A 72089-nucleotide genomic window follows, 5' to 3' on the forward strand; every position below is an offset into this window, starting at 1 on the left:
CTCCTCAGGAAGCACTTGTCACATAGATGTTGTACACATTGTAGCAATCAACATGCTAAGCAGCCTTCTACTAGTTTGAAACCTTCAGTTCTATTATTTTAATATACTTATTAACAATATTGGCTACTTCATAATTCATTTTTTCCCTCCTATACCAAGTCACAGAATGTTGGAGGAGATTTGCTAAAGGCCGTTCATGCTGTGAAACGACGCTTCAAAAACTAAGACTTGGGGCAGAAGTAGTTTTATCCCTACTTTTGTCAATGTCTCTCAAGTGCTCAAAGGGGTTTTCTCTACCTAATTTCATCAGATAGTCCAATTCCATACACAGAATCACACACTGGTTTGGGTTGGAAGAAGCCCTAAAGATCATCCAGTTCCAACCTCCCTGCCATGGGCACCTTCCATCCACTACACCAGGTTGCTCAGAGGCCCATCCATACATGCAAAATAGCATTTAATATTGATGGTGAATCTCAAAGAATGAGAAGAGTTGAGTCATCTTCTGTTGGATCCATCTAAAAAAACTGTCACAGAAAAATACTGATTCAGTAAATGACCTTCTTCACTCTACAGCATTAGTGAACCATACTCTAATGAACTTACTGGCACAACATGCCAGCAAAAATACTTGCTTCAAATGAAGCACAAACATTCAGATTTCTCACACTTGTAATCATCAACCACAGAAAGAAAACATTCAATCAACACAACAGTTTTTGGCTAAAAAGCCCTATTCTCAGCATGGAACTTCATACAGAAAAAAGAACTCCAGTAAAGTTACAAGACACTTAGACACGCAAACATAGTAATGCACATATTATCGTGCTAGAGTGAAGATGTAAAAACTTGCAAATGCCTCTTCCTCAAAACTCTCCTCAGAAAACCACCAAGTTTAAATTTGGAGAGGCAAATCATATAGATCATTACATTCACTCAAGATTATTTTTACAAGATGGCATCAAATCTGTTTACTGCATATAAAGAAATACCAAAGCCACCTGCTTCGGAAGTCTAGGCCCTAGTTGCATTTTTTCCTCACTTATTACGCTCTTAAAAGAATATTTCCTTACTGAAAAACAGAATTGTTACACCATTATATTTAATTACCAAAAATGGGAGCCTATCTTAAAAATAGTTTGCATTCCTTTATTTTTAAAATAAATTCTTTTGCTCTATTAAAAACAATAAAAAAAAAAGAACAAATTTGTGACAGTTAAGGACTGCCTAGAATTCTACTGGCACATATGGTCACGTTACAATGACCAGAGCCGTAAACAGCCTGTCTGCAGGGAGATACCTGTAGCTTTCAGCAGAGCATAGAGGAATTATCCAGCAGTAGCTGCAGTTTAAGAATTCATAAGCTCAAGGTAGACATGTTTTGTGAAGCTCTGTATAAAGACGTAGATCACAGTGCAGCAACTTTCCAAAAAGCAAAGAATAAAACAAAACCAGCAATGAGCTTACACCACAGAGCTACAGCAGTATCTCATGAAAGATTTAAATGAAGTGCTATTCCTAGCCCCCATCTCAACACAGCCATGGATATTTTTCCAGCTTGACTGGATTTTCCCCCTCCCTAATTGCTAGTTTTAACTAAAGCCAACATAGATTAAGAATCAACCCTAAAAGCAGCACAGCGAGTGCGCAGCAATTACGCGCAGACAGGCATGTGACATTTTGTATCAAAAGCAGACCGTGGAAACGCTAAAATGCAGATACCCCTTCCACCAGAGGAAACAAAACAACTGCCCGTCTGCTGCTGGTGCCCCGCCAATCCCCAACACCGCACACACGCATCCCAAATCCTCCTTCACTCCTACGTCCTCTGCGGACGACAACTTGGACGCTCCAAAGCCCGCATTTCGCCCCGCACAGTCCGCAGGTCACCCCTCGGGCTGGAAGAAGGGGCAGGTGAAGCAGAAGGGCGGCGGGGGCAGCGCCGGCAGACGCAGCGCTTGGGTGCAATGGAGATTCCAACGCCGAGCGACCGCTTCCTGCGGCGGCTGGAGCATCCCGGCGGGCACGGGATGGGCAGCGCGGCTCCTGAGGTAGGGCTGGCAGCACCGTGCCCCGCAGCTCAGCGCACCGCCCATCCCGGCCAGCACCCGCAGCCCCTCGTCCTGCCCCCCCACCTCCCCGGTGACCCCAAGCCCGCCGCAGCCCCTCACCGCAGGCACCCTGCGCGCAGATGGTTTTTCCGCACACCCCGCCACGTTTTCCAGGCAGACACAGCCCCCTCCGCTCCCCTCCGGGCTCAACGAGCCGGTTCCAGTGTCTGCGCCCCAGCCTCTCCTCACCGCCCCCTCCTCCCCTCCCCGCGGCGCTCGTCACCCCCTCACAGCCCGCTCGCTGCTGGCTGCGCCCTTCAGCCTCCTCCGCGCCGTCACCGCCGCGGCGCTCACCCGAGGACAGACGAGAACAGGCGGGAGCGAAGGGGCCGCCGCGGCCGGTCCCCTAACGAGGCTGTCGCTGTCTCGGTCCCCGCCCCCCGCCGCTCCCGCCGCCCCCTCAGGCACCGAGCGGCCCCCGCCCGACAGGGTGCGGCTTCCACAGCCCGCAAACCCAACAACGGTGCCGCCCATTGGCGGGCGGGCGCGCGCCCGACGAGTAAGCGGCTCTCCCATTGGCGGAGGGGAGCGGGGGGCGCGGGGCGGGGCCGCCGGGCCGCCCCTGGTGGGTCCCGCGGCTCCGGGAGCGCCGGGGGGTCCCCGGGCGGCCGAGAACAGGTTGGGAAGAAGCTTCGGACACAGGAAAAGGGGTTCTTGTGGCGCTGGATCCCAGCGGAAAGGAGCGGCACGGCCCCTGGGAAGCTTATCTTAGAGCGGGCCGGGAGATAGGCGCAGGCAGACATCGCTAATCGCCGAGGACGCGCTGCGATAAGGGCTCGTTATCGCGCTGCGGTGGCGGTGTCTGATCGCTGTCAGCTCAGAGCAAGGCCAGGGCGGTCCAGGAGGGCAGGACTCAGGCTTGAGAACTGTCTTGGGGAGGGCTAGAGACACCTGTCAGAACCCGAAGGTGTTTAATCAGTGGAATATCCTCCGGATGTTAAATGCCAGGCTAACGAGAAGCCGTGCGCTTCATTCAGGAAGTGTGCAGATACATCGTACAGCTTGTGCGTAGCAGGCCTGATGAGAGCTCTCTAAGTCACCTCTTTAGATCTTCTGAATGCTTCGGAGAGTTGGTATAACCCCTCGGTTTGTTACAGTCACTGCAAGCACCAACTGTAAAGTTAACTTCTTCTGTTATCTATTTTTTGTCCATTTTTACTGTCCTTTCTGTGTAATTTTAAGACTGCTGCTCTACACTTCTTTGTGTTCTATAGAATGCTGCCTGACACAGGACAAATGAAGACTTGGGGGTCTGGGAAAACTCTCAGAAACACTAAACCCTTCTCCTCTGCTATCCACAACCCTCATCCCTAAGTTATCCATATGTAGGGAAGACTCCAGTGAGTAGAACCTGATGGATTTCAGGATCCATAAATGCCTCCTCTGGAATACAGGAGGAATCTAGCCTGTTTCAACCACGTCCACCAAGGAAATACACTCCACTTACCTAAAATCAGGCCACAGAGATACACATAAACTTGTCTGTGAATTCAGTCACCAAAAGTGGTGGTTTACATGTCAAGTGATGACGCAGAATGATTATGGCACATCTGACAAGAAGCCCCTACTGGACAGAGGTCTGCCTAATCAAAACCATCCCACAATTGGACACATGTTAGCGTAATTACAAATGACTAACAAATCTTGTCTGAACATTTTTTTGTAAGAACTGTTGCTGTAAACCTAACAGATTAAAGTCACTTTACCTTCCTGATACTGAACCCTGTTAACCCAGTGGATGTATGGACATACATGGCAGCATACTCTTGTCACTGCTCTGCACCTGCAGGCTCTAGCCACCGTCAGTGTCTTCTCTTTGATTACCTGTCAAAATACTCCTTCATCTTGGCATCTCTCTTCTTTCTTTCCCTTTCTCACCAAGGCATTTAACTCATAGAACTCTCTTCTTGTCTGGAAAAGTAAATGGGGGAATGAACCCATGTTAGAACTAACTCAGCAAAAAAATACTGCTTTGTTTTAAACTGAATGTTTTTCCTCTCCAGCTCAGTGTGTGGCTCTAAGACCAGCAGTGGCAGGAAGGATGGGGATGTTGAGGGCAGCAGCAGTGCCCAGGGACTGGGGGAGGACAGGGTCATTTCTTCCTCTGGCAGTGCTGGCTCAAAGTGTTTGTGTAACTGCAGGGTGCAGTGACACAAGCAGCTTGGGCTGATCAAAGGATGTCTTTTATCAGCTCCTGTTGGCTCTTGTGCTGCGAGTGAGTGCTGTTCCTTTATCTTTCTCCTCTGCTGTTCTACTCTGTGACCTGCCCAAGGACACAGGTTCCTACTGTCCCCTTCCAGCCTTCCCCCTGCCCCTTGCATTATCTCTCATAATTTTGAGGCCAGAGAAGACACTGTTTTACCTGGCTAATCTGGAGGAAAAATTATGGAGGTGCGACCAACTTTCTGCTGAATCAACCAACTCAGTCCACAGGCTGAGACTGTGACAGCTGATGCGTGTCTGTGTTTATCTTCTCTGTTCAGTTTTTGGCCTGCCCAGGTTCTTGACCTGCCTCTACCCAGCTTCAGGAAGGGCAGTGCTGGTGCAATGGCAAAGGTAGGGTTAGATGGGCAGAAAATCAAGGGAGGGCTCATAAATACTGAGACACACTAAAGCTATGTGCTCTGCTGCAGAAAAAAGGCACAACGATCTGAAAAAGCACTTTGTGTTTTTTAAGACATGAAGAACTTGTCTTCTTTAACTCTTACCAGCTGGGTTTGCAGCATTACAGCTACAACAAAAGGTACACCATGAACTACACCGTGTTTTTCAGCCTGCAGTGTTTGATTCCTTCAAGATTTTGGGCTGCTGGTGAGGGTTTTGGGAAAATGACCAAGTCAAGATTGTTGCCAGTAGGCTTCCACTTGACATATGCACACTGCATGTGTACTGGAGAACGGTTACTGGATTTCAAATAATAGTTGTTCTCCTCAGCAGGCTCCAGCAGCAGCAGCACTGGACTCAATTTACATCACAAAGTCTCAAAAGAGTCAATGTGAATGTATTCATTTATAAATTATTTTTGCGTAGCTTTACTAGATACCAGAAAAATAGTACTGTACAATTATTTTTATGCAGCTGACCTCTTTACCTGGCATTAGCACTTCTTGATGCTCAAATCCTTCCAGCTACCTGACAGAAGCACAGCACTAGGTTGATGTCACACATCTGGCATTAGGACATTTATCTTTTCCTTTATATGGAGTGTGCACTTATTCCACATTAGCAGTTCCAGGTCAGTTTTCTTACCTATAAACTAGGACTGATAGTGAGGTAGCAGTAAGGTAGGTCTTCCTCTCTTCACCTGCCAGAATTGTTCTGTCCTGACAGTGTGTTGATGGGGCAGGACTTGTTTCCCTACTGCCATCATTTGTGTTCATCTCACACAGACATACTCCATTTCCCAGAAAAAGTTCTGGATCCTCCAACTAAAACAATTCCAGTGTGTGAATTCTCTGTTGCTTTTCCCATGGGCCTTCAAAAGGACAATCCTAGCAGTGAAACTTCCTTGTGCCAGTGAAGTAAAATCCAGTTCCTGGCCGGTCACACCAGAGCTGGAGCGTTGGGAGAGCGTTTGGGGACAAACACAAGTTACCTGTACAAAATACCCCAAGAACAGCCCTCTGAGTGCTGTGTCTCTCACTGGCAGCCAGGACTCTGCTGGTAGTGGGATAAGGGAGCTTACACACATGCAGCATTACTATTGAAAAGCTAGTAAGGGATTTGTCTTTGAAATTACTGAATTTAAATGCTTTTTTCAAAGTTATGTAATGGGTTCTCTTAATTTCAGCTGTGCATAACAATAATAATAATATCTCACAGCTTATTTGTAGTATTACTAAAGTTGGTCATTGTATGTAAGGTTATGTCTAAAGTATATGAATTCGTATTCTTCGGAGGGAGCTCTTTTTTGAATTTTACTGATTAATGCAAGGAAGGAGAACTTTCCCAGTGGACTGAAAATAGCAGATAGAAACAATTTCTAATGTAGGTTCAATAGAAAAACTACATGGAGTACAAAAGTGTATTCTGGTCTACTTTCATCTCACTCCGCAACCAAACAAAAACACATCTGAGGTTTGTTTGAGCTGGAAAAAAATTTAAGAGAAATAAAACAGCAGGTGGGGGAAAGAGCAGAGCAGCTGCAACAGGCTGATACTAAATGTTGCCAAATTTTATACAGTCTTAATCTGAGAGGCCACTTTGGCTTTAAGTTCAAAAAATATTGACTTTATGCTCAGGGGACGCAGGGAAATTTTTGTACATGATTGAGATGAAATATAAATGGAATTACATGTTCAAGCTGGCTAACAGCAGTTTCAGTTAAACACAACCAAAGGTCCAATGATTGCTTTACACAAAGGAACTCCAGCAACCAACATTCTCTTTAAACGTTACAATATTCCTTGTGAAGGTTAGGGCTTGTTTTTCAAAATGCTTTTCCAAGTAAAGCCAATTCTTTTAATTGCAACATCTATGACTTCCTAAGTATAATCTGCCTTCTAGTTGTATGTTCTCTGCTAGTTGCTTCTACATGAATTCCAGTGTGACTAGAGCAGCTGAAATTGTTTTTAGCTGCTCTGTAATGACATCTTCATCCTTAATAGTAGGAGAAGGAAAAATGTCACTAAAAGAAGTTAGAACTTTTGAACTAACTTTAGAACTACAAGCAGACTCAAGAGGGTAAAACAGAGAAAGGAAAAATATATCAGGGCAAGTTCAAACTAATAAGGAGGGCTGAAAAGCATAAGAAAAAGATTTTAAGGTAGTTACTATTTTAATTATGATATACAGGAGAAAATTAATTAATCTTGAGAGAAGCTTTGTAATATTAGAATATCAAATTTTTAATTCCCTGAAGTCACATTTAATTTTTAAATGGCACATTTTCAGCAGTACTCCCATGGTTAGGGTGCGGCTGTCATTTTCTTGGAAAAGTAAATCAGCATGAATGTTAGCACAGTGCAAATTAGTGTAAATTAAAGCACAGCATAATCAACGAAGCCTAAACAGGCAGCTTGTGAAGCCACACCTGGTACACCTTTCCATATTGGCCCTGTAATAAAACCCTTTAATAACTTTCCATGGGACAGACTCTTCTGCTTCCTGTGCTGCTGTAATGGCCCTTTCACATCACTGGCCTTCAGTACAGGTGCAAAACTCCAGCCATGCAAAAGGCTTTCCAGGCCAGAATTTCAGTGCACATCAGCCAGTCCAAGAACCAGCTGTGTTAGGATTGTACCCAGCAGGAGCTTGTATGAAGTGGTTGTTAAAAGGCAGAGAAGATGGTAACTCAAAGAAGTTGTTTTATATTTCCAGTGACCTCATCCTACAAATGGCTTTTATCACTGTCATTTCTGTGCAAACCAACTCCAGTAGAGATATGTGTGAGTGAAATTACGTTAGAAATTATTCTTTGATATCTCCAAGATTACATGCCTATCAGGACCACGTCATCAGCCTGAGAGGTTGAATTGCCCACTTCCTGGGAACTAGATAGTGTAAGGAGGAAGGTACAAGTGAGGGATAGTAATGACTGTCCTGTAATTAAGATACAGGAATGGAAGCCCTGAAGGAATAGTTTTGGAGTTGGCTGTGCTACAAGGCTTACTCCATACCTGAAGCCTACTGAACATAATCACTTCAGCCCATCTAGTTTTAAAGTGAGCTCAAATGCTCTATGTCTTGAAGTTCTAGTAGTGTTTGGTATTTGATATTTTGGTACTTTGAGTATAGTAAAAGGACTATAACCTCTCCCACTTAGGGGTCTGTAATCATGGGCATCTCAAGCACTCCCACTATTAGGGAAAAACCCCCTCCTTGACTTCAAGGAGGTATTTAATAAGATAGAAACTATTGCAACATCATGAAATTTGCTTGCTGCTAGATGAAGTATTTAATGTTCAGAACAAATGCTTAATGCTTCATGATGTGGATAAATTTAAATGGCGCTCAGATGTCCATTATGTAAATTCTACCTCAAAGTATATTTTAAGAATAATTTAAACACAGAAAGATAAATTAATCTTTTTGTTCTTTAGGTTAGAAAACATTCATACGAGCAATTTTGCTAAACAGTATTGCTACTTATATGAGACAGATGAGCCAAAAGAGCCTTAAGTTTCAAAGACCCAGCCTATTGAGTTTCCACTTGAAGTTAGCTTTGATCTCTAGTTTCTGTCTGAAGCCACTTAAGATTGATTTGTCCCAAATGACTTCCACACACATGCTCAGCTGCTGGATTCCTGTTGTGGAACAGGCTGACCAGCAGATGTCCCCAAATTCTACATAATCACACACCTTCCGAAATCTTCAGTGCCCTTTTGCATGTTCCAAAGGATGAAGCCACTTGAGGCCACAAATACTCTTGCTGCTTATTCACATTCTTGTAAAAACCGAAGTTCTGAGGTGAGGAATGCTTTACTGCTGACACAAAGCACCTTTGTTGTCATAGAAAAATTGTTTGGATATTGGTTCACTTTTTATGACATGCTGCCATTGATTGTCCCTTGTTTTATTTTCAAAAGCACTCTAGTTTTTTTCCCTAGAGCAGCAATCCCCATCCAAATATGACCTGTAATACTTTTATCTGGAGGTTCACTCACAAGAGGCAAGACTTTTCCCAAACTAGTATCAATGATTTTGACTTGGAGATTACAAAACTCATTAACTACATTCTTTCTGCACATCAAATGCTGCTTTGACAATTCCCCACAAACTATTTTAAAGCTAAAGAGCTTGCAGAAGGTTGTAGATGCAAAGGCTGCTTTGTGGTGAAGGAATGAGGAGAGGCAAGCTGGTGAGAAATATAGGGGAGGGACTGAGCCATGTGTTCTATCTGTGTCCTTCCTCCCTACAAACACCAGAATCTTACCTGATTTGTTATAAAACAGACTAGACTAGTATGTAGGAGCAAGAGGACTTGGAAGAAAGAGTGTAAATCACTGCAGATTTGTTTGGAACATGAAGATTTTCTTCTTAGAGGGGCTAAAAATTAATTTCTCTAACTTTACTATTAGAAGAGCACAGCTACAAACAAAAACATTAAAACACACCCCCATGAAATTAAAGACAACTGCACAAAATGAGGTGAACTGGCATTGAAAGTTTATCCATTTCAGAAATCTATACATTTAGATACAAAAGGGAATTAACACAAAAATTTACATATTTGAAACTCTTGTATTACACAGGTAAAGAATGTGTTATATTTTAAATGGATGTTTACAGTTTAAAAATCTTCCAAGGGTAAGGTTGAAAAAACAATCAAATATCTGAATATGGCCCCCAAGAGAGCATACTATAAATATGACTGTCATGACAGAATGAAGTCAATTATTCCCAGACAGAGAAAATCTTACTATGTAGACAGTATGTGTGAATATTGCAAGGAACTTGAACTTATTATGATATACCTGTAACTATTTGCCAAAAAAGTTTTTAAAATGCTGTATTGCCTGACCCTTCTTTAGAGAGGATCATATCAGGGTAGCACACCACAGGGATACTAATTTAAAATAAAAGGAATTAGACTTGAAATATCCAATTTTCAACAGAATCTGAATTTTAAGTACTTCACATTCTTTACACACATAAGTCCTATTACAGTGGGAACAGATATCAAAAGACTGATATTCTGTATGTCTGTGTCTCTTGAAAAAGATGGAGGCAGAGTTTCCTGCCTCGATTCCTGTGTATGATCCTCATATTCCATCTGATTAGTAAGGAAAATTCCCTAGGGACTAAATCCTGGTTTATCATTTTCATAAAAAGCAAAGTCTTATTCTGTAATAGTTTTGTTATGATATTAAAGTTGTGACCATCTAATGGTAACAAGATTAAAATGGGCATGTATAAACCTTGAAAAGGTAACAGAAAAAAAAAAACTTTATGGATACAGATTCAGACTGCTAAAAACTAGATACCTTCTGTTTCAGGAGTGGCAGAATTTTTTTTACTATTATTACAAGTCTTGTAAATATTGTTAGAGTATGAGACCATTATGACAGTGCTTTTGGATCCACAGAATTACTTAAAAGATTATTAAAATAAATTTCTTCTCCAATAGTAATTTTGGCATAAACATCAAGCACTTGGATTTAGGATACCTGTCCCCAAAATATTAAGGAACAAATGTTAAGAGCACCCTGCTAATGTCTGACAGTAGATTAAAAACAGATTTTGTTTTGCATGCAACTACAAAATGGGTAAAAATTCTAATTATGGAAAAATTCTTGGTGGTAGACTAGGATAGTGTGTTTTGCCCTAGAACAGAGGAAAATTCAATGGGCTGACAACCTGTTCCTAAGAGATTGACCACAAGGATTTATGGAGTGATAGTAGCATCACCATTATGGTTTATGGGGTTTTTTTGTGTTTTGTTTTAAAGAACCTTTGACTATGGCAACATGAGAGAAAACTGCTAGTTGGAATTTGGGATACTCAAAAGGCTCCCTTCCCTCTCCCCTAAATCTCAAGTAGCCCTTCTCTTTTCTCATACCCTTTAAAAATACCAGTGGCACAAACCCTTCCAGTTCAGAACTAGGTAGTCGGGCTCCCATAAAGCCAAATCAATATTGTTCCACACTTATCTCAAGTGCATGTCATTAAGCAGTATGTGGGATGCCACATCCATATCAGCCAGATAGTACCTGATAGTGGTTACTGTACTCAGAAGGTACAAGTAAATATGAGGTGGCTTTAAAAAAAGCCGCATTTCCTGATCATCTTTACCTGTAGCAAATCAAATAATTTGCACAGAAATCTTCATTATGTACACATCAACTATACAAGTAATACAAAATATCTCAGTTGAGCACCAATGCTGACTTTAGGAGTACTAGCTCCAAGTCAGAGTATTAGTATTCCTTGTCACAAATAAATTCTGACATCCTTTCAGAAGTGTCCATTTTCTGGATCAGCTGTATTCAGATCACTTCTTTGTTCGTGTTCATCTTCAACATTCCAAGGAGATTAGTAATAGCAGCAGTTTTATAAAAGGTGTGGGTATCCTGGACAGCTTTCACAGCATAATCAGTTCAGGTCTTTGTAAAAGAAAAGACCATAAAATCCGCTGATCTGGACTGTAAGGCTTTACCGAGAGTTCATTAAAGGGCATTTATATAACAATTCATGTGAGAATAAATGGTGGAAACAGACTCAGTTTGTATGTGCAAACAGCAGGACGTCCAATAGCGCCAGGAGTCCAGTCCTCAGGGGCAGTAGGGTCTCAGTGAACCATGGCTGTCGTGTCACCTTGGCTTAGAGTAACCATAAGGACACCTGAGCATCAGGCTGTCATGACTGGGTAAGATGTGAGTGCTGTAGTATTCCACCAAACTTCCCATGTTCAAAAACATGATGTCTGAATCCAGATAAAACTTGCCATCCTGTTGTAGGACAAAAACATATGTAACCATTGACAGTAAGTTTCCAGCTCACTGTCTAAAGAAAAAAGGCTAAAACATCATCAGAAAGAAGTTATTTCAAACACATTACTGCTTTGCAAACCAGTCAGTCATACAAATAAGTCCAAATTAAACTCAGGACTTTAACAAGATTTCACTGGAGCTGAAATTTATGATGATACATGATGCAGCAACTAGAAAACCAGATGTGAGTACTCAAACTCTCATCCTAGATCAGATATTTGTAAATCAGCTGATTTTTACTATCAGGTGGGAACAAATTTAGACTTCAACATGTTAGTTCTGATATATACCTATATGCACACCCACTTGATACACACAGACATGTATAATCTAAAGATGCATACACAGTGCAGCTACTGACCTTTTCAAAGATTCTGTAGTTTCTCACTTTTCCTGCAGGTTCATCCCATACAACCAATACCTTGAAGAAGAAAAATGCAACATATTCAGTCTATGCTACCAAGCTCTTCTAAGTCAAGGTATTATTAAGGAACTAATTAAAATTCAGCCTAAACATTTTTTTACAAATCACTGACATTATGATAGCAATTCTCTCACATTTTCTTGCTTTAAGAATAGACCACATCTAAACTGTTAAGTACTTTGTCATATATAAGATGCAGTACATCTCAATCAAGAAGTTTTTTGGGGCATAGATTCAGCAATTGCAATTTACCTTTCCAGGCTTAGTAGATGAGTTCCTAATACAGTACAATCCATTTTGTGGTCGTCCTTGTGGGCTATTAGCTTTAAATATCCTAAAAACAACAAACAGTGACATATACTATAATTATTCCTGTACATGACATATTATTAGCAGTCAGATAAATCAAATGCTTACAGTCTTAAAATTGTTATTACAAATCTCTGGTTTGGGTGTAAAAATTCATAGTAGATCAAGCTGAAGGAAAGTCAGTGTTCTAGCACCTGAACCAGCAGTGCAGCACAGATCATCTGGCTTTCTGGTCCCATCCAGCATCCTGGCAAAATGACCTCCTCCAGATGGAGCCAAATCACATTGCATTCTCATCTCTCAAGTGATACATGAGCACTGAACTAACTTCTCTAGAAAGTGATTTCCATATTAAACATTTCAGTGTGTGTTTTAAACACAAGTTATACCTATCAAAACGATCATCGGACTACGGTTCAGCACAGGTTTTTGACAGACTTCTAAGGAATGATTTTAAAATCACATTTTACCTTTCAACTTCAAAGGATTCAGAGGTATTAAGAAATATTGAAGCAGGCAGCCCAACCTGTAAAAAATATGAAGAAAATAAGTCACTGTGTAACTGTGTAAGTCAATGACAACTCAAAACCCTAGCAATTTGTTATGCAAATAACCTACAGTTCATCAGTATCTGAAATTATTAATGGTGGTTTAATCTTTACTTTATGCTTCTTTCTCCTTTATATCCAATCTTAAACTCCATAACTTATCAAGGCATTTGCTAAAGCTCAAAAAGGAATGAAAAAAAAAATTACACAGCACTGTGTTTTCAGAAAGTTACTCTTTTCCTGAAATAATGCACTTAAAATGTTCCCAAAAGTATACATAAGCAAGGAAAAAAAAAATTATTTTAGAATAGATCATCTGCTTGATCTTACTTTTTCATAATCATCATCAGAGTCATCATCAGGTTGGCTTGGCTTGGAGGGTAGTGCTGGTTTTTCAAATGAAAAACTTCTAAAACTCTGTCCATCTGGTGGTGATCTCCTGGCAGAAACAGAATGAAAACTGAAGGATATCTCATCAGGAAAACAGAAAAATATACAAAACACTGAATGGATAGTAAACTAGAACTGAAGTTTCAGTTTAGCCCCCAAATCATGGAATCCTAGAATGGTTTAGTGTGAAAGGGACCCTAAAGACCATCTCGTTCCAACCCTCCTCCCATGGGCAGGGATACCTCTCACTAGCCCAGGTTGTTTGGAGCTCCATCCAACCTGGCCCTTCCACGGAAGGGGCATCCAAATTTTATGTGGCAATCTGTGCCAGTGCCTCACCACCCTCCCAGCAAATAATTTGTTCCCAATATCTAATCTGAACCTATACCTCCCCTCTTTCAGTTTAAAGCCATTCCCCCTTGTCCTGTCACACCATGCCCATGTTAAAAGTCCTCTCCAGCTCTTTTGTAGCCCTTTTAGATACTGGAAGGTGTTCTAAGAGTCTCCCAGGAGCCTTCTCTTCTCCAGACTGAACAATCCCAACTCTGTCAGCCTGTCCTTATAGGAGAGGTGCTCCAGCTCTTGGATCAACTCAGTGGCCCTTCTCTGGACCAGTTTCAACACGTAAACATCTTTCTTGTGTCGGGGGCCCCAGAGCTGGAGGCAGTACTTGCAGATGAATTTAGATAATCACAGATTAATTTGGGTAAGGAGAGACCTCTAGAGATCATTTAGTCCAAACTCCTGCACAAAACAGGTCCAACCAGATCAGCTAGATTCACTGCAAATTGTCAAGTAACAGGCAAAAAAAGCACAACACAGAGAGGGGTGGTGCAGGGAAGAAACACAGATGTTGGTATGAATCTGAGTGTCTAAACTTGTTAACTATAAATGACTGAGAACATATTAGTACATTGTGTTTTCATACTTACTGTAACTGGGGACATGAAGATTTTTCTGTTCTAGGCTTGACTGCAGGGGGCTGGTGGCTTGGCACAGGTGGCTTTGGGAGCACTGGCGGCACAAACAGTCCAGGTTTACCATGTTCCCTTGGCACTTTGGGCTCTGCTGGCTTTTCAGCAAGCTGTGACAGCTTGGGTTTATTGCCTGGCAGAGGAGGAGGAGTCCGCAGGGAAAGGTTTAAGTTTTTTAGCTTCTCGCATGCTTCTGGAGGAGCAAGGACTTGGACTGGAGGCAGAGGCTCTGGAGGCAGTAGGTGAGACTCTTTGCCACTTGCAGGCTTTTTGAACACAGGCAAAGGGGGCACGGGGGGCGGCTGTTCACTCAGTCTCCGGCTCGGAGATTGAATCTTTGGATTAGGTTCAGCTCGGCTCTGTAACTGGGCCTCTCTCACACCCACAAAATCCTCTAGTTTGATATCAGGTAAGCTTCTCTTAGGAGGAGGTGGTGGTACTGGTGCAGCTGGTTTGCCAGCATAGGAATGTGCCCTCGCTTCTGAGTAGGGAGATTTCCTGACGTGAGGAACGGGCGGCGGTGGGTACGCTGGGGGTAGGACCATATCTACAGAAAGAAAACCAAAAAACTTGACACACTGAGGGGGAATACAGTATGTGATCAAAAGAGACTTCTCAAATCAATTTTCTGTGTGATCTAAGATATTTCACTGGCATTGGGTCTGATAGTACTCAACATGCTGGGTAAGCATTTAACTGTCAGCACAATTCTGAAAGTTATAGGCAATAAACTCCTGATATTTTTATTCAGGCATGGCTTATGATGACTTAGCAAAGTGAAAAGTCTTTGCTAAAAATAATGTAGTCTGTTTTTTCCTTAAAAGCATTAGTGATGCTCCAGACGACTGACCAGATATAGGTCACTCCAGGCAGGAGGCCTGCAAGAAAACATGTCCCTAAAGGCATGTAATGCTTTCTATAAGAGGTTACTGCTGTTATTATAAACTTATGACCCTAAATACCTCTCAAGATTAGATACCTCTACATTACTTCAGTTATTTTGTCAGTTGGAATAGTTATGACCAATACAAAATAATAACCTGGCATTCCACAGGAATATTGCCTTCACTTGGGGGCCTTTCGTGAGGGAATCAAAGAAATCACATACCATCTTTCACTATGTCAGAAGTATCCGGCTGCAAATAAGACTCATCCTCTTCCTCCTGGTCATAATCTGCAGATAAAAATCAGTGTGTCAGACTCTGATAAGTACTTCTGGAACCAAGAAAGAATATGAAGTACTTAGGGCTCTTTAATACAAATATTTTTCAGGTATTTTTTCTAAAGAGGTGAAAAAAATTAATAGTTTTGATCCACTTCTCTGTATCTAGAATAGGTGTTTCCTTAAATTTTTATGTCAGTTAAGAAAGCCATCACTTATAACAGAGGCAGATAAACTATACTGCACATTAGTTGGGGTTTTTTTAACTTACAAGTTAAAAAATTTACTTTTTTGTGACACTTTCTAGTGTTCCAGCCTTCCTGAGAAAAGTTCAAATCAGTTGCAGAGACACAACTACATGGATGCATTGACAGAACCACTTGGTAAAAGCATAATCCCCAAAATTTAACCCTACCATAGAAACATTTATGATTTGGCAATATGAAATATTAAAAACAAGCTAAGTGATCTACAAAACAGTTTTAGTTCTTTTGCCTTGCTCTGGCAACAACAAAAACCCCACCACAACAAATGGCTTCAATTTGTGGTTTCGATGTTGCCTTTATCTGCAAATCAGAATAACCAAGCCACAAAACACACGTTACTTCCAGGCAGTAATTTCTCATCGTTGATTATAAAAGAAGCCTGAAGGACAATATGCAGAAGAATGCCCTACAAAAAGGTAAGAATATCTGATAAAAATCAGTTATTCTAATATTCCTAATTTAAACTTCTACTAGACCTCTTATCATCATTCATCTTGCATACAACCCTTCCCTCCCATAAACACAGAAGGACTAAACTACAACCCCACATGAAATGCTGATGAGTCTGTTCTCCTCTGTTTGCAGCAATGGAACCGGATTTCCTAACAAGACCCATTCCTGCCCTTTTGTCCTAGTCAGGAAGAATAGTCAGGAATTTCCTTTCAGGAAATGAGAGTTCTTGCTCCCATCAACACTGCCCTTAGAAATCTGAAAGGGCAGATGGGAAAAGGCTTAGTAAAGGATCTCAGTTGAACCTCGAGGCAAGGTTTCTCATGTTGGCTTTCACAAACATATTTCTTGCCTAGGAGCTCCATTGCTGAAATATGCTGTGAATGCCTACCTGACAGGCTGTCATGTCCTCACTTTTAATTAAGCTCCTTGAAGGATATGAAATTCTTTAGTTTATTTGTACCAACAGTCAATGGCACAGAACAGCTGTTTCGGATTGAACACTACAACAGAGACACACCTTGTAAAAAAACACCAGTTAAAAATTGGATCAGTTCACTTAAGATATGGGAATAATTCCTGCAGAATTCAGGAGAAATAAATAAGCAAACAAAGAAGCCTTATTTATCAGTGTCTAAATTTGTCACCTTCATTATCTGCTGAATGATGGGAATACTTGATGTCAATGGGACGTTCTACTGAGCCATAGAAACTGTCTGCATCAGAACCAGAGTCGCTGCAAAAGAAAGGACAGTTACTTCTGTTTAGCAGGACTGCAGCACTGGAAAGGAATGCTGGAAAAGCAGAAGCAATCTGTTCCTATTTCCCAATTAACAGTCAAATATGTTGCTGCTGTCTTTTAAAAGATTTAATTTGTTTTACACAAAGCTGACATTTAAAGTACTCTTTGTGAAAAGATTTGGTTTTTTCTTCATATTCTTTAAAGTATAAATTAGGAAGGGCTTTTCTTCTTGGGTCTTACTGCACCTGTTTGTATTTAACAGGAAGCTACTTGCAGGTGCAAAAAGCTTAGAACACCACTGTCAAGAGCTAGTGCGAAAGGGTAAAAAGCCAATAAAGAGTAAGGGTTTATACCTGAATTCTGTCATTGTTTCTTTCTTCTCATGGTAGTGATCAATTTCCCTCCTCAAGGACAGCATCCAATTCTAAACAAAAATAAAAATACGACATTCAACATATCAATCTTTAAATCATTAAACACAGATGTATCTTGTCTTCTGTAAGAACAGAGTTAAGTTCAGAGAACATACATTGAAATAGTATTTAGCCATGACTTTTTATTGAAAGGACTCATCACTCAGATGTTTTGATTGTAGAAAATGCTGTAGTAACATACTGAAATATTAAGTTTTCAGTTTACAAATTTCAGGCTCTTATTCCGAAAGCCAGGTATATATTCATAGTATGTTTATGGGTGAGAGATTTCACTGAACAGTTCTCATAGTTTATCAAAGGCTTAACGTATCATTACTTTTTCCTTGGTAAAAAATAAATATGGAATATGTATTAAATATGGAGAAACCCATACCATCTAGCATGTCACTTACAGCCATTCCCTAAACCACAAGCTGAATCGACACTAACTTAATAGTTGAAACTTCAGACATGATTTTCAGAGGAGCCCAAACAACTAGGTATATGAATGTCAGTGACAGCTGCATTTCCAGTTCATTTAGACTTTAGGGAAGTCCAAGATCCACTTTTTGCTTCAAGGAAAATTCTATTGCAAAAGAAGAAAGTTACCTTTCTTTCATCTTCAGAAGAAGCTGAAAAAAACCATGTCCTGTGCTTCTTGCTTATGTGAACTAACTTGAAAGGAAACACATTGCTTGATGTTGTCTCCTCAGCTGCCCGCATAACCCTGAGAAACAGAATAACCAATACAGAAACGCCTTAATCTATAAAATTGATGCCACTATACAAGTCATAAAGACTGGCAGAAAGCAGTTTTACTGGCCAGTTTTGCCTTATGAAAAATAACCCCCAAGCCCAGAAAAATACCACAGAAATCCCCATATGTGCATTTGCAGTATTTCTCCATTATTGTGGTAGAAAGGACAATGCAAAAGGAAGAACACTTGTTGATCCACCAACCAGACTTTTATGAACAACTGCTTTGACTTGTTCAAGAGTTAATGAACCATATTAATTCACAAGCATCACACACTGTAAGAGGTACTCCAGGTGCTTGTGGTCCTTATTTCAAGAAGGCACTATTTCAGAGGAGAAATCAAAACACGTTTCCCATGAAATAAGGAAAAACTATGAATAAAGGTAAACTTAATTTTTACATGTTTCCCTTACAAACACTTTATTACACATTTCTTATTATTTTAAAACAAGCATAACTTAACCTCTTTCTTTTTTGTGTGTGTAAGGAATTTCCTCATTTGGGACTTTTAGGGGGAAAAAAATTTAAAAACTCTTATGCAACTACTCAGTCTTTCAGGTCTTTCATTTCAAATTGTTTTCCAGTAATGCTTGTCTGTGCATTATACTAATCAAAGCCTGGTCCCTACTCCAACCAAGGTCTCTACAAGGCTGCTAGAATTAAGATACATAAAAAGGAATGAACAGTCTCTAGCATTTACAAATTCCATCATATTGTTCACATTCATGTAGATTGCAGAAGCTGGTGTCATGACCAAATTACAGGGTGGATTTCTTCTACAAATTAATCTTGAATTTTTAACTACCTACAGTGTTTACAAGTGCATTCCCCTAAAATATGCCATTAGGGTTCTCAGTTAGAAAAGTTCTCACAATTCAAGAAAAGATGATTCCTTATTCCACAAATCTGAGAACATATTATAGTACAAGATATATACAAATACAATGAAATTGCAGTGGTTAGGATCAATGCAGTGATATTTCTCTACATTCTCTCTCTCATTAAACCTTTCTTAGCATCAATTTCAACAGCAATTCCCTAAAGTTATGGTGGACTTATATTAGTAGGCCTCGTACTTACACTGCACTCAGATTCTGACAGTACTGGCTAACTTGAAAGCCACATATTTTTGTCTTCAACTTGCAGAGTAAATATTAAGATTAAAATGTGTCGTGAAATGAGTCAGACATCTTGCACATGCTTTCTCTCATTTATCACACTGTAGTTGATACAGTTTCGACACTAACTAAAGTTGCTGAACCAGTAGCTCCATCAATTTTCTCTTCTGATTCCTCTCTGGTCACTACAGAACAAAGATGGTTTGTCTGAAAGAATCCACATCTATCTGCACGTGCAGCCTGCATTAATCAGTAGCAAGAGTAAGCCCATTGCAATTCAAACAGCTTTACTGGTTAAATTACAGAAGAGAAAGGCTACCCGCTTGCCAAGCACAGGAAACATCATATATACAATTTGGAAGGAATACATCTCTTGGAATCTAAGATCAATGCTTAACTCAAACAACAGATGTAGCAGTGTTTAACTTCATTAGAAATGAAAGCTGTAGCCCCTAGCATTAAGTAAAAGGAGCTTGGGTGTTAACAAAGTTCCTTGGCACTCACCTGTTGTAACCTTTCAAAGAAAATGCACCCTGGGGAGATGCAGATGTGCTGCTCTTAAAATAGTAGATACATCCTTCGTGGATAATCACAAATCTCAATGGCCCTGAAAAGGTAAAAAATGAGCAAAATATAAATCCAAGGGCAGCAGAATAACTAGAACCTCTTAGCCTGGGTAGAATCATTGTTTAAGATTTTAGTAATCATATTAATCGCTGCAAATGAGCACAAACTAGTTAAGTGACAGCTTGTTGATGATCAGTCACACAGTGAAGCTGTCCATTCGCAGTTTTGGTACTAAGGGTAATATTTGATTCCCTCACTTGAGAGGCAGCTGATCTGAAAACTTCAAAAGAAGCCTCAGAGCCTGCAGGCCTGACCTCCACCTGTGCTCCTTCACTAGTGAAATAAGCAATAGCAGGAAGGCAGCCACAGGCTACAAATACATACTTACATCCATCCCAAAACCGGTATCTCCCTCTCTTCTTTTACCTCAAGTACATAATGCTGCCAATAAAATGATATCCTATTTTCTTTTTTTGAAAGAGGCCAAGACTCTTTCCCTTATCAAAGACAGTAGCCTTTGCCCTTAACTATATAAGTATAGTTTCATCATAAACAAGGATACCAAATGAATAGCATATAAATAAACCCAAAATCTGAACTCTTCCCCATGTAAATAGGCTCTGATTTCAGAAGAAATTACTGTTTTTAAGTACAGGCCAATGTTGGCAGTGAGAAAATTTCCATTTCACAACAGCAGTAGGAGATGGGGATATTTTTTCCAGTACAGAAAAACCAACTGGAAAAAAAAAGCTGAGTACTAATTTCTTTCAGAAAAAAGTATTTGAAATTGATACATGTCCTGGGAATCTGTTTGTCTTGAAAATCTTACTTGTGAAGGACTTGAGAAGAAAACTAAACAAGTAAAATTAAATCAGCCCCAACATTTATTATCTAAGATTTCCAGTTCCAAAACAATTAAAGGAAAATCTTTCAATGTGAGTCTTTCATACATATATTCCAGTATAATTGTATTCCAGTCCAGACAAAGTGGAAGAACAGCTTCAATAAGTTGTCTGCTAACATGAAGTCTGTTACTGGCCCCAGAGGCAAACATTTAAAACATTTAATTTAGTTAATACCTTATTCAACTTACATTTCAGGATCTGCAGCTGGGTGCCTCCTTTTTTATGAAGATACCCTGATTTGGTGACTCCTCCAGGCATTGTCAGAAGGTTTTGTGCTCCAATTGCCTTCATTGGGACTGGCCAGACCTGTTCCTGTGAGGCCATCATTCTGCAATTTAGAATAATTAAAAACAGTTTAAAACCCGGATTGTACTTTAAGGAATGAGTACTGAGAAGCTTGTTTCCTTAAACAAGCTTTCCAAACAACTAATGTGGTTCAGCACTCAAGAATGTAAGACAGACAGGGTGTTCAAAGATTCCAGGAACTTTGTAATGTATAAAAAAATGTGGTGCAAAAAGCCCCGATTTATTTTTATACAGCTCTCAAAAGTGATTGACAGCTGTTGAAACAAAGGAAAAGTGCTTAGTAAATGTTACTTAAATATTTATGTTTTTAAAATACTCCAGATAACACCACGAGACTTAATCAGGCAGGTGACTGGAAACAAAATTGGTTTCTTCTCCCAAGTGCTACATGATACATGTATACACAATGTTATTTTATGTACAACAAGGGAATCAAGTCAAAGTTTAGCAACTACAGCATCCAATACTACTTACTCCTGATATTTACATGTTTTATTCTTTAACTCTTAATTCTTTAATTAAAGGATTAGTATATAATCTCATACTGGATGTTATATGCGACAGCATCCTCTGCAAATGAAGTTCCTCTCAGATTGCTGCAGTCTTCAATTTAATTTATTTATCAATTATTAATGTAATGTTCCATCAAGCATCTCTGCAGTTACCACTCTTTCTGCTGACATCTTAAACCAAAAAGCTCTGTTTCTTAGGTAGTAACTTTTTCTGATATATTGTTATGAGCCCTTTCTTTCTTCAACTGGTAACAAAACTAGGCTAAAAATCCTACTGTGTCATGGAGAAAAGAAACCATGCGTGGACAGAATGGAAATTTTGACCTAGACATAAAAGGGTCTGTTATCATCTGGTGTAGGGCTGGTAAAAGGCAAACTAATGAAGTTCCAGTTAATTTCTGATAAAGGAATGATGGTTTAGTACTAATAAGCTTTCAGTGGAGGACTGAAATTTAACGGATCTTGTTCGTTTCTCCTTTACTGAAAAGGGACAGTAAGGGAGGTAAATAGTGAGGCTCAGCACAGAATCCAAGAGCCTCAGCACAACACCCTACCCAAGCACGTGTCCCTCCAACCTAAAATGGCTTTTCCCATTCTGACAAGAATGAGGAAGTGTTTCAGATTTGTTGAGGAGCAACTGCAAAGTACACATCCATTGTATGGGTTAGGAAAAACAGACATGCAAGTCAACGGACCCTTTAGTGGATCAGTTTAGGATTTAGATCTAACTGCTTGCCATTTGCCGATGACACACGTGGGAAAGAGTGGAAATTCCTAGCAATTTCTACCAGGAGAGTTTAAACTAAATTAAATTCTCTAGGCAGCCTAGAAGACTTAATCACAAAAATTAGGTTTTGGTCCCCAGTGTTATGAAGCAGGCACAGCCAAAGATAGGATCCAAGACCCTAAAGAGGCTCTCACAGCAGACAGGTCAAGGCACCATGGTACCCCAATTTTCCCCCAGGACCTCACTGCTCACCAAAAGGTAAGTTACTTTTGTTCTATTCAGCTATATCCTTTCGTCTGCTGTTTCCTCCCTATCTTTATTAAATGACCGAGATCTTTCCAAGCTGAGTTATTTCCTCCTCCACCTCAATGAAATTTCTAGCAACAGCAATGTGTTAACAGGTCCAAAAAGGGACTACTCACATATTTTAAGCTTTTAAGAATAACAACCAAAAAAAATAGCAGCAGAAATTAACATCCCCCCTGCCCCGCTAAATCCTTTAAATTACTTCTCCACATCTTGCAGAAAAGTTGAAGTGAGGGAAATGGAGAGTGTTACCCAGCTGGCTGCTGACACCAAACCACACTAATACTGCTAAGAGTGATTTCCTTGAAATAAGGATTGCAAAGGCAAGTCCTGGGTGTACATTACCCTAGGTAAATACAGAAAGCAGAAATATTTGTCCCGGTCATGTTGGCCTTCTGTAGGGCAGTACTCCCTAAAGCATGTCTGGATGGGCAATTTCTCCTCTACCTGAAAAGCCAGAATTTAAGGCAGACAGGAAAAAAAAAAAAATACGGAAGCAGAGGAGCGAGCAAGCAGGGGAAAAAAAAATTATCCAGTTCTACAGTGTGATGACTACAGGATTTAACTGACAGGAAAGGACAGCAGAGTATCAGGTTCTGCTTCCTCTTTTCACAATGATTTCTTACTTTCGGCAACTTACTATAAAACAGTCCTGAAAATAGAGACCAAAACCTAGAACTTCCCCAGCCCAGCTAAGTGAATAAAAGAAGTGAGTAAAAGGAGACAAGGCTGAAATCCATATCACCAAGTATACATTACATGAACTAAAGAGCCCACCTACTGCACCAGGCTTTTCAACAGATTTAGAGGCAGCTAAGCCTATTATCTGGATTTCAGTGTGGCTTATAACACTCCCCATCACATCTGTACACTCCTCAAGCACTTTCATTTGAAGGCACATAGCAGACACTTAGGGAAAACTTCAGTATTCTGAGTTGAAATCTTTGAGTTATGTTGCTAAAATCCATTTAAGTACTTTGAACCTAGCCCCAGGAAGATTTTTCTTCTTTTCTTGACTGCAGAAAAGAGCTCTGTAAGGACAGATGTCGCTATTTTGCATCAAACCGCTGGGAGAAAGCTGTCAAAACAAATCTAACTGCAGAATATTTATTGTAGGGGTGGAAGAGTAGAAGGAAAAAATGGAAGCTCGAAGATTTTTGTGGTCTTAGCATCTACAGTATGGTTTCCTTTAGCTCACTTAATGGTTCACTCAGCTTTTGATATTCCTGTTGTAACTTCTTTACTACATTACACCAAGAACAGATGGATGTTGCATTACCAGGTATGCACCATAGCAGTCACTGAAGTCACTGCAGAGCCTGTTAACTTCAGCATTACTGAGAACAGAAGGATATTTCCCAGTTGTTTCTTACGCAGTTACACTTTTACACTACATGTCAAAGCCCCCGTTACACATTTTTGCCTCTGGCACATAGGAGAGTCTCTTCCATCGGGCTGACAACCAAGTTAACAGAAAGGGCTCACGCAGTGCAGCCAAAGCTGCTCCTGACACTAGTCCTCTATTACAAACAGAAGGCAACATCTCCCATGCAGTGTTTGGTAAAAGCTTCTAGTAAAAGCCACATGCTTTATTCCTCTTCCCACTCACCAAGGAACTAGATGCCTATTTTTTAATCCATTTTTCCACCAAACCCCAAACCCATTGCATGTGGCTATTGAATGAATCGTCTCCCCCATTGAACGGAACCCTCAGAACCAGAAGACGATGGCAGCAGACAGGGAAAGGTCTTGCATCACTCTGTTTTTCAGGTGATCCCCATGACAATTCTATGCCTGTGAGGGAGATGAAAGGCCTTGGAGTGTAGTAGGAGAAATAGTAGAACAGCAGTTTCTAGGATGTGATTCATGATTCAAGGGTGCTTTTTGGAAAGATGGAAGGGTACAATCAGCATTTTGGAGCATGATACAGAGCTTATACAGTTACCATTGTAACTTCTTCATGTATACAAACTGGTCTGCCAGACTGAAAACCAAGCCAATTTGCAGTGTATTGCTAATGTATCAATGAAGTCAGTCCAAGTCTATCACATGAGTATACTTTTCTCAAACACTATCGCAATGAGCCATTCTTTATTTCAAAGTACCCTGAAAGTTAAACAGCGTGAAAAAAAGTGAAACTACACACTTAATCATATAACCAGGATAAGGCCAGTCAGATGCAGAAATATTTTCTGAATCATAGTGCTGCTACAAAGCTCAAACTCTGAATGGATAGTAGACTTCTGTTATTGTGTAGTAGGTAAATGTATACACCTCTGAAGCAATTTCAATCTATCCCCTCACTCAGAGGATAGGGAATAGCTATATTGGAGGCTAGGGCATAATTTTACAGGCTAAAAGTCCCTCCATGAGTAAAATCTTGCCACATTAAAAATTTGGATTACATTACAGAAGAACACTTACCCTCTTGGCCTTAAGAGCTACTGGCATTCAGCCCAATTAAAACAAATACAAGCTGATTCAATTAAGGATTGCATCCTGGAAGAGTCCTCAGTTCTTGCTTAACTTCAGCAGAATATATGGCAGATGTGATCATCTCCCCGTCTCGCAGTATATAGGCGTTAAAAAACATTACCCTCATCTCTGAGACTACAGCTGCCAAAAGTCATTTTAAAAGTTCTCACTTGTTATAACAATATTTATGATCTGTCCTGGAGCCCAGTTTGGTCATGCTGGAAAAAACAAAAAAACGGCCTCCAAAATACAAAAAGTAAACCTGATCTGAATTTGTAACAATGTTCTCTATGCCAATTACATCTGAGAACTTATAAAACTGTAACCTCATAACCTCTAGTCTTTAAATTTTACTTGCAAGTAAAAACTAGCTAAGCCAGATGCTAGTTTACTTCTGAATATATAACTTAGAAATGACATGACATATATAATACATCACTTACAGAAATGAATGTATTCCTCACATCCTGCACAGGGAGACTGAAGTATCAGTCGCTACAAAAGGGTTTACCAAAAATGAGGCAGCATTACACACTGCAGAACAGGAAAAGTTTCCCCTATGTGCTCTCAGCAATTCTGAGCAAGAATGATTTCTCTGATTCAACCATCTAAACATTTACCATCTGTTCTTCAAACTATTTTCTGCAGAATTATCAGGTCTCTTGTCCATTTATTAACTATTCTCCAGTACTTCTGAAATACTTTTCCATATCTCTCCTACATTTTTGGCTACACATTCCATTTCCTAATACTTCTAACAGCCCCTTTCACAATACTCAGAAAGATTAATAGCACAGTACAAACATTGAAGTAAAAGAAAAATCTTACAAGACAAAGGGAACAGAGAACTAAGCCCTACTGAAATACATTGTATAACTAAATTTACTCTCTTTAACTTGCTTCAACTTGCTTTTCTTTTCTGGCAAAAGCTTTCAACCAACAACCCACTCATCTCTTCCCCCTCCAATTCTTTATCTTTCCATTTTCTGCATGAGTTAAAAGTATTTTAGCCCAGACACCATACTCTACTCGTAGCTGTAGTCGGTTCTCTACCTGAAGGAGAAAAGATGACAGAAATACAAGCCACAAAAAGCACTAACCTGGTGACCTTGTCTGATCGACACATAGTTTTTCTGCTGACAGTTTCACCGAATGATTGTTTCCTTTGTGATGACAAAGCCATTAACAACTTATGACCCCTCTCAGGCATGGCAGGAACATCTCTGCATTTCTCCCACGTTTGGGTATTCCCAGGTTGAAAGCCACAGCTGTAGCTGCTGTCTGCTCAACACACAAAAGGAAAAGAAACCCTGCCCCAACTGCTTGTGCATCTGCACTGCAGCCAAAAGTGACGCCGAGGCAATGACTTGTTTCCTTTGTTACTTCCTGTTTCCCCCACTGTCAGTGGGCAGCACTATCTTTGTCAGATTTCCCAGCTTCCCAGAGAGGTTATAAATCAATTCCTGCATAGCTGAAACCTCTGACAGACATCAAGGTAGAAAGAAGACGGGATTTTCCAGTGCTCATTGTCTTCCTTCTCACCTTTCAATCGACCACTTTCCTATGGGAGAAAAAGAAAGTTGTCCTTTTTTCTCTCAGTGTACTCTGGCTCTCACACTGGCAGAGGCACAGATCAGAAATGCTGCCTGTGCTCCAGAAGAGCCTGTGCCTCAGGTACTTGCACTGCACCACAGAACTGTAAATATTTCATCTGTTTTCTCCCCCAGAGTTGGAGCTTGTCCTTCCCTCTTCAACCCAAGAAAATCAAAATCACCATTCTGAAAAATTCTGCAGCACAGACATACTTTAGAGCAAGTCTTGCCTGTACATTTGATGCTACACAAACCACAAAAGACAATAAAATTTGAATTCAAGAGGCTTACAATGCACAAATCTACAGGACAAATATTATCAACTGATGATGAATAAATAGCATTGTTTTACACTTATTTTCATCTGGAGTTCTTAAAAGGCTTCAAGTGTTTCACTGACTTGTTTAGATTTAAACAATATTCCAGGCTCAAAAGTTTGAACAAGACAGAAACAACTAGCAAGTTTCACAGTGATGAACAAAAAAAGTATGTCAAGAAAAGTTTACTTCACATATTTTTGGGGAAACGGACATGAATCTGTACCCCAAAATAGAAGGAAGAAGTCTCCATACAACATCCCTTTTTGTAAGCTACCCAACAGTCAAAGCACAAAAGAAAGTAACTTTCAGATACTGCTCATGGCTGTATGGGCTAGAAAAACAGTTCTCTCACCACAGGGCACCTACCAGGCTCTAGAGAAGGGGAAATTAAACCACAAATACCACACACCTGTTGTCAGCCAAAAGGATCAGCATATCAACACAAAGATCCCAGTACTCTTCAGTAAGGATCAATATCCATTTGTCTCAGTGGCTTAACAGATTTTTCACACAGAAGAAGAGTACAGCTCAGTGGTTTGTGAATTAAATTCACTTGTTTTATTTGCTACCGTATCAGTTACCCATTGAAGGCATACGCTCTAAAGCAATCTTTCCTCTCTGACTTCTCTGTTATCTAAGCATACTCTTCTAAACTGGCATTAGAATCTTTGCAAGCTTTATCTCCAACTCAGTAAAAAAACTAGAATCAGAACGACAGCACTTGAGTATATGTAACACTGGAAAAAACCCTTCAGTTCTTCTTTCCCTTTTCTGATGTGACACACCTAACTCTTGGTTTTTCCCTCCAAACTCCACAACTTACAGTACCACGGTCTTTGGCTTCAACAGTCTCATTAAACCTTGCCTCCTTTATCCAACATGTGTTTCTGAGGTACTGCTTTTCCTCTCTAACCTTTCTGATGCTGTCCTCTCTATTTCTTCATTTTAGTACTCAGAGATGCAGCAGGATTTTTCATTTCAAGTTCCAAGATCCCATTTCAACTTCTCTGGTGATTTCCAACACCATCAAGATGTTCCCAGAGTCAGAACAGAAGCCACTTCACACACATGCAAGCTGGTGTTCCACCAAGGAACAACCAAAGTAGTTTAAATGTTTCACAGTTTTGGGAGACTGAAAATTCAGCTTTCTAGAAGAAACATTTATCAGAAGGATTGTATTCCAGAATTGCAAATAAGGAATCTGAAAAGACATGAAAACTCTATGGATTTGATTGACATGTCTGCCAGGGAAGTGAAAGCATTAAATATATCCTTCTTCACAAAGCAAAATTCTGTTATGCACGGACCTTTGGTATAAGGTTTTCAGACCACTAACCTTCACTTGTCCCCATGAAATCAGTGGTGAGAAGTAGCCTTGCACCAAGATAGCCGAGGGAGAACTTCACTCCAAAGGAGATACTTCTCTTCTTTAACATTATAAGATATCACTCAGATAGCCTTAAAAGGAAGAACCAAAGCATCTGGAACCAACACCTGGATTTCATTCCAGCAGGGCCGCTGCCCGAGGAAGTCAGCCAGTGTTCTCTGCCATTATCAGGAACAGCTCTTGCTGGCAGTCAAAAGCAATCCTACTTATCATTAGTTAATGGGATGCGAGGGCACAAACACATCTGGCAGAACACTGTCCTTGCCAGTAAAAATTCACTTGTCTCACCACAGCTCACAGGGCTGAGCTGTGTCTGCAGCAGGGGCGCTTCCTCTTGCTGACAAATTTACAGGAAACTGCAAGAACGGACTGTAAATAAAAGCAGCACAAGAAGAGCACAGCAACAAGCAAGGCAGAAAAATTAACAAAGCACTAAAAAATTAAAATAGCATGAAAAACACTTTCTTCCAGCTGCAGCAAGTCAGCTCAGTAGTTAAGTTCCACTCAGAATAATGTAAGAATTCATACATTATATATTTCCATAAAAGCCAACCGTATAGTAAGACATTAAGGAAGGATGTTCTGTTAATCCTTTACTGACTTTAATGTTTGGATCAGGAGTAGATTATTCGAAGTTTTATTATTTTATTGATTCTACCAAACAAGTTTAGACCCAAGTTTCTAGATGACAGTGGAAACACAGACATTATATTGAGAGATAATATATTTGTCAGCTGCATACTTCACAAGTGCAGATTGTAAAAAATCAAGGGTAAATTACTCGCCTGAACCCTTCATTTATTAAGTAAGGCAGTCTCGTGAAAATACAAATAACCATGCATCAGAACTATTTCTGCTGGGTGAACTGCATTATTATCTTAAAAAAAAAAAAAAAAAAAAAAGATAAATCAGCAACAAGGAGAAGAAACGAGGCCAAAACTTCCAAAAATCCTCTTTCAATGTCAAAAGAATTCATATACTTTAAATTTCAACTATCATCCCTTCCTTCAACTTACTTTAGAAGACCTGAAGAAGTCCTAATAATATTTTTACTTATTTATTACATATACTTAAAATAGGTAGCTGAAGTCTTGATAACATGTACTTAATCTAAACCCAAGAAACACTTCAAGTCAGAAAGCTTCCAAGTTTCTACTTATTCTCCAGTGGCTCTTAGGTTCTGAACATCTATAGACATATTGTTGGCTTGGAACTTAAGAAAAAGCCAGCCAGCACTGGTCCACAATAAGTAAGTCATACCTCAGAGAAAGAGCATATCAATTTTAAAACAAAGTTTTAACTTTTCATGATTGTTTCATCAGTTTGGCACACATCCTAGAAGATATCATCATGACTGATTTTGGGATACAGTTAATGTCATATATTGCTCAAACATCTGTAAAACAAAGTAGAGTCACAAAGTACTTGCAGTATGTGCATAGCTTCTAAAAAAGCAAATTAGATTGTGCAGCTGGAAGACAAAAACCATCTGCAAACTCTCAATATAAGGACATTCTTATTTAACAGGTTCACTTACACCAGCCAGCCTTGAAAAATAATGCAGGGCTTTATATTAATGTATTGTAGGGCCCCTCACTCCCAGAAAGACATTGAAGGGCTGGAGCGTGTCCAGAGAAGGGCAATGGAGGTGGGGAAGGGTCTGGAGCTCAAGTCCTGTGAGGAACAGCTGAAGGAGCTGGAGGTTTTTAGCCTGGGGAAAAGGAGGCTCAGGGGAGACCTTCTCACTGTCTCCAATTCCCTTTCAGGAGGTTGTAGCCAGGTGAGGGTCGGTCTCTTCTCCCAGGTAACAAGTGACGGGATGGAGGAAACAGCCCCAAGTTGTGCCAGGGGAGATTTAGGTTGGATATTTGGAAAAAATTCTTCACAAAAAGGGTTGTCAAGCATTGGAATGGGCTGCCCAGAGAAGTGGTGGAGTCACCATCCCTGAAGGTATTTAAAGAATGTGGATGTGGCCCTTTGGGACATGGTTTAGTGTTGAACAGGGTGTTGGTGCTAGGTTGAAAGTTAAGACTCGATGATCTTAGAGGTCTTCTCCAACCTAAATGGTTCTATGAATTAAGATCAGTACAGCTGTTCCAGCATAATTTTCAATGTTGCCAATTTTGTTATGTGTAGCTTTTCAAGTGTAATGGATTTCTAATGAATCAAAAGGCCCCTCAAAACTGTATAGGAGCATTCACCCAGGGAGTTAACTGGGTGAAGTCTGTGCCAGTCAGACCACACCAGTAATATTTGGTAAAAACACTTAAAGTAGAAGGCAAGTCCTGAAGATAATTTGCTGCCTTTTTTTTCTTTTTATATAAATTCAGATACATTACCAACATTCCATTTTCATTTACTATTGAAAATAGATGAACACATTCTTTGTTCCTTTTAACTGTTACTTATATACAAGGTCCTTGTACAAAAGACTGTAAATGCCACTATGGCTATGATTAACTACTCTTCCATCAGTGCTCATAGAACAATTTAAACTAGAACATATGTAAAAAAAAAAAAAAAAAGTAACTGAGCAGAAGTATAAACGTTATTGCCAAGATCCTATTCCTGCTGACAGCTGCAAAGGGAGTTTCCCCAGATACACATAGATACTGAAAGTGGGAGTTTCCACAAATGATTTATTTCCTTGGCAGAAGTTTTCAGATCCAAGATATTACTGTTAAAACAATTTTACTGCTAGGCTGGTTTGTGATTAACTGCACACAATTCTATCACTAAGGTACTCAAAACTGGTAAATTAGGAAGCACTGTTGGATGCCAAAATAATTTCTGCTTAGATGTCAAAACAGCTTTCAGCATTTTAGCTGATGGACCATTGAATTTTAATAAAAGCAACACCTAAATATAGGCTTTCAGAAATGTATTGGAAGGGGTCAAATATCCATTAATGATCTGACAGGTACATTTAACCAACAGACATCTCGCCATATGAAATTAAGTCTGTTGTTAGGAAATATTTTTTCGCTTTCTTAGAATTTTACTTATATTGATTTAAAGTACATCAAGTGTCCAAGGGAAGGAAACAAGAAAAGTGATTTAATTTTTTCTGATACTGAGGCATTTTGGCAAGATATACAACAGCCATGAGTTCATTGTATACTGTGCTTGTACAAGACTAACGTAACTGTGGTCCAAGACTACCACAGCAAGTTAAAGAGTATTTTGTCTGAAGGAATATGCAAATCAACAAGAAAGTTACTGAATTTAAGCAATTTTAAAACATTAGTGCAGCCGTATATTAAAACCAACAAAACCACGTAGAGTTTATAAAGTCCTTTTAAATGTCTATCCACAAAAAAATGCAGTGAGTAAATTCATAAACTCGCTGACCCCAATAACAAGCTACTAATTGAATCTTAAAGAAATGCAGCAAGCCTTGGTTTAGAGGAAGCATTTGGTCATGTCATCTATGAGTCCTTCAAGCCTGTGTTTCCCTCTCCTGGTAACTGCAGGAACCTTATAGTTAAGCAAATATACCTCTGCAGGCAAATGGCTGCAGCCAGAACCAAAGAGGAAGCTCAGCTTCTGCTAGACCCTGGAAAAACAAAACAAAACAAAGATTTTCTTTTTTTATTTTGCTTGTTTAGAGACTTTTGATACAATTTAAAGACAGAATGTAACTGCAAAGACTCACTCTGTACTATACTGCTGTACAACACAGTAGTAGGTGGTGCTGGGTTTTAAATAATTATGCAGTGAAGCATCTCAGAGTTTGCTGTTCTCAGACTTGGAAACTCTGACTATGAACCAGAATATCCAAATAAGCTATTAACCATGCAAGTGTGATTTATAGAATTAGAAGGCCCAACTGGGTTTTATTGCTAATGGACTGTCCCCACCTTCAGCAGCTTTGAAGCTCTTAGTGCTCAAAGCCTCATGCAAGTAAGTAGGTGCACCAGAAACACGGATTCCTTATTCCAATTCCAGTTACTGTTCCCTTTTAAATCATGATACGAGCTTCTCCAAAGGATGTGGTAAAGCATAAGTGTTTTGCCACTCCTACCACAGAAACACTGGATCAAAGGACTGAAACAGGTAAGAGCATAGATTGAAATAATCAGGATTTAAGGCTACCATGTATTTCATCACTTGGGTAAATACTACCTTTGGGTTTTGGTGGGGGTTTTGCTTTGTTTGTTTTTTTTTTTTAACAAACACCAGAAAGAAGAATCTCTGTAAGCTCGTGCTTACTTTCTACAAAAGCTGAATTCAATTATAAACGCCACATCACATATAGTTGGGATTTTAAGTGAAGATTTTTAAATGAAAACAAATGTACACTGCAAAGCTGCTTCAGAAAGAGAGCAGTAAACAAACAGTTTTAATTTGGAGGACAGGAGAGGAAACAGTCAATTCATATCACTTAAAATAACCATTAAAATGTATAATCACATGCAATGGGCTTCTTTTACAAGACAATTTGGACAATGGCCTTTTCTATTATCATTTCTTTATGGAAATCACTACTTCCTTCAGAAGTATGACTAAAAAGAAAGAAATTCATTCATCCTAAATCTTGTTTAAATGAACTCCAATAGCAAGGATTAGCCTGACATTAACTTAAGTCTCCAGAGCTGTAGAGCTGCATTCAGAAGTGAGTTCACGCAGGGCCATTTTCAAGCACTGAAAACTTTCATATGCAATATTTCATAAGATGTGAACAACAACAGTCATATTTTACACCATAGATCAGTCTGCCTAATCAAATATATTACTGCCATGGTGCCAGCAGTTTCCAGCAAGGTTTCTAAATAGGTACAAACCCCATGCATAATATTATGAAAGTAATGAACACCTGACAGTTAGATAGACCAAAGGCAAGGAGCTAATACACAAATTCTAGATTCTTACTTGCATCTGACCTTGATGGCACTTAGCTCTCCTCAAATCAGCTCCTTTCCTGACCTGTCCTGTATGTCAAGATACAACCCTTATAAAGATATTTATAAGAGTATAACTTGTCCACTCTGGGGAAATGATTTCAGAACATTACAGATAATGGGAATGGATACAATGGTACTGCACATGTGAATCAAAACCCTTCCTGGATTGGTGCCCAGTAATGTTTCAGAGGAGGAAAACAAACAAAAAAAAAAAAAAAACAAAAAAGCTGTAACAAATCTCACTTAGTGTACAGTGACCGAAAAACTGGAAATACAGAAATCCATCTCAGATTCCAAGATCTCAGTCTCTGGCACTTCAAAATTACTCCAATAAGCCCCTGACCTGCAAATTCTTAGGCTGGAAGAATATTCTGCATCTGTGTCAAGTTCTTACACTCTTCTGCAAACTCTCCTCAGATCTGACTCCACACAGCTATTCCTGTTGTCCAATTAATGATCAAAAAAAAAAAGTTTGTAAACTGGAACACCCACTTTAAAAGACACTTCCAATTCCTCCCCACCAACTCTTTAAAATTATTCCAGACTAAGTTTGAATCTAGTAGGAGCCTGGAATCTTTTACATCCACTCTACATTCTAGTTAGATTATTCCCTCCCCTTTTTAAATTTGAAGATGCTTCTGGGCATCACATTAACCTAGCCTATCATAGAGAACTTGCTTATTTCCAAATCCTTTCTCAAACATATTAAAGCATCACCTATTCCTTCTGTTCTTAAAGTCACAAAGATGGTCCAAAGGTCATTTGGCTGATTCCTGGCCTCGCTGATTTTCACCACCGAAACTAACTTTTCTTTATTACAGACTAAAAAGAAACATGCACACACACACATATAGGAACACATATATATACACAGTTCTTAAATCACATATGTCCTATACGTCAGCAGCCCTTCTAATATTCTTGGCAGGATAAGCTACAAAGAATACATTGCCTTTGTGAACCATTCTTTTTTGTAGTTTCCTTGGAAAGCTCTTTCAAAACAGTGCAGCCAGACTCTTTACAGAGATGACCTGGTTATGACAGAAGGGCTCTCTTTTTCATGACCTCCGAAATCTTACATTTATGCACTACCTGGAACTAACACTCATTATGTCCAAGGAGTCTTTCATTCTTAGCATTCTTTCATTTCCAGGTTTTGGTTCTACACTGAATTTATATGGAGCATGTAACATTTCCAGCAAAAGCTTTTACAAGATTTTACAGAATCTCTTCCTGCTATACAAATCCTAGATGTTCTTAAGGCATTCGAAGTACAAATCACTTCTTGTACACAATGAAGAGCTGAAGCTGGATTTCACTTGCACAAAGCAAATCCAGAAATTTAGGTCAATGGGAGTGGTCCTGTTTCAACCTAAGTAATCAAACCTGACATCTTTGTGTAGTAAACATAAGAACAGTTCATCCAGACCCAAGCCAAACAACATCACAGATGCATTGACTCAGCTGTAGGAGTTACTGCCACCACAAAATAAAAGGTCTACAAAAGCTGAACTTTACAGGAAGAAAGTACTCTTTCTGCACATTTAAAAAATATTTAATGCTATTTGTGATATTTTATTTAGTGTTTGAAATCATACAGACTGATCCATTTAACATCCTCTAAAAAACTGCACTTAATAACTGTATCAAAGTGCAGCTGCACTTTGATAACTGTTTATATAAAAGAACTCTCAGCTTTGGAGGTGTACTAAAAAGCATTCAAAGTGCATTATACTCTGTCCAAAAAGCCTCGTCTTCTTCCAGAAAGTATGTGACAATCTTTGATGCATTCTAGTAATTTATATTTAAATAATAAGCCACTATAAATTTCCAAGATGCAACAAAGCTGATTTCCAATTTCTGTCAGGTACATATCCAACAGATCAAAACTTAACAAGCCCAACAGTTCAAGCTACCATTATCCCATTACATACTCAAAAATCTTTTGTCTACAGAATTTTATGAAAAATTTCTAAATTCGGCATCATCACAGATTAGCAAAGACTGATATAATGACAAAATCATTGTGGGCCACATCCATGGCTCCACTGCCACTTCCTGTCCCGTGCAGTCTACCAGAGAACCAGCAGCTGGCATGGTACAGTCAGAATAACAAGTGCAAAGACTGCGCTAGTTACAGTTTAACTGGATGTGAAAAAATAAGCCTTTAGTCAGCAAGGACAGGAAAATTGTTGAAGAGATCTTCCTATGCTCTGTATACATTGCAAACTTAAAGCTTATGTTTTTTGCTCCTTTGGAATGCGGTATTGTTTCTCTTTATTATTTTTCATTCCACTTTGTTAGAGATTAAATTGTTCAGTTAGAAATCACAAGAAATCTATTCCCCAAGATTCACCGTTCACTTGACATTTTGGCTCCTCTACAGAACAGTATCAGCAACCCTTTGCATTCTAATATAAGCTCCCTCTTCTTTTTCTAAACCATTTTGCTCAAATATGCAACATAACCCCATCAGACTTAAGGTCACTAGAATAAATTGTGAGTAGTGACGCAGTTTATCTTCTTAACACAGGATTTTTAGGAACACATCAGGTTTATACTTGCTTTTTATGTGGACTAACACCTGAGTATCAGGCCAAATTCATATTTGGCTTTACCTCTGAGTTGCTAAAAACCCTAAAATCTCAACAATAAGAAACTAAAAAAAAAGAAAAGGAAGTCTGCCCAGCATCACTGCTACAACTGGAAAGGGCTGTGGGGAGACAGAGCTTTCTTGCAACTTTTGTTTCTGTCAGAATGACACTTCAAGCTCCTGATTCATGTGTCAGGTGTGTTTCTTCCACATACCTTCTCAATTAACACAGACCAACAAGTGCATTTAGAGCAAAATTCTACCAAGCCATGCACTTCATCTGCTCAGGGCTATAAAAATTACAGGGCATGAGTAACATGTGGCAGGCAAATTACTCAGTATGTCAACTAGAAAGAAATGGTACAGGCATAGAAACAAGGATTAATTAGAAGCATCTAATTAATATGTTTCCTGCTATCTAAAATAGAACAGAACACTCCAGGAAGGAATAGAATTGTGTAAAGTTGCCAAACGACAAGTTTCAATAAAAAAGACCTCTGTTTGCTACACTTCATAGCAAAGACACTGCTGCAAATACCTTCTGCTTGGCTTTCTCTTGTCAATCTTGTTCCTTGGAACAAGACCTCCAACTCAGAAGAAGACACCTAACTCCCAGTTTGACTGCCCGGAAGAGAGCTTCCTACTACCAAGTAATTATTAAATACCGTGACATTGTTGTAGCCCGTTAGATCAGCATTTAGTACATCTTTGCTAATTAACAGATTTGTCACTAAGCCCTTGCCACCTGCCAACCCAATTCTGCTGGGGAGACAAACCCCCGAGTGCAAGTGCACAGGTGGCATCAGCAGCACCCTTTTCTCCCACTACCATATTCTTCTACCCCTGGCAGTCCTCTCATTCCTCTAGGATCAGTGAATGAAGCAGAGGAGCCACCAGGGAGGAGGACAAACACAACTGCTCTCCACTGAAGGAATGGGGATGCCATGCAGCCATGGAGAAACAGCCTGGCAGCAGAGGCACAGCAGGCACTGTGCCAATATGACAGACAGTTTCCAGACCTAATCACTTTGGTATCATCTAGTACTGTGTACATTTGGAAACACAGTATTCCATTCTATCAGCATTGTTTACATCATTATGAGAAAGCTTATGCGCACCTCAAAGCAAAACGTGAGATTTAACAAGTCCACACATCCCTCCAACAGTGCTTCAATTGGCCTCTTCAGACACTTGGATCAGTGGCATCCTGAACTACAACCTTCTTCAGAGCAGCTGTGGTATTTGCCAAAGGACAGAAATAAGGGCTTTTTCTTTTTTTTTTTTTCTTTTTTGGAGGCGGGGAGAAGAAGGCAGGAGGCAGATGACTCACTGAGGCTTTGAGTACTGAAGGAAAAAAGAATTTCACTGTGAGCTCTTCCCATAACCGCTTCCCGCAAATCCAGTAATTTCCTCTATGTGGCTAGAGAACAGTTTGGCTATCTAACTCTGTTCTCCTAGTTTAAACATGAAGAGTACATTTAAAATATTCCTCTTTCCCTTCCAAATTTCCCATCCTCCCCCACTGCACAGTCACACATCAAGTATTTATTTAGCATAATCCCAGCAGTCTGCCATGCTTAATTTGCTCCCGAGTAAGAGTACCCACACAAGCTTATGAATGGTGGGAATGGAATACATCTGTGCCAGACTATGCATCATCTTATTATTTGTTTGGGTTCTCCTAAACCCAGGATGACAACTCTGTTGTATATAACCTCATTATTTTTTTTTTTCCAACACAGTTTTCTACTTGCAGTTCTCTAGGAGGAAGAAAACTACTAATCTTATAGTAAGACTTGTGTGCCCCTCCTGCAATGGGTGTTTCGTCTTCTCAGAAAAGCCTTTCTGGTGAGCATTCTGATGAATATATTCACCTATATGCACCTAGTCCTAATGCAAGTCTCCAGTTACATACTGAAGGTAAGGACTCTTTCATAGACATCAAACAGAGACTTCAGAGGACTGATAGACCCGTGCTCCTGTGTGTGCTACACCCACTTTGACAGCAGAAATTGTATTTCCCTATGCAATGTGTACAAAAGTCTATATACACAAATCCCACTTCACTCTCTTAAAATGCACAGTGCTTTGGAAACATGCCTACCTGGCATCACAGTGGAGGCTGATTAACTGACTGAAAAATTACAGTGGAAAGCTTGAATGTTTAAGCCTGACTGATTAAAGGCAATTAACAGCTGCAGATGCTCAGCAGCTGTGCAAGCCAGGTTACTTTTTTCCCAAACATAGTTCAAAGTGCCTTATTTTGATTAGTCAAGCTTACAGATCAGTTTTGAATGCGCTAATTATAAGCCTTTCATCTGCCAGTAGGATCTGTAGGATCTGTCATAGTCCAGGTTTCTTTATGCTAAATTTCTCTTTATATCATTGTCACAAAAAAAACCCCCAATAAACCAGTAGGAAAAGAAGCTAATCCTTCCAGGAAGAGGTACAGAACAGAATACAAAGAAAGATGGGTAGCTCTTACACAAGCCTATGTATCTAAGGTGTACAGTCTTATTGGTATAAGGAAATACCAGAAGCTGACTTCAGTACACATGCTTAGTGAAAACATTGACTACCAGGTCTGTGTAAAAGGTTTAGGAGACAATACATATTATGTAATGCAAACCCAATATTCAGTCATACCACAGTGCTCCGAGAGAAGAGCTGCTCCACTTGAGGAAATAACTGTCCTGCAGTTGTAACACATTGAACTGAAGTCACTTCAGAGCTCCAGCTTGATCTAGGAGAAGCAAACAATTATGTGATATGTTGTAATAGAATTACTGTTAAGCAACATCAAGGTAATGATTTACTCTTTTTAGTAGGGTTGTCACAAGATTAGAGACTAATAATTCAAGCCTCTGCTGCTTGGTTGCAGGAACTAGCTCTGAAGGTTAACTATGGTCTGGTTTGAAAACCAACCTCAGCACTTGGATGCATGCAACTTCTGATGAAGTTAAGTGGAACTAGGTAGACTTCGAGGTGGAATTTGTAAGGGTGTGGCACTTAAACCAAAACTTTTTACTTTGCACTAGAGTTTTAACAAGTTTTACAAGTACACCAATAGAGAGATTGTCCATCACCCAAGTTGATGTTTAGAAGTATGGTAGGTCTTGTAAAATCATGTAAGAACTAATGAAACATGAGATGACCATTTCAAAGAGATTTTGACTCGCAATAAGATTAACATGAAGATATTGAAAGAAATCACAAATAAAAAACTAATTGCTAATTCTATGAGTATTTTTAAAAAACTGTATTTGTAAAAATGACTGTTTCTAGAGTGATGATTAATGTCTACCACTACAGTAGCTGGAGTTAAAATTAGAACAAGGAAACAAAGCTTCCTACAAAACCACTTTTTTTTTTTGTCTTACAAGACATATTTCACCACACGAGACCAAGGTATTCACGACACTCTACTTCCACCTCTCCTCTTCCTTTTTTGTTACTAAGCAGTTGTTACATAAAAAATGAAAATTAGTAAAACATACTTTTACATTTATTAAAATCTATTTCAGGATCTGAGATGCTGCCCTGAAGTGCTGCATTAGTACAGACAAAGTCATCTCAGTGACTGATTTCAGCAGACTAAAGCTCTGCTGGAGAGTACGAAGCTTATTTTTTCTGGAGAAGAACTGAACATGGAAGTGGGAACTGACATGTTAAGTAAGATTTCCCTCTTCCAAGGGTTCCTGTTTTTTATTTTGCATATTTTTAAGTGAAAAACTCAATGATAATAGAAGATGAAGCTTTGCTTTTGTTTAACAATTAATTATTAAATTGCACAGCACAGGTTCATGGTTCACCTAAATAGGAATACTGCCAGCTAAACTAGACCTGACCTTATTTCCATCTGTTACAGCCAATGAATAACACCGAAAGATGCAATTCAGCTGGCAGTTCCAGGCTGGCTAACCTGAACAATGAAAAAGTACGTTTACACTGAGTAACAATGGAGTTCAGGGCACTGAAGTCCAATCTAAATTCACATTCTTGTCCTTTAAGAGAGAGAACCCATTCATGCAGACTCTATTTCCACCACCCAGTATGGTTTTGTTTCATTTTCTTGACCATACAAGTACTAAGCCTAGGGATACTAAATTCTCCTACTTCCTTCTACAATTTGCTCTCCTCTTGTTTACTTGGCTACACTTCAAAATGAGAAATCTTTTGCCTTTAGTCATGTCTGTTATGCACAAATCACCTTTCATGACGAGTCTTGCAGCACACTTCCCATCATCTCTCTCTTGTCAACACTTAGACAAAGAAAGATCTCTGAGGTAGCAACAGTTCCAGACATGCACAGTGGTGCCACTGCCTCCCAGTCTTTTCTTTCCAAGTGCTGCCAGAAGCAAGAATGAATATCATTCAAACTCCAAAATGCAGGTTGTTTTCCTATAGCAAGTTGGGACCAATCTCTTAACTGGAACTTGGTAACCAGTCTTAAGCCAGGTGCTAGAAAATGACAAATCAGTTAAGACAGGAGATGAACTAGAACATAAAATACTAACAAGCCAACTCTAAGAACTGCATATATAACTAAATTTTTGGTGCACATATTACTGCCTCTCCTCTGCTTCTTTTAAGGCCTACTATGATGAGGGATTTCAGTTTCTGTTTCCTTAAAGCTGCATGTTATCCTTCCTATTAGAGGAAAGTATTAAAACATACAATACAGGCACATGGGAGGAAAGTGAATAAAACATGCTTGCTTAAAATACAGACATCATCTTCTTCTTAGGGACCTCATACATGACCTTTGCATACTTTTACAGTGCTTCTGCCAGAAGCAATAGAATTCTATAATTTCAGGGGTTTTGTACTCTCCAAAAAAGGTTAAATATTACTCAGCATGGCCACCAGATTTTTAAAAAAATTAAGAGTGATATTTCACTCAGTTGTTGCTCTCATATGAGCTCCAATAGAAATTCCATTTTCATATTTAGAGGAAAACATCTGGCATGAAAGATTTCCTGTTTGAAGACTCCTTACAAGAGCGTTCTTGATTAAAGGCATAAATCCAACTTTCTCCTAGCGCTCATTTATGGCAAAGCTGAAGAGATAACAAAATAAGAGCCTTGCTTAAATATGCCCAATAATTTTTCTATTTGGGATTGCAATATAGTCCCTGCACCGAAACAATCAAGAATATCAAAGAAGTGTTTTATGGAAGTCCTTTGTGCATGCACATGTCAAGGTATTGCACACATTAACAAAGTTTAGCTGCAATGTCTACTACATCAAGCAACAAAAACCATAATCTGTTTAAATGCACCACTCTAAAGTTTTCATAAAGTGATCTTGAATGTATGTGCAGGCATTAATTTTTCTAAATGCTTCATGAGAGAGTGAAAGTCTCTGTAAGCACCTAGATCCACTTTGAATAATGAGGAATAATCAGGAATTAACAAAGTCATCCTTAAGTGGTCACACACTACCATACATAGTAGCACCACCTACATAAATTAATCAGTCAAAATATAAAGAAAAGACCACCAAACTCCTGTATTTCTGCCCTAAGATATCCAAGGAAATGGTTTACCATGACCAAAACAAATTTCGTGTTTTTCTAAGTTAGAGCAGAGTGGTTGCATTTAACTAAGAGAAAAGTGTTTACCTTTTAAAAATGTAAGGATATAAAGTTAGTTTGAAGCGGGAAGTTCCTTCTTTGACAAATTAACACTAGAAGAGCTGGGTTGGAATTAGACATACACATTTTCTAGAAGACAGAACAGATCTAATGATCCAAATGTACCTACAGTTCCATTAGGATGGAAGTGATTCTGATCATACATGATTAATGATGGACAGTTTTTCAGTTGATGTTATAACTTAGCATAAAGAAAATAAAAATCCAGAAAGCTTTAACCATAATCAGCTGAACAGTAAGAATTTTCAAACATTAAGAGGATGAAAACAAGCATTCCCTAGATTTCTTGAAGTTTTACTTGTGGCTTTTCCAGAAATAAAAGATTGCAAGGAAGCAAAGGTGTACTTTCCCTACCTCAGGGCAGCCATAGACATGAAAGTTAATCCAGCAACAAAATCCATCAAGCACACATTCCTAAATTTAGCCAGACTTACTTATTTCACACCAGCTATCTAGCTCAGCTCTTTACAGCTGTTTTAGGAGACAGATCCAGCACATCCACTTCCCATGAGGTTAAGATTTTTCAGAAGTACTTTAGAAAGAGTTCTAGCTACACATTAGGTGTCCCTGAATTAGCCTGGTTAAACCAGCCCATGACTACAGCAAAAAGACACAACAGGAATCCTCTCAATAAGCATGCAAGCTTCCCCCTTCTCTGCTCCTAAAAACAGTCTGCAGGAGCTGAAGCCATAAGTATTGCCAAGGTCTGATTTCTGAGTAATTGTAATTCTCTGCACTGAGATACTTGAAGATACTTGAAGTATCTTTCTGCCAAAGATATCCAGACATGCATAAGCACTGCAATAACACCAGCTTGGAAGTGATAAGAACTCGGTCATTATAGGAAATGAGCTAGCACACAAACAAAAGAAATAGATTATTTCAATTACGCTGGTATGCTGTAATAGGGGGAGAAGAACATTTAGGTTTGTTTCCATAGGAATTAACGTCCCTGCATTCTCCCCTAACTATTGCCCTGCTCAAAATAAATCCCTTATCGCGAGAAAAATTGTTGTCAAATTTCTGCATGTGTTTGATGAAATGTAGACTCTTCAACTCCTTTTCTTTGTAAGGAAAAAGTAAGAAATTCAACATAGAAGAGTATGGAGAAGAGACAAGATTGAAAAAAAACTTCAAACGGACCTTGAAGAAATACTGTGTAGACAGTATATTGCTCTTAAAAAGCACAGCATACCGAGATTTCTGCTGTGTGCTCTAGTCTAGTCATCTAAAGCAAGCAAGCCAATGATGCATAAGCTTGATAACATGATAAATAGTTCCTAAAGTTTACAACCATACCCAGTGTAGTTATACTGATGAAAATTTCAGTGCCTTCAATCCTTTCCTCATCATATCACAAAAGGCATAACTCATTTAGTCATTCCAGCATAAAGCAAGCAGTATTGATAGGAGGACAGGGTGTTGATTAGCAAGAGTTAGCAATGGTTCATAAATATTGGAGGAACAGACAGTGACATATGTACATGTGATAACAGTATAAGAAATACACATTTCCTTTAGAACCGTATTTACAGAAATGAGTGCTTCTCAGATTACCTTTGAGGCTGCCTTAAGTCCCTCTGATTTCTACACTCTCAAACTCCCTTCCAACACTGTTCCACTACAGTACAGGTTCCAAAGCAATTGTGAAACAATGTTATGAGGAAATGCCTTCATGAACTAAGGTTACCTTAAAAAAAGGCCAGAAAAATGCTTAGCTACACAAGACAGGTATGACCATCTAAGAGGTTCTTTTCTCTCTTCCATAAAAAAAATCCCTATTAGAAGACAAAACACATTGTGGAAGAATCACTGTATCAATTAATATTTTCAAATCTGAACAAAACCAATTTATTCTGGCTGTTCCCTGGTAGCTGTTAGGAGGCCTCACCATTGCTTACAGATCTATTAATCAATGCTACTGAGAGTCTGAGCTTCTGTGAACTTTCCTGCAAGGTCCAGTAAAAGTAGCAAGCAAGCCAAGATCCCGATCCTACAGTAATACAAACTAACAGTTTACAAATAGTAGCGTTACTTACATCTGCAAGTACTTTTAAGATCAGGGCTTAAGCCAGAAACAATTAATGGACACAATATTTGCAGGGCTGCACATTCCAAACAACTTATGAAACTGTTGGATACTCTGACAAAAGCACAAGCTACCCATTGCCTAACATCCCATGCCAAAAGGACTAGAGGATCCACCAACACAAAGTCAATGTTTTCAGGTTAAAACAGACACCTCTCTATTACTGCTATCTTGTAACACAGAGCAATAAATGCACCAGCAACCTAAGGGCTGTGGGGCAAAGAGGAACACTGCAACCACCAGGTTCGAGTGTCAGAGGCACTTTTCCTACAGGTAAAATGATAAATATGTATGTGCCTTTTGGTCATCCATGTTTGTGTTTCAGTGCTGTAAAGAACAAGTTAACACTTCTTAAGGCATTTCCATTTCTACTTAACACTCATTACCAAAGTGCCTGCCATGTTTGATTTTCTGTCAAAGGAGACTGCTTCACATCCACTTAAGAAATTGCAGAAGGAGACTTTTCATGCCCCCTTTTTTACATTTTTTGTAGGCTAGCTAAATTTTTTAGCAACAATATTAGATTGGAAATCCAGTCTTTGAAGTACAAGGGGTTCTCCGCAGGAGTTTACAGATTCACAGTCAGCTGGTCAGATTGGCCTCAAACACAGGAATTTTCACTCAGACAGCCCTGTCTGAGGTTTCTGCAGGAACTTATCTTGGTGTGTTCATTCTTACTGCTTTGATAACTTCAAACCCTTTAACCCTTTCCAGAACTGTCATCTCTGCATCTCCCTCCTTTATAACCTTTTTTAAAAAGCTTTTTGTTTTCTGAACCTTTTAGCATGAAGTTTGTCACGCTTTGTAGAGAAGTTTATGGCAAGCTGAGAGATTTTAAAACAAAAAAATTACAAACAGGAAACAGCATTTAACCCACCACTAAGCTGACCAAGTACTGACTCCTCAGTAATGGAATATTGGCAAGGGATATCTATTAATCAGCTCTCCTGCAACAGCAAGATGGCTTTAAAGTACGGCCACAGGAAAGGAAAGAAATGTGTTATGCCTAAAAGAAAAACAGCAATTCTGCTTTTGCCTAAAGCGTGAAGGAGGTACATGGAAGATATAAACTGCAGAGGCTTCAGCTCTACATTTCCTGTACAAATACAACCAAAAATAATCAGAAGAGGTGTATAATTATTCAGATCTAAATTTGTTTCATAACTGGTGACACGCTAACCCTAAGAGCAGAGAAAAAGTGGAGATTTGCTTTTCACAGTAAGAAACATACAAGTTTAATGCAATTAACTTCCAAGAGGAAACTTCAGCACACAGCCAGACCAAGAGCACACATCAGCAGGAGACTGTGTGACATGCACGAAGAACTACTGCACCTGTAGTGATGAATTTAGACACAGCACGAGGCCAGTTCTGTCCCACTACTGACCTGTACTTTGCCAGCATCAAGACTCCAGAAAAGAGGTCTTAGCAGACAGGCCTCCCCTGTAGGAGGGGAAACATTTATCCACCACCTCAATTCATTTGGGATAGCAGTATCCAATTTGCACTGGTCTCTTGGGGATAAAAGCTGACAAATTAAATAAGCACATGCCAGGTGTCCTCACTCTCTCCTGGTACAAGAGGTGCAGTACACAGCTTGCACACAGCTTATACCTGCAGATGGATGCAAACTTCATACCTAGACTGAAGTGACAGATGTGACCCAAGTAAGAGGGGGACGGCTTCCAAGATTAAAGCAGATTGGAACACTGAAGAAAATGCTGTAAAATGCATTTGTACCCTATGTTTCACTGCTATGTTTCAACTCTAAAAAGCCTTGCTTCATCCTTTAACATGTATTTCTATTATCTCTGGAATCATGCTAGGAAATGACTCCTGATGCTCCCAACTCAACACCAAAGCTGCAGCTCAACACAAGTGGGCCATACAGCTCTTTCACTCTTCCCTTCCCAAAGGAAAGCACCCACACCGTTTTTCCGCCCCCAGAAGAGCCTTTCCTTCCCCCACGGGCGGACTCACACCGACGACTCTATCCCACGTCCCACCTGCAGGTGATCAAAGCGGCACCGAACAGAAGGCGTAAACCCATGCAACAGGAGACACGAGGCGTCTTCCCGCTGTTTCCCTCGGAGCCGCGGGACCCGCACCTTGCACAGGGAACCCGGCCGCTCTGGGGCCGCCACCCCGCGGCTTTCCCCGCCCGGCACCGGGGCTCTGCGGGGGCCGGCTCGGCACGGCGCTTCCCGAGGCTCCCGTGACTCACCCGAGGAGTTTCCCGGCGCCCTCCGGCAGCGCCGCGGCGGGAAGGAGCCGGGAGAGGCGGACACGCGGGGGGCCCCGAGCGGGGCGAGGGCCGGGCCGGGCAGCGGGAACGCCCCCGCCACCCCGCTGGGACAGGGGCTCGCCGCCGCCGGCACACGGCGCTCACCTCCGCCGCAGCCCGGCTCAGCTCCGCGGGCAGCCGCCACCGCCGCGCCGGCCGCTCATCCCCACTGCGGCCAGCGCGCCCCGCGCCCGCCCCTTCCTTCACCTGCCGGGGCCGGCCCAGCCTCCGCTCCCGCCTCCCGCTCCCGCCCCGCCGGCGCCGTCCGTGGGAGCCGCCGCTGGGAGCTGCCGGCGGGCGGGGAGCGCCGCCCCTCCCGGGCAGCCGGGCGGGGAGCGGGCAGCGCTGGGCCGGAGGGGCAGCCGGGCTCTGCCGGGGTCCGACCCCAGCCGGCCGCCTCTCGGCTCTGCCAGGGCTGCCTGTGCTGAACGCTCCCGGCGGCCACTACTTCGGGTCTGTCTGCACCTGGCACAGCATCGCAGAATCCTGATCATCCAGTCAAACCTATGACCCAACGCCACGGTGTCAACCAGACCATGGCACTGAGTACAGTCTTCTCTTAAACACCTCCAGGGACGGTGATTCCACCACGTCCAGAAGCTGGAGCCCCAGAGGACGTGACCTGGGGATCGAGTTTTGTGTGACTGGCAGCAGGGTCTGACACAGGCGCCTGCCCGGAAGGCAACAGGGGCAGGGAGAAAAGAGGTTGTAGCATACCTGCAAACGGTGACGTTCCTTTGCGAGCGTCCTGTGCCCATCGGGAGCCCGCGGAGGCACTGTCCCAACTGTCTTGTGTCCTTCGGGAAGCCCGTGCAGGCACTGCCCCAGGCCTGGAGCACTGCAGGGATGGCCGGCTCGGCCGGGCTCCATGGACACAGGCGGGCTCTCCGCGCCTCAGTGCCCGGCTTCTTGCTCCAGGGTCACTGCAGAGGGAGCCCGAGTCCGAAACAGCCGAGGGCCGGACCAGCCGTGCTGGCTCCAGGCTGGCCACGCACAGAGCCTTGCGTTGCCTCTGCACTCAACTCTCATTTTGTCCAGGTTCTCCTCACACCCATGGTAGCTAGACCCCATTACTCTGCAGCTTACCTGTACTCACAGAGATGCTACATGGTTGGAAAGGTATTTTTAAGTTATCTAAAAGGTGACATTTAAAATTTGATAAGAAAAAGTTTGCCTCATTCTCACATGTTAAATGTTAATATAAGGTATACTTTTATTTCATTCAATATTTTGTTTGGTTTTCCATCAGCCTTTTATTGTATCCCAGGTATTTGGAGGGTGGGGTTTCTTGTAGATAAAAAAAGAAGGGGTTTGGGGTTGTATTTTCAATTTTATTTGGGTTTTAGTCATATGTGTCAGGGGAGGTTTAGGTCAGATATTAGAAAAAGGATCCTCACCCAGAGGGTGGTTGGGCACTGGAAGGGGCTCCCCAGAGAAGTGGTCACAGCCCCAAGCCTGACAGAATTCCGAAAGCCTTTGGGCAATGCTCTTGGTCATGTGGTGTGACTCGTGGGGATGGCGCTGTGCAGGGCCAAGAGCTGGACTCAATGATTCTTGTGGGTCCCTTCCAACTCAGCATATTCTGTGATATGAGCAGAGGATTGAAAAGGTAAAATTACATTTTAAATTATGCAGAAGCAAAATAAGAAAAAATATGAAGAATCTATTTTAAAATGTTCAGCAACTTAAAATGTGGTTTTTGTCTTGTAAAATTTGTCTGAAGCAGTATTACTAGTCTGATCGGTTTTAACTCCATTTACTTTTGTAACAAGAATGTAAATGAGAGAGCATCTAATAAGGCAGTATTCCCAAAACATTGATCATTGTATCATTCTGAGGCTTGTTTGAATAAAAGGCAGCAGCTTTTTTTACTGATTAGTCATCTAATACTTCAACCTAGTTTTAAAGCTTTTAACCTTCACGGTGGTACCAGAGTAGCTTCTGTGGTCAGAAAATAGGGCGGTAGTGCAATACTTCCTGTCAATGCCATTTATTAGTGCTTGTCTTGGTCATTCACAGAACTTTGTAGTATGAAGTAGCAAAGAGAATCCATCTTCTGATTACAATAGAGAGGGGTCTTGGTCTGTGAAATGAAAATCCCTGTGTTTAAAGTACAACAGAGACTGACTAAAGCTGGAAATGGTGTTTGGTGGCGACCTTTGATTAATTTGTAACATAAACACAGTGCTGTTAACAGCTGCCATTGGATTTGAAGGAGTCTCTATGTAAACAGAAAGATCATTTCTGAGTATGAGGAAGGCATTGCACTGGCGGGGCCTAAGGAAAATCAAGTTTCTTAAGCTTTCTCACAGCTGCAACCAGCAGCATCCTCAGGTTTTTGTTGCACAAAGACGGAGAGCTGTGTACAGCCTTGGGCAGGCTGGGTAACACAAGTCCCATATGAAGACCACAAGGAGGAAAAGTGTTTGAGTGTAGCTCTTCCACCGATTTTGGTGTGAGTTCTGTGTCAGAACATCCTGACTGTTGGTAGAAATTACAGCGTTTATTTTCCTGCCTGACTAAACCCAGAACTTTCAGTCTCCAGAGAAAGCAGATTAGTGCATTAAGCTGAAGTAGGTGTGGGGAACCTTCCTTTTGTTGGCTGAATATGCCCTGTGATTTCATTTTATGGGGTACAGCCCGTGATTAAAATTGCTGTGTATGTTATTACTGGATAGCAGAGCGTGTTAGTGGGTGGGCTGCCAAACGTGTTGGAAAGGCACCCTTGGTCCTCTGCAAGGAAAATATTCCCCACCCCCAAACCGAAGGCTAAGCCCTGATACAAACTGTGTTACAGGGTAACAGGCCCTTCTCCATGTCTCTTCTGAGTTGAATTCCGCTTTTGTACAAGCTAAGCTTTCTGTGTGACCTAATTTGCATGCAGTGATCCAGCTGGGAGGACTTGGACACTCACTCATTCCTCCTGGAAAAGCTGTGCCCAGTACTTTTTAGGATCACGCTTGTGTAACATTAGGAAATCATAGTTATTTCATGAGCTTGCTTTTTCTCAAGTGTCTCAAACTAATAAACTCATTACTTGAATCTGAAGCTTTTATCAATTCACATAATACATTCTCTTGAAATTATAGAATCATAGAATATCCTGAGTTGGAAGGGAACCAGACAAAGGATCATGGAGTCCAACTCCTGGATCTGCACAGGCAGCAACAGGACAACCCCAAAAATCACACCATGTGCTTGAAAGCATTGTCTGAATGCTTCTTGAACTCTGGCAGGCTTGGTGGTCATTGAAGCCACCCACTCATTTTGAATTACAGTAATCTGCTGTTGTGAGGAAACATTCCAACTTCATTTTTTCAGTAAATATAATCTTAATATTAAAAAAATCCATGCTCTTATCAAAGAGAATGGTCATGTTGGTCTGACATGGTCTACTTAGGGAGAAAGAAATTCTATTTTATCTCATTTATCTCTACATCCTTCATAATCTTTTTTTTTTCCTTCAAATTTGCATATGGCAAATCGGATTGAAGGGACTGTAGTTCTGATAGTGATTTCACCTCTGTTCTTCTAAAATACAGAATTTGCATAACCCTCATTATGAAAAATAGTAAGTAATTTTTAGCTGATCTAGACTCCAAATCTAACAGACTTATGAAAATACTTCTTTGTGAGTTCATTAACCAGCTCACCCAGAATTCTGAGAAAGACACTGTCCTTCAATGCCTTGTGGTTCTGCTTCCTTCTTCCTGGTTCTCTTTTGTTTTTTAACGTGCTTGCAAAGCCTTGGCTTATTTGTTATAATTGCCTTCCCATGTCTAATTTAGTTGACGCTTGGCAAGTCTCATTTCCTGGCCTTGAGACACCTCTGGCCACCAGTCTGTCTTTCTTCTTTCTTGCACAATCTCTGCTTATACCTGATTTCCCGTTTGTGATGACTCACTACACACTTTGAGCTGCTCCAGGAAAGTTCCTTTCCCTGCTTTTTATGCAGTCATGTGGCACAAGGAGTCATAAGGAGCCCAGTGTAAGCTGTCTCCACCAAAACAAGCACCATCCAAAATGCAAACCCAGGGTGGGAATAAGAATAGGGTGCTAGGGTTTTTTGTTTTGATTATTTGTATTCTGCCAATTACCCTGCAAAAAATGTGCAAAAACATGCTCAGTCTCAAGGAATGAAAGCATTTGTGTCCAATTTCAGATTCTTGTATTGTGCTTGAAACATCAGAGGATCATATAACTACAAAAATACAGAAGTGACAGATTAAAACCTGATACTGTGATTCCAACAGGACTCCTGACTGTGGGATTCAGGACTGGCTTACCTGTTTAAATATGCAACACACCTAATGCTTTAAAAATGCTCAGGCCTTTCTCATTCTGTTGTTTACCCCAGAATCGTGGTCACTTTGTATTTTGCTTGCTCCTCTTTCTTTTAGCTGCTCTCCCATGGGAATGCAGAGTCTGGCTCCAGAGACACTACCAAGGGGCCCTAATGGGGCTTCTCAGTAACAGGGCAGCACACATCAATAATGGCATACTTCCTCCTTGCTCCAAGAGATAAAAGGATTCTGGTTGCTCTCCTCAAGAGGCATGCATTAAAATGACAATAACTTTAGGTAAAAAGAGGGTACTTTTCTCTCTTTGTTCACTAGAATTGCCAGAGAAACATGAAAAACATTTAAATTCCAAAGATAAACAGATGTAAAAAAGAGCAAATGTTCTCACAATTAGCAATATTCTGTTGTGTTTATAGGATTTTTACCAAATCTTTGGTAAAAATAAAACCTCCTTCTTGGCTTTTCTTTGTTGTTTCTTAATGCTGACAAATACTGCAATTAATTTGTTACATAACCAATACCAGGGCCCAACTGTATCCCTGTAGAGACAGAACAATCCATTAGGGATGGAGGAAGCATGCCAGAAAAAGCAAGGCTTCGTGAAGGCATTTTGCCTATTTCTGTCATGCTTTCCAGCTGAAGCTTTAAGGAAGTAAACTCACTAATACTTCTTCAACATATTTGGCTGACAGCTAGTACATCCCTCCTTGTCTTCAACATTACAGAGTTGCTGATGTGCAGGACAAGAGTAAAGTGATCTGTTGCTGGTAACACAGATTATTCCATTTCTTTTTTGCTGTGCTGCATTTGCAAGCAAATTGTATCAGTCCTCTACAGCAAACAACACTCTCTCCTGCCCAGCTCTCAGTGTGCCAGTGCTGTGGAAGCAGCAATAATTTGGGTTTGGCATCTACACTACTGACCTCAGTAATGGGAAGCTCAGGGATGTCCATTTGACTAACGTCTTTTGCAGTTGCATGAAATATCTAGAAAGAACATGAACAGTATTTGAAAAACAGGGTTTCATAAAAGTTCCAATAAAGTAATCTGTCTCCAGCTCATCTTCAGAGGAAATAACCACACTGTGGATAGCAGGGATTTTTGATCCTCATGATTATGCTTATTAAGTGAGGAGAAGGCCATTATTGAGACTGGAAGAATGTATTTTCCTTGACTTGCCTGCCCTTGTTAGCAGAAAGTATCAACTTTTCCCACATGACCTCATCTGCTAACCTGTGTTCTGGCAAGCCCAGTGAGAAACATCAGTTTCCATCCTATATTCCAAAGGAATATTTCCTTAAAATCCAAACTGTAACCAGTTTCACACTAAGCATATAATTAGAATGACAGTAAACACCAAATCTTTAGTGACAGTGAAACATGTCTCCAGGTAAAGTGCTGGTTTTTTCACTTTTGAAACTGAGAAAACAAAAGATAGCCTCAGCTACAGGGGCAGAGAATCCCGAATAACTCACTGCTAAGCCTCCAACATACGATTCATGATTTGAGTGCTCTGTGCTGTCATCTCCTCCTACTCCTTCCAGTCTGTTGCAGCAAACTGCACGGTAACGGAAATCATCAGAACAATTCCAGTCTGCTGCTGGTGACTAACAACATCTTCATCTTGTCAAAGCGGTATAAGTTACATGGCTGTGAAGTTTCCAGAAGGAAATTACTATTCACATAACTACAGCCCTTTAAAGATGGCTCACACCAAGAAGAGTGGAGGGCAAGACATAAAACCCAGCATAGGAATTCAACCTTTCAGAGCTCTTCAGCTCCACACATGCTTATGAAGGCATGAACACCAGCAAGCTTGGTGGCTACAGGTTTCGGTACCATGTAGGAGGATTTAGGTATGAAATCATCATCAGAAGACTGCGAAAGTAGACATGTCTCAGGAGCAGGCTTTATTTTGGACGCAACAAAAGGAGGAGCACCCCAGGGTTGAAGGCTGCAGCAGCACCAAAACCCTTCTATTGTGAGGAAGCGTGGAGCTCTTGCAGACATCTGCCTGGTGGAGGGACCTGAAGTTGCTGGTGTGGGTGGCAAGTACTGCTAGGGAAACCAGGCAGTTTCCAGCTTTGGTCCCTAACAACAAGACACTGATTCACCCTCATCCTGCTCTTTGACCTTGATGACATCCTCATGCCCTTTTTCAAATCCTTCTTCACATGTGGGCTATGTTTGCCCTGTTGCTCCCACAGTTACCTTCAAATACTTGTTAACAGTTTAACTCTCTTTAACACTGCTTTTAGCATCTTTCTGGCAGGTATCCTCACTGCAAGCCTCCTTTTGAACTGAGCAAACCTGAGCAGATATTTTACATCCTGCAAGGATGTAGAATCTATCACATTGTCCTTTAAAACCCAGTGCATATGCAGATACGTATATAATAATAAATTTTAAAGGCTTAAAAGCAAAGTAAAATAGGCCAGAACTGTTGTTTAAAAACAACTTGCAAGAAGCAAAAAAACTGATAGTAAATACTTTCCCAAATGCATCAAGTGCAGGAAGCAAACCAAGTAATCAGTAGAGTCAGTATGTGATGAAAGTTTAAAGTTAGCCTCAGGGCAGATAAGATCATAGGAGAGCGTTACAGAAAAGCTGAATAAATATCTTACTTCTCTAAGAGAGTTAGGGAAGTTCCCATGCAAAACCCTTTCACCTGAACTGTATTCTCCCAGGAATTCTAGGTTAATATAGTCAAACTGTGGTGTATAACTTTTGGCTTAAAAGCAGCATTTTATCTGAGAAGAGAAAGGTAATAACTTTGATTTTGATTTTTCTTTCATTGTTCCAAAAGTCAGGATTCTATGGCATCGGGACCAGAGTGAATTAATAAAGAGTGTAATAAAACAATTAGGGGAGGCAATAAAGGTAATGTGTTATGAAGGAGTCAGCATAGTTCTTAGAAAGAGGACTTATGCCTCACAAGTAAATCTGCTGAAGTTCCCTGAAGGAGTCACTGGGCATGTGAAAAGGGAGATCCAGCATATACAGCTTACTCAGATTTCTAAAACACCTTCAGTGCAGTTACTTATCAAAGAGTTTCAAGAAACTGACCACCAATGTCCAAAAAAATGGCAAAAAAGATGGGAAAAAGAAGGCAGGATTTAAACAGAGAGTTTTCACTGTGAGGAAAAGCATTTTCCTTCCTTGGGAACTGGCACGGCACTAAAGCTGTTCAACATAGGCATAAACAATTTAATAAAAGTACTTTAATGCAACACTTATTGTGAGAAGGGAGATGAAAAAATGTGCTGGTATTGAGTTACTTGAGGTAGTAAAGATAAATGCTGGGTGTGGGGAGGGACTTTATAATACTGAGCAACAGAGCAAGCTGAAATGCAGAGCACACAATTGCAAAAATCTTCCTAACAGCAAATAAAATGAGCTGGTTGTTACCACTGAGGAATGAGAGCTTGGGTTGTAAGAGTTCCAAAAACTGGCAGTTCCATACTCAGCAATAGTACAACTGCAAACAGAACATTAGTGACCTATTAGCAAGGGAACCAAGAACAAATCTGAGAACAGCCTCATGCCATAGTATAAGTCCATCAGGCTTCATAGCCTGGAAACTTTTTAGTGCAAGATACCCCACAGCAAAAATGGCATAGGAAAATGCCACAAAATGTGGTGATTTTGTGATTAGGCTGTAGATCTCCTTGCTTCAGGATGCTGTGGATCTTAGCAGTTCAGCCAGGTTTCAAGTGAGCCTGGGAAAACCTGAAGCAGAAAAACACATCATCAATTGAAAAAATATAGCACTTCTCCCCCCACAAAGTTCATTACTTTGAAGGTTTTGGAGAAAACAAGTGCTGGGCTAGTTGGACTTTCCATAGGACCAATAAAAACATTCTTACATTATCATCACTGCTCTTGAAGTATTTTATACTAATTATTTCCTTGTCATTATGAGAGTGCCTCAGCTGATTCCTCTGTAGTCACCTGATGAACTGTAGATTGGCTCTTAGCACCTGAATCATTGTGTCATCTTTCATCAGGCTCAATCCACTGCCTGGTACATTCACCGTGAGTTTTGCTGGGACTTCCTTCAAGACCCAGGTGAAGCTAGTACAAACAGCAAAAACTCAGCAGAGGTAGAACCTCTGATTTTATTTTTACCTTTTCTCCAATTCTTAAATAAGAAATATCTGTGGATTTGATATAACTGAATTATTGTGACATAGCAGTGCTAGCAGGATGAGAGAGATCAGAACTATGTAGAAAATTGTCTCACCCTTCAGAAAGGTGGTGGAGAGGACAGCTATGTCTCAAAAGGGCACAGACAATGAAAAGGGAGCTGAAAGCTCCTTAGAAACCAAACGTAACAACCAGAAGACCCAATACAGTCTTGTGATTGTGACTGCTGTGGACATCTGTCCAGCAACTGTGCCAAGAATCCAACTAATAAGCCAAGAACACAGCCAGAAACGAACAAAGGAGTGCTGTCTCCTTGGGGAAGCTGTCTGGTACCCGGCAGTCTAGCTCTGAAGGGCACACACTCTGTGACAGACATAATGCAGAGGACTCCAGATCCCAACACCCCACTTTAGATTGAAGAACGTATTCTAAATGCAGTGTTTTCAAGAGAAATACAATCATCAAACTGTATCAGTCCTAATGAAAACCTTGAACTGAGAATAAGGAAACAGGAGAGACATGGGTGGCATTGCCTGTGACTCAAATCTTGACTATTTTACTATCCATAAATCAACATGATGGTTTACAAGAAACAAAGTTATTTAAACAATAAATTATATCCATGTCCCATATAATCCTAAGGCAGAAAAATATATGGTATAGAATGGATCAGTATAAGCAAGCACAAGGGATGCTGTGGAGTTACAGAACAGAGCTGATGCCAGGACCATGGGTTGTCAAACATTTGGGTATGAAGCAGGAATAAAGGAGGAATTACACCAATCTGATCTTTGAAGCCCATCAGTCAGCTCTATTATAATATCTATCTGCATATCAGGAACAGATAATAATGGTAAGAAAAAACGGTAGTCACAAAGCATACAGTTAATTAAAAAATGGAAAGTCTGTAGGAAGACTTTTAGAAAATATGTGGGCTACCCAACCACCAGTGAAACAAGGTACCAAAAGCTTCAGTGCAGCATAAGATTGTCTTTGCCTGCAAGCTCTCATTCCTACTGTCAAAAGTCTGAAGGGCTTGAGCTGTTCTAATCTCTAGTTTGTAAACAGTCAGTGTTTAGTTTGTTTCTCTCTATTTTTTTTAATATTATGGTTATTTCTGCTCTTGGTACAATGTTAAGCCAGTTCGTTTATTTTTCCAAGCCATATATTTTTCGAAATTGAGCCAACCACATATTTTCAGCATGATATGAATTTTCCTTCACCTTACTTTACGTCACCAAGTGTTATGAAAGTTGTTTTCTTACTGTTTGTAAAGCAATTTGAAATCTTCTCATGACAGATATAATATATCCAAATAATTATTCAGCCCCATTCATAGCTGAATCTTCTCCAGTGCATCAGGGCAGAGTTATCTGCTGACATGTTGAATGGCTGAGAAAAAGAAGGCATTTCTTCTCTGTTTCTGCTCACACAAAACTGATGCCACAAAACATTTCCAGTGATTTTCTCCTCCAGGAAAGTGGAGAAAATTTTGCCTTGATCAAAACTGATGTGTTTTCAGAAGTAGAACAACTTTCTGTTTCTGATGTGAACAGACTGGTGCCTGAGAAAGCCTTTGCAGTTTCCTCTTTCTCCTCTTGTGAAACATTTCTTCACATTAGGAATAAAGGACAGCAAAACCGAGGCGACAGAAGCTGTAATTTGTAAGGGACATTCATACAGTGCTGCAGCTCCTTGCTCACGTAATATCAATATGGCGCCTTCACTTCAGGCCATGGTGTGCATTGCTAGGTATGCTAATACTCTCCTCTCCCTGTCATCACTAATGTCCATAAATTATGTGGAGGGAGAGACTATAGGTCTCAGTGGTGCAGAGGACAGAAAACTGCTGGTACATTCTGCTTTTACAAATAGAGCGTCTAAGCCTAGATGCTTAGATAACATCTAACATATCCTGTATAGGTTAAGAATAAACCACATAAAGGTGTGGCCATACTGGCTACATTTTGACACACAATCTAGAAATGTTACCTTTCCAAACAAACTAAGCACAAAGTTAGGCTTGGAAATAACAATTATTTCAACATATGTGAGTCCTGCATCAAATACAAGTGAGATTCAACTCCAGATTAATATACAGAAACTTAAATGTGTCTCTGTGAGCTAGCTGTGGAATGTTCCTTTGTAGTGGAGTTCTAGGTCTTGATTTTGGCTTTCCTGTTGCACACATAAATGGCTAATGGTATTTAAGATGCTGCACCAGCGACACCTGCACAGGGACGGCAGCTACAACACAGGCCCTGCGCCCCAGGGGCAGCAGCCAGGGGCCAGGTGAGGTACCTGACCAGCCACAACGTGCCTCTGTTGAGGCAAAAGTGTCCTGTGCCTGGTCAGTATTTCAAAAGAGTTACTCAGCTTATCCAAATGCACCTCTCTATTCCTTATCAAATTAGTAGGGTGCATTCCCTAGATTTCCATTGGTTATAAAGGCAGCTTTATTTTGCAAATAAGGTACCTCCACTTAGCTTCCTCAATTATGGTGTATTAATCTGACTCCTGCTCAATGGGCTTAATTCAAATACCTAACAATTTGCATTTTTTTGCCATTTGAGATGCCTTAAGGTATCCTGAGCTTTCCCAAGAAGCTGACAGCTATGAAATAGGAGCTGCACAGTGCACTCCTGTCCTTGGAGCTCCAGCTGCAGACATGGCCCCATTGCCCAGAGAACCCCAGATGGCACTTGGTGCTCATATTTAGGCAAACAGAAGTTCCATGTGTCCATGGGCTCTCACTTTATCTTTTGCCCTCTACTTCTAATCAGTATACTTGACTTATTACAACTATGTCAAGCCTAGGTTCTGCTACTGTGCTGAAGGCAGGGTGTATCAGCCATTTCCTCCCCTTCTTTGTATCTCTGTGGCCTGTGCAAAAAGCCCCTCCTCTGCATCCTCCACTGCCAGAGTGGTCACAGACACTACAGTGAATGTCATGTTCTCAGCATCTGGCAGGCTCATGCAAACCCACAGCCTGACCTCAAGGCTTTCTGGACATCAAAGGCTTGGTTACCTCCTTGCTGAAGACATGTTCAGCTTGTCAGGGGATCAGTCAGTGCACCAGCAGCAACCACAGACAGCTCACTCACATGAATATCCTCAACATAGTAAATTCCTTCAACCCAAACAGGCTCTGCTACTCACAGAAATGTCTTTCACCACAGCTAAAACCCTCCATACAGGTACAGATGGTCTCAGCAAACAATTACTGAGCCCTTGTGTCTTCTGGGTTGCAGGTAGCTCAGGTCCTGCTATGCGTGAGTGGCCTTCTTTCCAGGAAGCCCCTTCCTGAGTGGATTGTTTTGTAGCTGCCAGAGACAGGTTTTCATAACAGGCTGCCACGGGGTGGGCGACTGCCAGCACATGGCAGAAATCTGTTAAAAGAAGAAGTTGGTAGTGAAGATAGCAAGTAGAAATTTTAGACGTGCATTAAGAACAAAATAAACCCTAGCTATCATAGAAGGCCCATTAGTCAAAGGAAATTATATGTCTGCTGATAACAATGCAAAAAATGCAGAAGTACTAAGGAGTTTTAGTTTATATTTGGAGGAAGGAGTATGATATTCCCACATCACATGAAGATGATGAAATGTGGTCAAGTTAGCAAATAAGTCAGGTGATGGTAAAAGGCATCTCTTGAGATACTGTTACATAAGCCAACCTGCATTATTTACACCCAGGAACTGTGAAAAAGCAGACTGTGGAGTACCTCTGGCCTACCGCAACTTCTTAATAGATTTTTGCATTAACAACATTAAATGCAGGTAGTGTGAAATTCCAAAAGACTGGAGGAGTACGACTGTTGTGCTGACATTAAAAACATGCTAATACTTTGGGGTGGAGATCTGTGGGGAAAAAAAAATTAAGTTTGTCCACCTCAGGTATAGTAGTTGCAAAATAGATAAAGAATCTGATGAAAACATGAGCATGTATTCAGTGTTTCAGCCTTGACATCCTGATACAGATGAGGTAATACAAAATGCAGATAACCCAAACAGCGCAGAGATTCACAACCAGTGGAAAGATTTCAACAAGTCCTCAGTGAGGCTCATCATGGAATGATGAAAAGAAAAGAAAAGAAAATAACCATGGATAAATTTGCAGATGACACAAAGATGGAGTCCTAAATAAAGATGAGCCCGAGATATTTGTATTAGTGGTATGGACCACTAATATACACAGAGTGGAACAAACTAGCTAAGGAAGCAAATTCTCCATCTGTTGGTATTAGGAGATTAGGACCATTTGTTGTTCTGGTAACAATGCCTCAGGTAAGCACAAAATATGCTACACTTCACTAGCACCAATTATCTTTTAAACAAACACAAGTTTTGCTCACATGCCTTTCTGACTGAGTGGTGATATTTGCATGAACATTTGCACAACACTACAGCTATGATTGAAAAGCCTGAGTAACTTCCCTAGAACGTGTTTTCTTTTCTGTCCTCCAATATTTGTTATCCTTGGTGTGGCACTTGAGACCTTAGAATTTTTTCTGGGAATTTCCTTGAGTAAATCTAAACCTGTTATCACCTCTCAGGCAGTTTGCTACAAAATGCTAGAGATTTCTCTAAACCAGATTAGGTGTCATGGTAACAAGGCTTTGGCACCAGCAGATCCTTTTCCCCACTGGATCTGAGTCTAAGGCTTCCATCTGGTGAACAGTCTGCTGTCAGCACAGCTACGCAGCATCCTGGTGAGAGTACAGCACTCAACAGTAAACACTCAAAAGGACACATCCCCTACTTCCTGCAAAGGCATTCTTTCTCCCAGATGGCAGATGGACATCATCTTCTTTGAGGACTGTTGTACAGAGTTTCTCCACCACTGCTCCTTTAGGCTTCAGGTTTACCAACATTCATTATGCTTTTTCATAAAGATTTCAGCTCGATTTGACATACTTTATTCTTTTCCCCAGATCTTCCTATGCATTTTCATTCCAGTGCTCCATAATCTGCTTCTGAATTGTAGTTTATGTTTTTAAAGGACAACTAAAAGTCAAAAGAAGGAGAATTATTCATAAGTACTCATCCTTGTTGAACCCTTACAGAATTGATTATAGCTTTGATGAACAGCATTACATTTTCTTTCCTCTATGTTTTATATGCATGTGGAGCTAACCCACTTAGAAATGTCTTTCTTTACCCTACTTTATCATCTGCTTTTTACACTGCTGTCTACACTGCTTAATCTTTTCACTGGAATATATGTTTGCCAACACTGGCAGCTACATTAGAAGCAATACAAAATACTTTTTAATGCTGGTATTGCAAAATAAAAGCCATCTCTGAGCAATATTAAGTAATTTTAATATTAGAAGTCATTAAATACATGTGATCTAGATAATCTAGGGTAGGAAACACATACTCTACCAGTAAATAACATGGGGCAAATTTGGCCCTTTTCACTTGTATATCCTATACAAGGGGTCTCCAGGACACATAACGATATGGGTTAGCAATGGCACGTGCAAGTAGTGAGAGTGCCACAGAATGATTTTGTGGGCAGCATGGAGAATGTATTTACACAGACAGTGTGCTACTGTGTAGAAATACCAGAGCTGGCTCCGAACAAACTGGCTCAGAAAGCAGATGCAGAATGACTGCATTGGCATTGCTTTCCATTTGGGCCAATTAGTCCAGATAGTACACAGGCCAAATCAGCTGGCACAGAGCTCTACAGCTCTTCACGTGGGTTTGTTCCTCAGCTTGCTCTCTGGGGGCCAGCTCTGATTATGCTATTTGAAAATCTGCTGTGCCACAAAAGCCTACATTTACTGCTGCACAGCAAGTCTCTGTGAGGTTTATAGAGTGGCTATAAACCCTTTTATTGGAGGGAATGCAGCCTGGAGGCTGCAGGAGGACAGTATGTTTTGTATGTGGTGTCAGACAATGAAGTGTGTGGAGAACTCCATGGACAGAAACTGCAATGCAAATGTCCAGTCCTTCTTCCCGGGATCTCCTCTCATGAACATCTAGACAACAAGGGTTTGTACCACCCCAGACATATAAAAAAGACTTGAACCTGGATTTCCCACAGTGTCACTGCAAACACTGCCACCACTACCACTGGAACAGAAAATACTGGGAAAAAAAGCTGTCAGATTCATATCCCGCATGGAAGAAGCTGTGTCCCAGTAACACCAACTGGTGCCCAAGGACAGATGTGTTTCAGGACATGGCCTATTGGCTACCATGAGCAATTCATGTACTCCTAGAGCTGAGAACTTATTCCTTGGAATCAGAGCAGTGCTGAGTTTGCCAGTGAAAGTATTTCCCTACAATCTGGCATTGGGCAATGCCTTGCCTCAGGCTGACATTTCCAATCTTGCAATATCACCTAGACTGTCCCTGAAAGCTGAGAACTGCTTCATAGGGACACCTGGGGTTCAGGTGAGGTTTGTCTTCACCTTGTCACATGCCAGAGAGCTTCCTCACAGACACTGGGACACACTGCTTCCTCTGCCAACTTGCACAGCACCACCTTTCAAACTGGCCTGTGCAGTTCTTGTGGACAACATCCTCTTACTCTCTGGGTATTTCAGACTAGCTGAGAACTTGCTTGAGGTGTTCTGGTGTTAAGGATCACCAGTCCTTTAAAATTAAAATTAAGATTAGGAAGCTACTTTGAAACCACCCCTGTCTCCAGAGAGATCAAGTAAAAATATATACTTAGAAAATTCAAGCCAGACAACAAAATTTAAAAAATGCTGATAACACATAAAACTTTGGTCAGGTTTATGAATTCGGTTCATCCACTGAAACTTAGATTTTGTGTCTGTGTGTAACTAAAGAAACAATACAAGTATATAAATGGAATTCAATTACCTGCTAATTATTGGCTTTTTTCTTCCTGAGACCAGACCAAATGATAGTCTGATGGTCTGTAACAATAATGAGTAGAGGAAACCAATTCCCCAGATTTGCCTTTGAGGGGCTTTGCAAGAACTCACTGCATGCAGAGATCTTTGATTTCATCCAGAAGAGAACATCCCAAATAAAACACAAAGAACTATTTCTATCAAGAAGAAATCAGCCCTTGAAGATTTTGAAAGTTTTCTATCTGTTGAAAACACCAGAAAAGAAGATGCAGGACATGGAGGTCAGGACACACCTCCATAATAATCCCCTCTTCTGAGATAAGCAATTATAAATCTGTGTTTTCTTATAGGATGGGAGATACCAAGAAAGTGCATGTCTCCTGCATTGAAGCATCTGCCTCGACAGAAACCATTAATCTTTCTCTCAGCACTACCTTTCCTATCCACTGCAACTGCCAGTGCTGCCACCCTGACCTGTGTGTGCTGTCCAGTGACACCAGTGGCGTGCTGAGGTGTGACACATCTGGCTCACATCCTGCAGAGCTGGAACCCAGCTGTAACCAAGACCTCTTGGAAATGAAAAGACAGAAAATCTGAGTAAAAGTGTGAAGAAAAGTTGTAGGAGAGAATTCAGAACTAAATTTTGGTGACCAGGCATGACTAATCCACCTGGTGACCAGGTATGAGACATATTTACAGGATGTTAAGAGCCATATATTGACCACTAAAGTTGGATGTCTAAATTAACCACATTATACAAAAAGCAACTTTACCTGAAATGACCAGAATTACAACCACGAGATAGGGGAAACTCACTCAGTCTACTGTCAAATTATCTAAATGAAAAATATACTGGGAAATGCTTTAAACAGAGTTAGAGTGGAGAAAAAAAAAAGGTGAAGGAGTCTGGGGACAACCTGATCTTTGTTTCAGCTGCTTAGGGCCAGAGCCTGAGTAGCTTTAGAGACGGAATTATCCTCAGCTCTTAACAAATGATCCCTTCAAGTCATGCTTCAACAACATCATCTGGGCACTATGTCAGTATGTGCTTTGTGGGCAGAGTCTTTGATGTCCAGAGTGTCAATCCAAGGCTTTTCAGAAGGCACTGCTATCACTACAAAAAATATGTTAAGGGGAAAAAAACCCACCTTCAGTAAAACCCCCTCATATATAAGAATGACAGGAAAGCCTAGCTAAAACCACACCTCATAAAATTATTTACAGTAACTGAGACTGAGATCAAGGAAGTTATTCCACCCTTCTACCATCACAGCTGTGATAGGAGTTCAGCCTTCAGTCTTTGGAGAATTGAAACACTATCTTGTTTTAAAGGGAAATTACAGAAACTCAAGCTGTAGGATTTCATATGTTGATGCAGATAGATAGGCCAAACCAAACAAACATTGGAAAAGTTCTTGAGAGTCAACAGAAACAACATTATATCCTTCCCTTATTAATTCATGTTTATTTTAACTGTCTTTCCTCCTGACTTTTTTTCCTAGACAAAACTGCTTGTTACCAGAGAGTCTGACCAGCACCTTTTATTCTTACTTCTGTTTCAGTTCCAGTTAAGGCCAGTAATAATCCCTAATTATTTGGTGGTCTTGAACTTCTTCCCAGAAAAACACACAAGCCTTAAAAATTGAAAGTCCTGGTTGAAGAACCTTTTTCTACTATCCAACCTAAACCTTCCCTGATGCAACTTCAGGCCATTCCCTCAGGTCCCATCACTCTACCACAGAGCAGAGATCAGTACCTGTCCCTCCTCTTCCCCTCACGAGGAAGCTGTAACTGCACTGAGTTCTCCCCTCAGTCTCCTCCAGGCTGAGCAGACCAAGTGCCCTCAGCCACTCCTCACACGGCTTCCCCTCAAGGCCTTTCACCATCTTTGTTGTCCTCCTTTGGACACTCTCTAATAGTTTATTGTCTTTCTTATACTGCAGTCACCAAAACTGAACACAACATTCAAGGTGAGGCCGCACTAGTTGTCTGCAGGCAGACAAATAACAACAGAAGAGCACACACACAGACGCTGGTGAAAGACCACAAAAATAATCCCGTAGCCATACGGGATTATGCATACAGGGATATGCAGTGGGATGGATAGGGAGAAACTGAGACTGAAGGCTCTGACAGGCTTTAGGGACAGTGCTGGAAGTAGCTGTCAGCCATTCACCCCCACAACAGGAGCCTCAGCCTCTTCCTGCCAGAACAGCTAGAACTCACTTCATGCAAGTGCAAAAAAACCCATGCCAGAAAGATCCCTGCCAAGGGGCTGTGGAGCAGTGTGGTGTCATGGTGCAGGGACAGGAACTGCTGCAAATGGGGCAAATCATATAGGGAGAGAAAGAGGAGACAGAAGGGAGGAAGATGCAGTGACACAGCAGCTTTGCTGGACCTGGGAGTTAGCACTGGCTTCTCCACTCTCCATGTAAGGATAGAGTGTCCTCATGCAGAATGAATGCAGGTAAAGAGCAGATTGCAATTTCACTCCTCAATTTACCATGTACTAACTGACCATCATAAATAGTCCTTCTTGCTGTCTAAAAATACATGCCATGCTAAACACATTTTAAACAAGCGATTAAGTCAAAAGGACTAGATCCTTCTCTGGCATCTTGGATTAAGCACTCAACATACTCTCTAAAATTATAAAATGTGGGCGTACAGTAAGTGGGTTTTACTAATATGTTCCATTCAATTGTTATTATGAAAAAGGAAATTATCAACAGCTAAAATACTTTTCATTTGTTTCCCATATTGTTCTTCCTTCTCAAAAGTGACTTGCTCAAACAATCTTCACAGCCCACACACATCCACCTTTCAAAAAAAAAAAAAACCACCAGCCCAGATTTGACTTGTTGGCTTCACTTCTACTATTTGTAGTGACACTCTTTTTATTTTTGGACTGTGGCTTTTAAATTTGAAACTAAGAATGGCAGCCACCCCCAGAGTACCATTTGCGTAGGGGGAATGTTTAGTACACAAAACTGTCTATGACCCTTCCTCCTATCACTCACTCCGCCTACACCTCTCATCCTCCGAGTCAGTTTTCTGTGAAGATCAGTGAGGCATATAAAGCAGAAGCCCAGCTCTTGGTTAGCAGTGTAAATATGAGGAAGTTCAGTCAAGTGTGTTAGCTTGTGACTCCCCGTTTCGCACTGCAAACAACAGGACGGTGCTTCACAGCAGTCAGGTCCTGTCCTAGAAATAGGTGTGCAAGGGAACAGTTTATTCATTTCAATAATATTATCTAAATCAAAGGAGTCATACATATAGTTATATGGGAATGTCCTGACTAGAGCATATGAATTTTCCACTGAGTTGCCTAGCAGTGCTCAGCGTTAAAAGAATTTTGAGGAAGGCACAACAGAACATCAGATGGAAAATTAAAAAATAACTTCCCTAGAAGTGAGATTTCCTTTGTTAGATACTTCTTTCACACCCTGAAATATTTGTGTATCTCTGAAAAAAACCCTTATCCCCTCTAATATCCTGGGATTTGTTTTCAGCTTTGTGGACTCTGAGCACTGACTCCTGCTGCACTTTTGGCCTTAGTGAAACCCCAAGGCATGTAGGAGCACAGGAGTCTGAGAACACACCTGCTCCACACCGTGTCCCCGTGCACACCATCCCCATGACTAATAGTTTCCATTGTCTGCTTTAGAGCTCTCTTTATAGCTTGGATTCTTTAGTCATGAGCATAGCTACAAAGAACATGCCATTCCTTTGTCTGTGACACTGTATCTTCCAGTTCTTTATGCAGTCAAGAATTTAGGTAGTTTTTCTGGCTGGTGCTCCACACTGAGACAGCATTTTCTGTAGTCAACTTAGGGAAATATTTGGAGTTAGTAAGTGAGTGATGACAAGGAGTACAGGAACTAATGGGATAAATTAATGGTTTAAATTATTTCTTTCCCTCTTACAACCTGAGTATTTCTTTGCCAATTGCAGAGCCCATTCATCCCAAAGAGCTGGATTCCTCCACAGTTCTTCCCAACACTCAAAATCCTGTTAAACATGGACTATATACTTTTGCCATTTTATCTAATGTCTTTTCCTAAGCTGTCAGAAAAAAAGACGGTTAAAGATCCTGATCAATCTGAACTTTGCTTAGTCCAGCATTGCACCTGGAGGCACCAAGAGGACCTTGCCTGCTCTCTTTAATGATCTCCCAGCACACATGAAATGTAGGAGTGTTTTGCTGTATCCCCAGGGGAAGCATCTCCTAACTGACAAGACACATTAGCTAAGCACCTCAGAAAGTTTCTCCATGAAAGGGGAGTCTCAGGATAGTCCTTCTGATCCAGCAGAGAGGATGTAAGGAGATGTTTCAGAAACAGCTAATTTTTTTAATATCAGTTTTAAATTTTTAGGCATGTCTCTTGTTGATGAAGGATATGGATTACCAGAAGGGACAGAACTGAAACATTTTACTCTTGAGAAAAATGATGCAGCTTTACTAATTTTCTAATGAGAGCTTCCATTGTCAGCTCAAAATAAGTGCTATTTTGAAAAAGAGCATGTGAGTCGTATATCAAAACACCCACGGTTGTCGTACACAAACACTGCACTTGCACATTAAACAGCACTTTTTCTGGCAGTGGAAATAAGACCCACTTTTTTTCTAAAGCTGTTTGTTTTGAATTTTTGAGATGTAAAGGCTCTCAGCTGGAGTTTCAAGAGCTGGGTTGGCAAGAATCACAGGAAATTACAGGGGTTTAAGGTTCAGGTTGACAAGGGCTATGATGTAGGGTTAAGGGTGGATGTGGAAGGCTTTACTAAGGTGGGGCTTGTGCCAATATGAAATCCCTATCTAATTTTAGGACTTCACCTTACAGAAGCTTCGATATCAAGATTAATCAAGATTTTTGTTGGGAAAAAGCTTAGGCCAGCAGGGGCTGACAAAGAAAGATCAGTACTGGATTGAAAAGAAGCCCTTGCTAAATTTAGGGCTGGTGCCAAGAGAAGCATGAATCCAACACCAGTGCAAACCCTTGCTTAGCTTTAAACAGTGAGGCCTTCCAGCCTCATAAAAACCAAAGAGCCGTCACCTGTGATCAAACCTTGCAGCCCCTGCCAGATTCCGAACTAACTAAAACTCACTGACTTCGTTTTCCTGCGCCCTCTTCCACCACTTAAACCTTAAGCCCAGCTCTCTTCCAGTAGACCCAGACACCTTCAGTTATTCCCAGATCCAAACCTAATTCAGTCTGGGTGGCAAATTTAACTCCAAGACTCCATGTTTTTATCCTATCCCTAAATCATAGCAGTCTTGTGACTCAAAACCCAATTTAAGTTAATACTAAATTTAAACTTACTGGTTCTTGCCTGCCCCAGATCCCAATGTTGAGTGGGGTTGATACGAAAGGCTTAGCATGGTATCTGAAAGGAGTTGATAAACTAGCTTAGGATTGGTGTCAAGATCACAGTTTTGGGCAGCAAGGACCAAGGATTTCAGTCTGCGTCTGTCTCCAGCAGAAATCTGTCTGACATCAACCCGGGCCACATCACTAATTTCAGATCTGGGGACTAGAAAAGTCAAGAGATTCCAATAAGGGGGAGAGTCTACAACTGCTGGAGCATCTCCTCTACCAAAATCAGGCAACAAACCCAGAAATCATGAGCCTATATGTTTCTGGCCATAATCATTAAAGGCCTCTTTTATGGTGTTTGGTATGCACAACACTCTGAATAAACTTCCCCATGAAACACCTAGGAATAAAATCTAGGTGACAGAATACATCTACTCTTTTTAATAATTACAATATTACTTTTTAAATTACTTTAAAAAAGGAAAATTACAAAGGTGATGAAGTCCAAGCCTCAAGAAGTAGTAAACATAAATAAATGTAATTAATTAAATTTGTTAAGTGTACACATGCAAGTCCATTACAGTTTAGACTTCAATTGCATGACAGCATAGTGGTTTTGCTTGTGTTATTGAATGCATTTGGTGAATATTCCTCCTCAGCATAAGGGAAATGTATCAGGGACAGGTAGTTAATAATGATATGATTAGTAGGGCTCCTACATTAGAAGCTGAAAAAAATGTAAAGTATCTGATAAATGGGGAAAATTATTCCAGAAAGGAAAGAAAAAACCCCATCACAATAAAAGAAAATGGAGAATTTGAACATGCAAAACACTTTACTCACTTAAGTCATCAAATCATTAAAATTATGGTCATCTGGCACTTAATATGTCCAGATCAGAGACAATACCCATAAGTCAAAGATAACAGCATGACCCAAAATCACAAGAGTATTGTGAAGATAATTCTTTTCAACTGGTGAATGCAGATTAATTCAGATATTATGAAGACACAAGCAGAAGACTGCCTGCAAAGAAATACATCAATACTGAGTTGGATATATAAAAAAAACGTTTTCTAGAGCAATATTGAAAGAAATACTGACAAAGTACACTCTTTCATCTGATGGGGGGAAGTAGCACATAAGAAAATAATTTAAAACCCCCACCTACATGCCTTTGTGCAGGCATTTTGACACATTATTTTTTTAAAAAAGAAGACGTAAGACTATTCCAGGAAACATGAAAAGAATATTAAAAGAAGTATAGATGTCAAAGTTAGTAACCAGTCACTCAAGCTCAACCAGGAAAACAAAATCAAAACTAAAAATACAGCATTGAGACTATCTGTGCGCTTAAAATAAGACAGGCTCATTTTCTGTGCTGAATTTGGACCTGAATAAGGACTCAATGGAAATAACAATCTGTGTCACATTTTTACACCGTAGTGACATCAGCACCTTTGTACATGAGATGCTTCAGTGCCCAGCACTCGTAGCTTGTTGTGCCTCACTTCACCCGTGGGCCCAGGCCAACACACCCATGAAACCATGAGATCTCTTGTCACAGTTCTTTCCAAAGTAATTTTCTTTGCAAAAAGATCAAACAGTCATTCATATGACCACGCTGTATCAGTAATACCTATGAGAAGCAACTATGTCTGGTCTAAATAAGATTTAACTTTTCTGCCTCATTGTGAGGACATCGAGACATTCATGGTCCCTACTCTTGTAAGTGGTTGTTGTAAGGACTAATTAATATGTGCTACATAATTCTGCTAAGACTGAGAAAATTGCTTAATAAAACTGAATTACTGAGTGGTTTATGACTATGAATTTCTCAGGACTTTCATTAAATAATAACAAAAAGCTACAGAATGTGTTGGATATTAAATCAGGCTTTGAGGAAGGACAGCGTCTGCAAAGTACAGCATTGAACATGGACAGCGTTTGTGGAAAATGTAGAGGCACAGCTTTCCAGCTGCACCCAGAAACTGAAGCAGCCATGAGTGTATTAGGAATTTTTACTTTCTATTACAATGAAAAACAAATTGATATGTCCATAAATATTAAATGCATCAATGAGAAAAAAAAATTTATATGTTTAGCTATTGTGATAAAAAACATTCTAGACATAGGCAGCTTCTTTGTCCTTCCAGCTGACTGTAAGGATGAGGGTTGTGCACAGTCCACGGAAAATTCTTTACTATAAATTTACTCACAGAGGTAGTGAGCCTCATACACAAAATGCTCTAGCAATTCTGACATTTGAAAGCAATAGTAGTTTAGGATAAGGAAATATTTGGTAAATCTTGTCCTCTAGACTAAGTGGAGTTTCTTGAATCCTACCTAAGCATAAAGGCCCAGAGAAGCTGACTTTAGCCATGGGATGGATGGAGGTGGTGCCTCCCCCCTGCCCTCAGGCCAGCCTGTGATCTGAGAAATGCTCAGAATCTTGGGTGCTTCCTTCCCCTTAAGGGTGAGTTGTCACCCTATTACACAGATTTGGTAGCTCTGACTCAAAAAACTGGAAATAACTTTCAGCAGCAATCCCACCGTAATATGTCAAGCATCGGGTCCTTGAACTCAATACAGTTGGCTGACCTTTAGTTGAAAAACCAACGTGGATGACTAGCAAATCCTGTAATTCTTCAGTAGTAAGAGTAAAGTAGTAAGCATAATGAACCTCAAAGAACCTCATTTTTAAACTGAGACATAATTATTCTAGATGCTGTACAATGAGAAATATTGGTTCCTGCATCAAAGAGTTTCATGGGCAAGTGCAACATGGAACACAGAAGGATAAAGACAAGAAATATGAGAAAACAAATAGGGAATTGGTGTGACAGCATCAGCAGGCCAGCATAGAGACTGGACTGCTTCTGGGGGGAGGTAGCACAGGAAAGGAATGTAAATGACAAACCAGCAGCAAGATGATGATGAATCTTGGTAAGTAATTACAAGATGGAAAACAGGTAGACCAGACAAAAGCCATTCAGAAATCTAATGAGCAAAGGAAGCATCACAGGTCACTTGAAAGCAAGAGTCAGTTACTAATTTTTCCCGGCCTTGAACTTGTGTGACTTCAGACCAAGCACACTGGTCAGGATTTCCAGAAGTAGCTTCAGTAACTCATTCTTTAGATGTCCAGTCCGAGCTCCTCTAGAAGCACCTGACTTTCAGAGAGCACATATCTCACCTGCTTTGGAGAATCAGCTTTGTGGCTTATGTTGGACACCAACAAACTCAGCTAGTCACCCCAAAATGTCAAGTCACTTCTGATATTCTTGACTTATACAACACCTCCATATCCTTATCCCTTCAAAGGAAATGAAAGCACTTACCTGAGCTGATTGTCTCACTAGTGACTGAATGTATGTGTGATGGATGAAAGGATACCAAAAAGTGAACAATTATAAACATGTATTAACCACTGATTGCAAAAGGCTACTGTACACCTCTGAACAGTTGCACTGGGAAAGGTAAGCGATATAAGGTAAGGCTGCACAACATACATATATAGAGGCAAATATGGGCAATGGCAACTAGAATATTAAGGACAAAAGAAAGTGAGCCAAAAAATTATATGTATTAAATTTTCCAGCTGTATTTGAGATTTTGCATCTGTTTATTCCATAAAGTAAAACATATTATTTTCCAGGGAATCAGAAAAGAATAAAACTGCAATTTTCCAGTCACATCAGGATACCAATACAGGTGAGAGAAGATTCATGTTTTATAGATGGCTCTATTCTAGGGAGTCAGTGCCACTGAATATCAAAGAAACTTCCTTCTATGCTATTTCTCCATCCCGCTTTTAAATTAAATACTAGAGAAGATTTCTGCACATTAATTATGTTTCTCATATGAGTAATAAAGAATTAATCATACAAATTCACAACATTACCAAAGCAATCGAAGCTAAATTACAAAGTCTATTTTATTAATGACTATGACTCAGAACAATTCCATAATTTCTTCTGCTTACAAAGTCCAACAATGGAGCACCCCTTACCCTCATGACACCCCACCTGGAGGAATGTGTTCAGCTCTGGGACCCCCAGAATAAAGACATGGAGCTTACAGCTGCTGACATTTTGGCCATGGAGCTCTGTGTGGTGGAGCACATCCAGAGGAGGGCTACAAAGATGCTCTGAGGGCTAGAGCACCTCCCCTATGGAGATAGGCTGAGGGCTGGGGTTGTTCAGTCTGGGGAAGGCTCTGGGAAAACCTTGCAGCACCTTCCAGGACCTAAAGGGGACCTATAAGAGAGCTGGAGAGGGGACTTTTGACAAGGACATCAAAAGGACATAGTGATACGACAAGGAGGAAAGGCTGTACATTGAAATAGGGTAGATCTAGATTAAATACAAATTTAGGGAAGAAATTCTTCACTGTGAGGATGATGAGGCACTGGAACATGTTGCTCAGAGAAGTTGTGGCTGATCCTTCCCTGGAAGTGTTCAAGGCCAGGTGGGATGGGACTTTAAGCAACCTGGTCTAGGGGAAATTGTCCCTGCCCATGGCAGGGGTTTGGAACTGCATGACCCTTAAAATCTGTTCCAACCCAAACCATTGTAGGATTCTGTGATCTCATTACATAAAAGAGGTTATTGCTGCCCTCCATGTCCCCTGTGACATGACTCAGTGCCTTGCATTACAAGATGAAGCAACTCTTAGGGTTGGAAGAATTGTTTCACCTTGTTGAACTTCACATGGTATTTTCCTAAAAAATTTTACAATATTTATAAAACATGCATTTTTATTTCAGTAAACACTTGCACCCTTCACTGACACAGATTGTAATCTTTTTACAAGCATTGGGGAATGCATTTTCACAATGAGCAGTGCTTGTAGGAAAAGATTGGTACAAAGGGGCAAGAAGAGTTGAAAGATAGTGAACTGTGCTCCAGGAACTTGTTGCTTTTCTGTCTCAGGAATTTCCTCACCTTGCACCTCGGGTGACATTTACTCAAATTGCCTTAAAGAGAGTGAGGAGATGATGCATCAAATAGATGATTGACTCACATAACAACAGTGATTCAGTAAAACGTCAGCTTTATACCATACATAGGCAACATAAAGGCTTCATCCTACTGCTAATGAAGTCAACATCAAAAGTCCCATTGCCTTCAAAGTGCCAGGGAGGAGGCTCTTACTCCAGGATGTTTAGCAATGTCCCATTAGATATCCAGACAAGAGCTCACCCACCGAAAGACACCTCTGCCACAGTTGTTAAGAACACAGACTACTTATAATGTAATTTTACTGCAAGCCTATAGCTGTTTTGGCCATGGAGCCATACGTGGTGGAACACAACAGGAGGTCCAAAAGGCCCTGGCAATCTGCAGAAGGAACAACAAAATGCCAAAGCAATGAAATAATTTTATCTCTCAATTTATTTCATAGTAGCACATTAAAAAAAAAAAAAAGGACTAAAAGATTTGGAAAGAACACTGTGTAACATGAATTCTTTTATTTCTTTAGCTATTTTTGTCTCTTTCTGCAGCTTGTGTAACATATTGCATGAATCTGTGTGCAGATTCATCCCTCAGGCTAAATTAACTTGATCATTATCTACAAGAGAGACGTCTGTACAGATTGTTAAGTCTGACTGCAGGGTCTGAAATTGTTAATTAAAATATAGATGAGATAAAGGAAAACACCAGCAATTACATCACCGTCTCCAGGAACGAAGGCTTAGTTCTCAGTGCTATGACCCGGGGATTTACTATGCTTATCAAAGGGTTAGGGAGCACTTAGGATGAAATCAAGAT

At 40.5% G+C, this 72089-nt stretch overlaps 2 protein-coding genes across 20 annotated transcripts in view; both read right to left on the reverse strand.

Moving 5' to 3' along the window:
- The window catches only part of ADD1 (adducin 1), a 63258-nt gene extending 60751 nt beyond the window's left edge, over positions 1-2507 (reverse strand). For all 13 annotated transcript variants that reach the window (XM_042052860.1, XM_042052859.1, XM_042052856.1 and 10 more), the window contains exon 1: positions 2406-2507. The gene's annotated coding sequence lies outside the window, so the exon portion shown is untranslated. The remainder of the gene's footprint in view (positions 1-2405) is intronic.
- Positions 2508-9196: 6689 nt separating this feature from the next.
- Positions 9197-46566, reverse strand: SH3BP2 (SH3 domain binding protein 2). 7 transcript variants are annotated; one of them, XM_042053442.1, is made up of 15 exons: positions 45659-45853; positions 38336-38432; positions 31691-31748; positions 20756-20895; positions 19600-19702; positions 17830-17947; positions 17161-17231; positions 16713-16801; positions 15296-15361; positions 14146-14734; positions 13154-13262; positions 12746-12801; positions 12219-12300; positions 11904-11963; positions 9197-11500 (listed from the first exon to the last, which is right to left on the reverse strand). In XM_042053442.1, the coding sequence occupies exons 4-15, from the start codon at positions 20892-20894 to the stop codon at positions 11363-11365; spliced, it is 1620 nt and encodes a 539-aa protein (XP_041909376.1). In that variant the 5' UTR covers position 20895; positions 31691-31748; positions 38336-38432; positions 45659-45853; the 3' UTR covers positions 9197-11362. The 7 variants fall into 7 exon arrangements, with proteins under 7 accessions (XP_041909376.1, XP_041909375.1, XP_041909373.1 ...); XM_042053441.1 differs by lacking the exons at positions 31691-31748; positions 45659-45853 and adding an exon at positions 46436-46566; XM_042053439.1 differs by lacking the exon at positions 31691-31748.
- Positions 46567-72089: the final 25523 nt, after the last annotated feature.

The sequence above is a fragment of the Corvus kubaryi genome, unplaced genomic scaffold (genome assembly GCF_017639235.1).
Source record: "Corvus kubaryi isolate FWS band 111438036 unplaced genomic scaffold, C.kubaryi_AGA036_p1.0 split1-131, whole genome shotgun sequence".
In the NCBI taxonomy this organism is placed as follows: Eukaryota; Metazoa; Chordata; class Aves; order Passeriformes; family Corvidae; genus Corvus; species Corvus kubaryi.

Bases quoted from the DNA above. Each gene is read 5' to 3' on its own strand.
- SH3BP2 (XM_042053437.1), bottom strand. From the start codon at position 26,103: ATGCCTGAGAGGGGTCATAAGTTGTTAATGGCTTTGTCATCACAAAGG. The intron at 20,896-25,993 runs GTTAGTGCTTTT...TCTAAATTGCAG, and splicing joins CGATCAGACAAGGTCACCAG to AATGATGGCCTCACAGGAAC. The intron at 11,501-11,903 runs GTCAGTAGCTGC...GTCCTACAACAG, and splicing joins ACTACAGAATCTTTGAAAAG to GATGGCAAGTTTTATCTGGA.